Raw genomic sequence first — 71,811 nt, forward strand, 5'->3', positions numbered from 1 at the left:
AATCTCCTTGTCTGGTTTCCAAGGATAAAGTAGAATGGATATCAAAGGTTTGATGATAAGAGCATGGATTAGTTTGAGACATGGAGAAGATAAGTGAATAGTAGTTTCTCCAATTATTGTTACTTGATTTCCAATTAAATGGATGTTCATATTTTGTGGCAAGGATTACCATGCTATAATCTTTTATAAGATCAAGCAATTGATCATTGAGTAAAGTGTTGTTGTGTTGATTATTAGTTCCATTTGATCTAACCCCTTAGATCAAATCATCTCTACCCAAAACAAGGTTTGAACAAATTCACATTGAAGTTTGTAGCGCTTGACTTGATGAGCTACTTCAATTCCACCAAGGTCAAGTGAAACTTCGATTCATCGTGATCGTTTTACTTTAAAGCGCGAAAATTCCCCAGATTTTCTATGCATGAATGCAATGCACACATCTGATTCCTCTATTTTTTGTAACCCCATTACCTGGGATATTACACACCCTCTCCCCATCCATGGCGCCACCGACTGCCCCCAAAAAAATGGCCAAGAAAGGGACCAAGAAGCCGCCGGGCGGGGCGAAGGAAAGGTGGGCGGCGCTGCTCAAGAGGCAAGAGGAGAAGATGGAGCTAAAGAAACGCATGGACGACATGTCCCTGCTGAGAGCATCGACAGAAGGAATGTCTCCCCGGACGAGGGCGGCGCACAACTTCTTCAAAGGCCAGATCCTCGACGACATCGAAGCCAAAATGGCGACGGCCGAGGCGCAGTCCGAGGCGGCGGCCCAGGCAGCTGCAGCGACAGCGACCCCAACCCCGGAGCAAGAGTCGGCAGACGCATACGCTACTACACATGTGTCGGCCTCTGCCTCGACGTCGGCGATGGAGCATGCACACCGGGTAGATCACGACGAGTTCATCCTGATCGACGGGCCTACGGCGACTCAGGATGCACCGTCGGCGTCGGGGTCAGCCTCGGCGTCGGCAACGCCCTACCCCAACCCCTTCTTTTAGTTCATCCGTCGTCCTGTAATATGATCGCGCGCCCAATACTTTGATCGTCGCTACTCTGATCGCGACGACTTCGGCGGGAACGATCTCTTTTGAATGCAAATTATTTGAATTCCTAATTGGGGACGGCCTTTGGGGGACGCGACTGGGAAGCGACGTCCCCCAAACGCGGCACGAACAAAACTCGTCCCCCAAATGCTCGATCCACCGCCGTTTGGGGGATGGTTTGGGGGACGCGACTTGAGATGCTCCAAGTGTAATGGAGAGACAAGCAAAGACGATGTCCTTGACAAGGTAACGATTCCAAATGACGCCGCCATCGTCTTCCAAGACCGAAGTCGAGGCGCGGTTTTCACCGGCTGTCACATCACCCCAAACACATCGGAGAGACCACCTCGGAGGAGAAGGAGGCAGCCACCACCATGTTGGGGACAGTTTCCCCTGGCGCCGAGTCGCGGGCGAGGAAGTCTGCCACCGCGCCACCAGGGCTTTACCCAGCAACGCCAACGACAGCGGTGGCGGAGAGAGGGTGTGCACTAGGGAGGTGGAAGAGGTAGCCGCCGGGGAGCCCTGGTGCAGCGCCGCCGCGCGGGGCTAGGGTTACGAGGGGTTATGTATGGCCACAGCTGTAGATAGACAATAAGTTCCTCCATGATATACACACCTCATCCAGTCATCCTTGTCACCATTATTTTTCACACGCACATATTGCATAGGCCCGGTCGTATACGATCAGCCTCATCCATGCACTGGACTGGGCCTGTGTGTCTACATGCACTGAACAAATCCTTCTGAAAATAGACAGTTTTTGGGAGCAGCGGTTGGGGACAAAGACAAACCAGTCACCGAAGCACATCGCTCTAGAGCAGGATGGCGCACGGCGAACCAGCGCAAGCCCTCCTCCACCTCCTCCGGCTCCGGCGCTCCTCCTCCACCTCGCTGCTCACACACCGGCCTCCCCATGTCGCCCTTGCCGCCGCCACGGCGCGCGTCCGCTCCGGGACGCTCACCCCTGAGGACGCACACAGCCTGTTCGACGAATTGCTTCTGCAGGCCACTCCAGTCCCGGAGCGCGCTCTCAACGGCTTTCTCGCCGCTCTCGTCCGCGCGCCGGCCTCCGCCGCCTGCAGCGACGGCCTCTCACTCGCCGTCGCCCTCTTCAGCCGCATGTTCCGAGGCCATGGCCCGCCTGTGGCGTCGCCCACAGTCCACACCTACGGCATCCTGCTTGACTGCTGCTGCCGCGCGCGGCACCCAGACTTAGCGCTCGCCTTCTTCGGCCGCTTCCTTAGGGCAGGCCTCAAGGCAAACAGCCTTATCGTCACCCCCCTCCTCAAGGTCCTCTGCCAGGCAAAGCGGACAGATGAGGCTGCGGACGTGCTGCTTCACAGGATGCCGCATCTGGGCTGCGAGCCTAATGCCATCTCATACAACACAGTTATCAAGGGCTTATGTGATGATAGCAGGAGCCAGCATGCACTCGACCTACTCCGGATGATGGCAAAACAAGAAGTTGGCTGCTCCCCTGACGTGGTGTCATATAACACGGTCATCCATGGATTCTTAAAGGAGGGTAAATTCAGCACCGCAAGCAACCTATTCCATGAAATGGTGCAGCAGGGCGTTGTTCCTGATGCCGTGACATATAGCTCGATGATTGATGCGTTGTGCAAGCGTGGAAGAAGCAGAGAAGCTAGACAAATTCTGGATTGTGGGATTCTGAAGGGCCTCAAACCTAATATCGTGACATACTCTACAATGCTTCATGGGTACGCTAAAGAAGGACGCCTTGTTGATATGAATAACCTCTACAACTTGATGATAGGACAAGGTATTGTACCTAACCAATATGTGTTCAGCATATTGATCAGTGCACATGCTAAGTGTGGATTGGTGGATGAGGCCTTTCTTATCTTTCAAGACATGCGGAAGAAACGAGGAGTGAAACCGAATGTTGTAACCTACTCAGCCATGATAGATGCGTTTTGCGAATGGGTAGGATGAATGATGCTATTGAACAATTCAACCAGATGATTGATATGGGGGTACGGCCGGATGTACGGACTTATGGGTGCCCGATTCAGAGGTTATTGTACACATGGTGATTTAGTGAGAGCTAAAGAATTGGTTCATGAAATGAAGGAAAAAGGCATCCGTTATCCTGCCATTATGTTCTTTAACTCAATTATAAACAGGCTATGCAAAGAAGGAAGGGTGACAGATGCACAAGATATCTTTGACTTTATGAAACATATAGGTGAGAAGCTTCGATGTTATCACATTCAGTTCACCGATTGATGGATACTGCTTGGTTGGCGAGATGCGTAAAGCACGCAGTGGTACATGATGATATGGTATCGCTTGCCATTCAGCCGGATGCAATTACGTACAATACACTTATTTATGGATACTTTAAAGCTGGAATGGTGGATGCAGCGTTGACTCTATTCCAAGAAGTGTCGGGTATGGCAGCTAAACCGGATACTCTTACTCATGACATCGTATTGGATGGGTTGTTTAAGGATGGTAGAACTGTTGCTGCAAAGGAAATGTTCCATGAGATGATCAAAAGTGGAGTGAGATTTTCCATTGGTACATACAATGTAATTCTTGGCGGGCTTTGCAAAAATGGTTGTGCAGATGAAGCAATCATGTTGTTCGACAAGTTGCGAGCAATGAACCTTAAGTTTGATATTAGAACTCTCACCATTATAATTGATGCAATGTTTAAAGTTGGAAGAATAGAGCAAGCTCAGAATTTGTTTGCTGCAATACCGACCAAGGGATTGGTACCTCATCGTTATAACGTACACTACGATGATGTCAAACCTTATAGAAAAAGGATTGTAGAAGAAGTCGACAATATATTTTCATCAATGGAGAGGAGTGGTTGTGCTCCCAACTCTCGTATGCTAAATATTATTATCGGAAAGTTATTGAAAAAAGGTGAAATAGTCGGGGCCATCAATTATATGTCCCGAGTTGATGGGAAAAGCATGTCGCTTGAAGCTTCAACTATTTCTCTGTTGATATCTCTCTTTTCAAGGAAAGGGATATACCATAAACACAAAGATTTGCTCCCGTGAAAGGTATCAATTTTTGGAAGGAGACATCCGCAGTTGACATGATACATTCTATCTGAACTTAAACCCTCAAAAGGCACACTTTGAGATTTTCCTTGCAATGAGGCATTTCTGCTGGTACAAGAAATGCTCGTGAACCTCTTCGGAGCCGAGCTCTCGGTGCCCGTGGCGGCTGCAAGAGTGGCACCTGGTTTCACGGGCAAGTCAGCCTGGTTACCCGAGTATCTCGTACAAGTATCCATGTTAGACTTCGCTTATTTACTCAGAGTGGCTCACAGAATTCAGAAGACTGGGGATGAGGTAACCACCCTACTTATGTACATGCAGAAGTGATGTATTAAATGTAAAGCTTGCAAATCTGCAAGTCCTACTGTTTCTACTCCATGTAAGACATCACTTCGATAGCCTGGCATGATAGAAACAGTTTACATCACAGTGAATTTGCAGTTTCCTTTTGTTTTTCTTTCCTTTTGTGTTTTTCTGAGATTCAGACTATTCAGTGGACTTGCAGATTTGCAAGCTTTACTTTTTTTTTATGCGCATGTGCAAGAGGTGTGAGGCATTGAAAATAATTAGAAGCAAATAACAAGTGGTGCCTAAGTGAATCCACCTTTTATAGCCCACACATATAGTGTCACAAACTAATTGAAATTATGTTGCAGAAATTGATCAGTAGGCAGAACAGAACTATAAATTAGGTTTAGTACAATACGCATTCCTAATAGGAAGAAAAATATGCAGAAATAGACAGGTGGACTTTGTGATGAGTCATAGTGTACCAGTCAATGACCAGTTGATGATACAAAATAAATTATATACGAGTAACATATTATTCTAAATATCATTTTTATAAACCTCGATTTTACATTGTTCATGTAAAGCAGCTTAGGTTTCAGGTTCTAAACTAGCTCCCACTGCAGGAGATTATAACTATGCATACTGAAAGACTATATTAGAGGATTTAAAATGTCAGAATCATAGATAGCTGTCAAAGTTAACAAGAAACTCCGAGCTCCCTACATGGTCTGTGCTCATCATGGAAATGATAGTGCGGATAACCAAGTTGAAGAGAGCAAAACGTGAATGACAAAAGTCAGTAGAGAGGGCATGTAAGGAGACAAGTGTATTTAAAATCATAAGCAAGTTTTGAGATGGACTGAGTTGATGAGAACACACAGACCAATAAGTGCCTTTAGCTGATCGGATAATATTATAGTTGGAGCAATAAGAAAAGTATGCCGCCATAACTGTGTGCCAGTCAGCGCTAACCAAAACCTACATAACTCATTACACTATCAATCAAAATGATCAGCTGTCAATCATTGTACCAGTTTGCTTACAAATAGAACTCATGGACAGAAACTACAATATGTAAATGTTGGCTAACGGGGGACGGATCCTTCCCTTGGCTATACATTATTAGATGGATGAAACCTCTCCAGTGATTTTTTTTCTTCACGCGGATAGCACCCCATTTAGTCCGAGCGCTTCACCTGCAACTTGAGCCCAGGTGGGTTGACTCACATCCTAAGCTCTAGCCACCAAGCCAGCGTTTGGCTCTCGAAACTACAATATGTTGTTGGTTGCATGCTCAAGAAGTTCAGTACAGGTTTTGTTTGGTGCCTACAGGACTACAGAGCCATGCAGGAAGGTATAACTAACGTAAACTAGTTGAATTGGGAACTTAATTTGAAAAATCAGAAAGTCATTCTGTGCATTTAGCTAATTAATAATGCAATTATTCCATAAATCATTCAGACAAGAAAAGGGAAATATTTTCATGTCAAATTAACCCTACTCTCTACTAATTATTTCTCTCTATTCTCTGTCAGGTTCCGCTAATTTGCCAGGACACATATCTGAACATCATCATCATCCTGCACACCATACAGATATTAAGCGGATCAACAGGGAACTAAGTCTTGATCGGTCCTACATCGGTGATCAAAGATGGGGTTCTTGTCGATGCTACTGGTGGCTTCCATGCCCATCATCCAGGTACTGCTCATCGGCGTCATCGGGGCGTTCCTCGCCTCCGGCAACAGCAAAGTCCTCACGGCCAGCGCCCGCAGGGACATGAACAAGGTGTGAGCTTCTTCTGTTTCCACACTACTACATGTCGGGCTAAATAATTCCACTGCAACTGCCTAACCACAGTTGTTCTTCATTTTCCCAACAACAGGTTGTCTTTACGGTCTTCACTCCTTCTCTCATCTTCGCCAGCCTCGCCAAGACGGTCACGCTGTCCGACGTCATCTCCTGGTGAGTGGTTTCATGAGATCTCAAATTTCAGAGCTGCTGCAATTCGATGCAAATATGACCCAAAGAATACAATGATTCAACAAACGAACTCTCTGAATGTTTAAGAAACAAGAACATTCAGTGATCATGTTTGCAGAAGACACTGTAAATGTACAGTTCACTGGGCTGACACACGATTTTCTATCATCACCATGCAGGTGGTTCATGCCAGTGAACATAGCTATCACATTCCTGCTCGGGAGGCTCTGGGATGGATAGCGTGCAAGATCCTGAAGCCACCGCAGCATTTCCGGGGCCTGATCATCGCCTTCTGCTCATCAGGTAAAGAAGTTTCAGGCTTCCAGTTACCACATACTGCCCATGCTGATTGCTGCTAATGTACTAACAGTGTCCGGCCTCAACCAAAAATTGCAAGAAATCTCGGGAACCTTCTGCTGATCGTCGTCCCGGCCGTCTGCGACGAAGATGGCAACCCGTTTGGGAACGATCGTAGCCAGTGCCGCTCCCGTGGGCTTTCCTACTCCTCACTATCCATGGCTGTAAGCAGAATCTGCTACCATTTTCCCCAACGATCAAGCTAGCTAGTGCTAGTTACCTATTCTCTGAACCTGGTTGGTTGTGTCTCTCTGCAGCTTGGTGGGCCCTTCATATGGACCTACACCTACAGCCTGATGCAGAAGTCCGGCAAGCTGTACCACAAGATGCAGTCCAAGAGCATCCAGTGCCCGGCCGATAGCGACGAGGAGCACCTGGAGCAATTCAAGGAGCATGCTGAGTCCGCCCACAACGACGAGGAAGCGGCTCTCCCGGCGTCAGCTGGACCTGACGAGCACGATGACGGGAACCATATGGTGAGTGTTCATGATCGTCCATGTTGGTTGGGTGGGTGGGTGTTGTTCATCCTCAGAGTTCAGAAAGGCTGACTCGGCTAGGAATGCAGGAGGCTCCGCTTCTGTCGTGTGATAGCGAGGTCACCGACAAGGGCTTCTGGACGAAGCTCAAGGAGGCCGTGCACCAGCTCGCCGAGGAGCTCATGGTGCCGCCGACCATATCTGCGGTACGCGCCTGCTTTTCTAACAATTCACCATTTGATTTTGAGGAGAACATTAATGTGTTAAAACTGTCACGATCTTTTTCTTACTGAATTTGGTGTCTCGCATCGTGCCAGATAATCGGATTCGTCGTTGGCCTAGTTCCATGGCTGAAATCGCTGCTCATCGGCGACGGTGCCCCTCTCAGAGTCGTCCAGGATTCTCTCGAATTGATGGGGTACGCTAAGCTATGGGTGAATAGATGATGCCTGCCGACCACAACTTTTGGTGTCTCTGTGCTGGAGAAATTTAACTTCAGTGTAGATGTAGCCTCGCTCAAACTCAATGCCTGCTTATTTCTCTTTGCAGCAACGGGACCATACCTTGCATCACCCTCATCCTCGGCGGAAACCTGACGCAAGGGCTGCGGAAGTCGGTGCTGAAGCGCTCGGTGATCGTGGCGATCGTGTGCATCCGGTACGTGGCGCTGCCGGTGATCGGAATCGCCGTCGTCCACGCCGCGCGCGGCGTCGGGTTCCTGCCCCACGACCCGCTGTACCGGTACGTGCTGATGATGCAGTTCGCGCTGCCGCCCGCCATGAACATCGGCACCATGGCGCAGCTGTTCGACGTGGGGCAGGAGGAGTGCTCCGTGATCTTCCTCTGGACGTACGTCGTCGCCGCCGTCGCGCTCACCACCTGGTCCACCGTCTTCTTGTCCATCCTCTCCTGATTACCCAAGGCTGCATGCAGGCGACGCGAGGCCGGCTGAGGCGGTGAGACATGTGAGCGCGAGCAAGGGTTGTTCGTGTGTACTGCAGCCTGCAGGCCGTGTCCGGGACAGTTCAATTTTGCAAACATGGCACACGTCTGTAGTCTGTACAAAGGAAAGGATCATATACGTATGCCCATTCTTTATGAAGGAACATGAAATTCTTTGTCAATTTGGCTTGAACTGTTTTTGGAGGAGATTGCCGTCGCTAGGTAGATCAAAGACCTATTCCTAAACAAGAGTGTCGCCCTCTTCCCCTCTCTCCTCTACAGTAACCAGAGAGGCGACTTTTTGAGAGTCGCCCGTCGTCTCAGCCTCGCCGCCGTTGAGGCGTGGGTTCCTCCCTCTCCGCCGGCCGCTTCGGCGGCGGGAGGGTGGGGGAAGCCCGTCTCTCGGTGTGTACATAGGTTAGGTGTCGGTGGGTCTCCGGCCGGCGGCAGGTGGGAGGTGGAGGTGCTGCGGGTGCGGGTTTTGTGGTCGGCGTGGTTCCCCTTCGGCGGCGGTGCTCCTCGGACGCCGGCCGTCACGCGCGCGACTTCCTGGAGCCCGGAGATCGGCGGATCTCCTTGGCTCCTTTCACCACGACCAGATCTGGGAGCGGCGGATCTGGGTAGGCTTGGCCTGGAGGTGGTGGCTTCAGATCTTCGCGGCGGCGAGGGCGGCGGCGGCAGTAGTCTCTTCGGAGGCGGTGTTGGAGACTTCCCGTCTGCCTCGTGGTGGGCTCCGGCGATCCAGAGTTTGGGGAGCTTGGGCAGCGGCGCGTCAACGGCAGCTTCGTCTTCGACCTCGACGCCGGGATCCAGTGTTCTTCGATGTATTTTTGCTTTGTTTCTGGATCTTTGTTGATCTGATGTAATCTCCTCCTTTCGCAAAAAAAAAAAAGACCTATTCCTAAACAGACAAAATTATATCCTCAATCATTAAGTAAATTTAGTTCAACGTCAAGTTGAATAACACTATCGGATGCTCATCATGAAAACTTAACACAAATACACGCACCAATTAAGTGTCGAGACATCCAAACACCTTGAATCCATTGTTATAAGAAATCATGAAGAGTTAAAGGATCTTAATAATACAGAAAATACTATATTTTGTCAACAAATACTTATTCTTGAATTTATTTTTGCGAATAGAACATTGGCATTAAAAGAAACATCGAACAGTACAAATTAGCTCAAGAAAAACGAAAATTACAACGAGATCCTTGAGAAACCCTTCATCTTCAACCTCTAGACCGTGTCGACGGTGCGCCGCCGTTGCCGCTCCTCCCTGAGTCGGCCTAACGTTGTTGGATGCGGACTGGAAGTCACCGAACGGGTCGAAAAGACCACATCCGTCCCCAAGACGAAGAAATAGGATGCACTGTCGATGAAGCTCCTTGACAATCCGAAGATCCCCACAGCCAGAAAAAAGTTCTCAAAGACCACACCACACCCACAAGCTTCTCGACGTCGCTGTCGAGATGGGGTTGAAGCCGGGGAAACATTATTGCACGAGGCGTCGCCACCACCACCTGAGCGCCGCCCCTACAAACAAAAACCCTAAAGATGGGGAACGAAACATCCAAAACTGGGAAGCGGAGCCCTCCCGCCGACGAGAGCCACGATCCACCGCACCTTCATGGCCCGAAGGCCACACCACCGTCGAACCAGTCATGTGCGGGCGTTGCCGCCAGCGCGAGACTCGTGCCCGCGCCGAGTCACAGTCGAGGAAGTCCGCCGTCACGCCACTGGCGCAGCACCACCGCGCGGGGCTAGGATTGCGAGGGGTTATGTATGGTCACAGATGTAGATAGACAATAAGTTCCTCCATGATATACACACCTCATCCAGTCATCCTTATCATCACTCTATGTGCAATGCTCTTCTTCACATGCACATATTCCTATGTGTGGAAGCGATGCCCTCGATACAGGCTCACTGCCACACGGGCCCGGTGGAGAAGCAAGTGGTCACTTAGGGCATCCGCGCAGTGTCCGCCGCGACGCATTTTAGGCGCAAATATGTGTCGGGTTTGCGTCGCTGCGGACAGCCCGGTCACGATGCGTCGCCCCATTGGAGGTAGTACCAGACACATTTTCGACCCGGCCGTACTTTGCGTCGCCCCGTTAGAGATACCCTCACAATCACATATTCCTAGGGTATATGCTCAGCCTCATCCATGCCCCTGTGGAGTGCAAGTGGAAACCCAACTGGACTGGGCCTGTGTGTCTACATTGCACTGAACAAATAAAGGGTTCGATAGACAGTTTTGAGAGCAGCGGTTGGCCAAGCACATCGCTGTAGAACTTCACACCAAAATTTCCCCATGGCGATGGCGCACGGCGAACCAGCGCAAGCCCTCCTCCACCACCTCCGGCGCTCCTCCTCCACCTCGCTGCTCACACACAGGCCTCCCCACGTCGCCCTTGCCGCCGCCACGGCGCGCGTCCGCTCCGGGACGCTCACCCCTGAGGACGCACACAGCCTGTTCGACGAATTGCTTCTGCAGGCCACTCCAGTCCCCGAGTGCTCCCTCAACGGCTTTCTCGCCGCTCTCGTCCGCGCGCCGGCCTCCGCCGCCTGCAGCGACGGCCTCTCGCTCGCCGTCGCCCTCTTCAGCCGCATGTCCCGAGGCCATGGCCCGCCTGTGGCGTCGCCCACAGTCCACACCTACGGCATCCTGCTCGACAGCTGCTGCCGCGCGCGGCACCCAGACTTAGCGCTCGCCTTCTTCGGCCGCTTCCTCAGGGCAGGCCTCAAGGCAAACAACCTTATCGTCAACACCCTCCTCAAGGTCCTCTGCCAGGCAAAGCGGACGGATGAGGCTGTGGACGTGCTGCTTCACAGGATGCCGCATCTGGGCTGCGTGCCTGATGCCATCTCATACAACACGGTTATCAAGGGTTTATGTGATGATAGCAGGAGCCAGCATGCACTCGACCTGCTCCGGATGATGGCAAAACAAGAAGCTGGCTGCTCCCCTAACGTGGTGTCATATACCACGGTTATCCATCGCTTTTTAAAGGAGGGTAAATTCAGCACGGCAAGCAACCTATTCCATGAAATGGTGCAGCAGGGCATTGTTCCTGATGTCGTGACATATAACTCGATGATTGATGTGTTGTGCAAGCGTGGAAGAAGCAAAGAAGCTAGACAGATTCTGGATTGCGCGATTCTGAAGGGCCTCAAACCAGATATCGTTGCATACACTACTATGCTTCACGGGTACGCTACAGAAGGATGCCTCGTTGATATGAATAATCTCTACACCTTGATGGTAGGAAGAGGTGTTGTACCTAACCAATATGTTTTCAACATATTGATCAATGCACATGCTAAGTGTGGATTGGTGGATGAGGCCTTTCTTATCTTTCAAGACATGCAGAAACAGGGAGTGAAGCCGGATGTGGTGACCTATTTAGCCATGATATATGTGTATTGCGTAAAGGGTAAGATGAATGATGCTATTGAACAATTCAACCAGATGATTAATATGGGGGTACCACCGAATGTACAGATTTACGGGTGCCTGATTCAGGGTTATTGTACACATGGTGATTTAGTGAGAGCTAAAGAATTGCTTCATGAAATGAAGGAAAAAGGCATCCCTTATCCTGGCATTATGTTCTTCAACTCAATAATAAACAGCCTATGCAAAGAAGGAAGGGTGACAGGTGCACAAGATATCTTTGACTTCATGATACATATAGGTGAGAAGCCCAATGTTATCACATTCAATTCACTGATTGATGGATACTGCTTAGTTGGCAAGATGCAGAAAGCATCCAGAGTACATGATGATATGGTATCGGTTGGCATTGAGCCTGGTACAATTACGTACAGTACACTTATTGATGGATACTTTAAAGCTGGAATGGTGGATGCAGCGTTGACTCTATTCCAAGAAATGCCAGGTATGGCAGCTAAACCGGATGCTCTTACTCATGCCATCGTACTGGATGGGTTGTTTAAGGATGGTAGAACTGTTGCTGCAAAGGAAATATTCCATGAGATGATCAAAAGTGGAGTGAGATTTTTCATTGGTACATACAATGTAATTCTTGGCGGGCTTTGCAAAAATGGTTGTGCAGATGAAGCAATCATGCTGTTCGACAAGTTGCGAGCAATGAACCTTAAGTTTGATATTAGAACTCTCACCATTATAATTGATGCAATGTTTAAAGTTGGAAGAATAGAGCAAGCTCAGAATTTGTTTGCTGCAATACCAGTCAAGGGATTGGTACCTGATGTTGTAACCTACACTATCATGATGTCAAACCTTATAGAAAAAGGATTGGTAGAAGAAGCTGACAGTATATTTTCATCAATGGAGAGGAGTGGTTGTGCTTCCAACTCTCGTATGCTAAATATTATTATCAGAAAGTTATTCAAAAAAGGTGAAATAGTCAGGGCCATCACTTATATGTCCCGAGTTGATGGGGAAAGCATGTCGCTTGAAGCTTCAACTATTTCTCTGTTGATCTCTCTCTTTTCAAGGAAAGGGATATACCATAAACACAAAGATTTGCTCCCAGAAAGGTATCAATTTTTGGAAGGAGACATCCGCGAGTTGACATGATACATTCTATCCGAACTTAAACCCTCAAAAGGCACACTTTGAGATTTTCCTTGCAATGAGGCCTTTCTGCTCGGTACAAGAAATGCCTGTGAACCTCTTCGGAGCCGAGCTTCCGATGCCCGTGACGTCGCAAGAGCGGCACCTGGTTTCACGGGCAAGTCAGCCTGGTTACCTGAGTACCTCGTACAGTATCCATGTTAGACTTACGCTTATTTACTCGGAATGGCTCACAGAATTCACAAGACTGGGGATGAGGTAACCACCCTACTTATGTACATGCAAAAGTGATGTCTTACATGGAGGTAGGAGGCCATCTTCGATAGCCTGGCATGATTTGCCTCTAAACCTCATTAGAGCTGAGCTCTCGGTGCCACCACGGCAATCGAGAGCAGCACCCTGTTTCATGGGCAAGTCATCCTGGTTGTCTGGGTACCTCTTACGATATTACCACGGCAGAACCTTGTTTCACCCATGTAGATTTTCACATGACCAGGAGATGAGGTAAGCGCTCTACGCCTCTACTTATGTACATGCAAAGTAAGAACATCTCAGTGATTAGGGTACTCGAGTAGAAAAAAAAATGTGATGCCACCAAGTGACTTAATAGTTACAGACAATGAGGAGCAGACCAGAATATGCATAAAAAGATTTCTTCATTTCTGTCAGCCGCAGCGGTATTTCTCTTCAGGCTGACAGTCACTAGCATTCCTTTATGCCTTTAAGCAGTTTACCTCTTCACTGATGCAAGTTTTAGAATTAATCCACTATGACATGATACAGTTTACATCACAGTGAATCTGCAGTTTCCTTTTGTTTTTCTTTCCTTTTCTGTGTTTCTGAGATTCAGACTATTCAGTGGACTTGCAGATTTGCAAGCTTTACATTTTTTTATTTTATGAGCATGTGCAGGAGGTGTGAGGCATTGAAAATAATTAGAAGCAAATAACAAGTGGTGCCTAAGTGAATCCACCTTTTATAGCCCACACATACAAACTAATCGAAATTATGTTGCAGAAATTGATCAGTAGGTAGAACAGAACTATAAATTAGGTTTAGTACAATACGCATTCCTAATAGGAAGAAAAATATGCAGAAACAGACAGGTGGTCTTTGTGATGAGTCATAGTGTACCAGTCAATGACCAGTTTATGATACAAAATAAATTATATAACATATTATTCTAACGATCATTTTTATAAACCTCGACTTTACGTTGTTCATGTAAAGCAGCTTGGGTTTCAGGTTCTAAATTAGCTCCCACTGCAGCAAGACTGCAGGAGATTAACTAACTATGCATACTGAAAGACTATATTAGAGGATTTAAAATGTCGGAATCATTGATAGCTGTCAAAGTTAACAAGAAACTCGAGCTCCCTACATGGTCTCGTGCTCATCATGGAAATGATAGTGCGGAAAACCAAGTTGAAGAGAACAAAATGTGAATGACAAAAGTCGGTAGAGAGGGCATGTAAGAGACAAGTGTATTTAAAATCATAAGCAAGTTTTGAGATGGACTGAGTTGATGAGAACACACGGACCAATAAGTGCCTTTTGCTGATCGGATAATATTATAGTTGGAGCAATAAGAAAAGTATGCCGCCATAATCGTGTGCTGACCGGCGCTAACCAAAACCTACATAACTCATTACACTATCAATCAAAATGATCAGCTGTCAATCATTGTACCAGTTTGCTTACAAATAGAACTCATGGACAGAAACTACAATATGTAAATGTTGGCTAACGGGGGACGGATCCTTCCCTTGGCTATACATTATTAGATGGATGAAACCTCTCCAGTGATTTTTTTTTTCACGCGGATAGCACCCTATTTAGTCCGAGCGCTTTACCTGCAACTTGAGCCCAGGTGGGTTGACTCACATCCTAAGCTCTAGCCACCAAGCCAGCATTTGGCTCTCGAAACTACAATATGTTGTTGGTTGCATGCTCAAGAAGTTCAGTACAGGTTTTGTTTGGTGCCTACAGGAGTACAGAGCCATGCAGGAAGGTATAACTACCGTAAACTAGTTGAATTGGGGGAAACTTAATTTGAAAAATCAGAAAGTCATTCTGTGCATTTAGCGCTAATTAATAATGCAATTATTCCATAAATCATTCAGACAAGAAAAGGGAAATATTTTCATGTCAAATTAACCCTACTCTCTACTAATTATTTCTCTCTATTCTCTGTCAGGTTTGGCTAATTTGCCAGGATACATATCTGAACATCATCATCATCCTGCACACCATACATATATTAAGCGGATCAACAGGGAACTAAGTCTTGATCAGTCCTACATCGGTGATCAAAGATGGGGTTCTTGTCGATGCTACTGGTGGCTTCCATGCCCATCATCCAGGTACTGCTCATCGGCGTCATCGGGGCGTTCCTCGCCTCCGGCAACAGCAAAGTCCTCACGGCCAGCGCCCGCAGGGACATGAACAAGGTGTGAGCTTCTTCTGTTTCCACACTACTACATGTCGGTCTAAACCTTGTTCTTCATTTTCCCAACAACAGGTTGTCTTTACGGTTTTCACCCCTTCTCTCATCTTCGCCAGCCTCGCCAAGACGGTCACGCTGTCCGACGTCATCTCCTGGTGAGTGGTTTCATGAGATCTCAAATTTCAGAGCTGCTGCAATTCGATGCAAATATGACCCAAAGAATACAATGATTCAACAAATGAACTCTCTGAATGTTTAAGAAACAAGAAGATTCAGTGATCATGTTTGCAGAAGACACTGTAAATGTACAGTTCACTGGGCTGACACGATTTTCTATCATCACCATGCAGGTGGTTCACGCCAGTGAACATAGCTATCACATTCCTGCTCGGGAGCGCTCTGGGATGGATAGCGTGCAAGATCCTGAAGCCACCGCAGCAATTCCGGGGCCTGATCATCGCCTTCTGCTCATCAGGTAAAGAAGTTTCAGGCTTCCAGTTACCACATACTGCCCATGCTGATTGCTGATAATGTACTAACAGTGTCCGGCCTCAACCAAAAATTGCAGGAAAACTCGGGAACCTTCTGCTGATCGTCGTCCCGGCCATCTGCGACGAAGATGACAACCCGTTTGGGAACGATCGTAGCCAGTGCCGCTCCCGTGGGCTTTCCTACTCCTCACTATCCATGGCTGTAAGCAGAATCTGCTACCATTTTCCCCAACGATCAAGCTAGCTAGTGCTAGTTACCTATTCTCTGAACCTGGTTGGTTGTGTCTCTCTGCAGCTTGGTGGGCTCTTCATATGGACCTACACCTACAGCCTGATGCAGAAGTCCGGCAAGCTGTACCACAAGATGCAGTCCAAGAGCATCCAGTGCCCGGGCGATAGCGACGAGGAGCACCTGGAGCAATTCAAGGAGCATGCTGAGTCCGGCCACAACGACGAGGAAGCGGCTCTCCCGGCGTCAGCTGGACCTGACGAGCACGATGACGGGAACCATATGGTGAGTGTTCATGATCGTCCATGTTGGTTGGGTGGGTGGGTGTTGTTCATCCTCAGAGTCCGGCCACAACGACGAGGAGCACCTGGAGCAATTCAAGGAGCATGCTGAGTCCGGCCACAACGACGAGGAAGCGGCTCTCGCGGCCTCAGCTGGACCTGACGAGCACGATGACGGGAACCATATGGTGAGTGTTCATGATCGTCCATGTTGGTTCGTTGGGTGGGTGTTGTTCATCCTCAGAGTTCAGAAAAACTGACTTGGCTAGGAATGCAGGAGGCGCTCCGCTTCTATCGTGTGAGAGCGATGTCGCCGACAAGGGCTTCTGGATGAAGCTGAAGGAGGTCGTGCACCAGCTCGCCGAGGAGCTCATGGCGCCGCCGACCATATCTGCGGTACGCGCCTGCTTTTCTAACAATTCACCATTTGAGGAGAACATTAATGTGTTAAAACTGTCACGATCTTTTTCTTACTGAATTTAGTGTCTCGCATCGTGCCAGATAATCGGATTCGTCGTTGGCCTAGTTCCATGGCTGAAATCGCTGCTCATCAGCGACGGTGGCCCTCTCAGAGTCGTCCAGGATTCTCTCGAATTGATGGGGTACGTTACGCTATGGGTGAATAGATGATGCCTGCCGACCACAACTTTTGGTGTCTCTGTCCTGGAGAAATTTAACTTCAGTGTTGATGTAGCCTCGCTCAAACTCAATGCCTGCTTATTTCTCTTTGCAGCAACGGGACCATACCTTGCATCACCCTCATCCTCGGCGGGAACCTGACGCAAGGGCTGCGGAAGTCGATGCTGAAGCGCTCGGTGATCGTGGCGATCGTGTGCATCCGGTACGTGGCGCTGCCGGTGATCGGGATCGCCGTCGTCCACGCCGCGCGCGGCGTCGGGTTCCTGCCCCACGACCCGCTGTACCGGTACGTGCTGATGATGCAGTTCGCGCTGCCGCCCGCCATGAACATCGGCACCATGGCGCAGCTGTTCGACGTGGGGCAGGAGGAGTGCTCCGTGATCTTCCTCTGGACGTACCTCGTCGCCGCCGTGGCGCTCACCACCTGGTCCACCGTGTTCTTGTCCATCCTCTCCTGATTACCCGAGCCGGAAGGCGACGCGAGGTCAGCTGAGGGTGAGACAGGTGAGCACGAGCAAGGGTTGTTCGTGTGTACTGCAGCTTGCAGGCTGTGTCCGGGACAGTTCAATTTTGTAAACATGACACACGTCTGTACAAAGGAAAGGATCATACGAGTATGTAGAGGAGATACGTATGCCCATTCTTTATGAAGAAACATGAAATTCTTTGTCAATTTGGCTTGAACTGTTTTTGGAGGAGATTGCCGTCGCTAGGTAGATCAAAGACCTATTCCTAAACAGACAAAATTATATCCTCAATCATTAAGTAAATTTAGTTTAACCTCAAGTTGAATAACACTATCGGATGCTCATCATGAAAACCTAACACAAATACACGCACCAATTATGTGTCGAGACATCCAAACACCTTGAATCCATTGTTATAAGAAATCATGAAGAGTTAAAGGATCTTAATAATACAGAAAATACTATATTTTGTCAACAAATACTTATTCTTGAATTTATTTTTGCGAATAGAACATTGGCATTAAAAGAAACATCGAACAGTACAAATCAGCTCAAGAAAAACGAAAATTACAACGAGATCCTTGAGAAACCCTTCATCTTCAACCTCTAGACCGTGTCGACGGTGCGCCACCGCTGCCGCTCCTCCCTGAGTCGGCCTAACGTTGTTGGTTGCGGACGGAAAGTCACCGAACGGGTCGAAAAGACCACATCCGTCCCGAAGACGAAGAAATAGGATGAACTGCCGACGAACCTCCTTGACAATCCGAAGATCCCCACAGCCAGAAAAAAGTTCTCGAAGACCACACCACACCCACAAGCTTCTCAACGTCGCTGTCGAGATGGGGTTGAAGCCGGGGAAGCATTATTGCACGAGGCGTCGCCACCACCACCTGAGCGCCGCCCCTACACACAAAAACCCTAAAGATGGGGAACGAAACACCCAAAACTGGGAAGCGGAGCCTCCCGCCGACGAGAGCCGCGATCCGCCGCACCTTCATGGCCCAAAGGCCACACCACCGTCGAACCAGTCATCTGCGGGCGTTGCCGCCAGCGCGAGACTCGTGCCCACGCCGAGTCGCAGTCGAGGAAGTCCGCCGTCGCGCCACTGGCGCAGCACCACCGCGCGGGGCTAGGATTGCGAGGGGTTATGTATGGTCACAGATGTAGATAGAAAATAAGTTCCTCCATGATATACACACCTCATCCAGTCATCCTTATCACCACTCTATGTGCAATGCTCTTCTTCACATGGACATATTCCTATGTGTGGAAGCGATGCCCTCGATACCGGCTCACTGCCATGCGGGCCCGGTGGAGAAGCAAGTGGTCACTTAGGGCATCTGCGCAGTGTCCGCCGCGACGCATTTTAGGCGCAAATATGCGGCGGGTTTGCGTCGCTGCGGATGGCCCGGTCACGATGCGTCACCCGGTGGAGGTGATGCCAACTGGACTGGGCCTGTGTGTCTACATTGCACTCGTCAACCAACCTGAACAAATAAAGGGTTCGATAGACAGTTTTGAGAGCAGCGGTTGGCCGCACCGCAGGACAAACCAGTCGCCCAAGCACATCGCTGTAGAACTTCACACCAAAATTTCCCCATGGCGATGGCGCACGGCGAACCAGCGCAAGCCCTCCTCCACCACCTCCGGCGCTCCTCCTCCACCTCGCTGCTCACACACCGGCCTCCCCACGTCGCCCTTGCCGCCGCCACGGCGCGCGTCCGCTCCGGGACGCTCACCCCTGAGGACGCACACAGCCTGTTCGACGAATTGCTTCTGCAGGCCACTCCAGTCCCGGAGCGCGCTCTCAACGGCTTTCTCGCCGCTCTCGTCCGCGCGCCGGCCTCCGCCGCCTGCAGCGACGGCCTCTCACTCGCCGTCGCCCTCTTCAGCCGCATGTTCCGAGGCCATGGCCCGCCTGTGGCGTCGCCCACAGTCCACACCTACGGCATCCTGCTTGACTGCTGCTGCCGCGCGCGGCACCCAGACTTAGCGCTCGCCTTCTTCGGCCGCTTCCTCAGGGCGGGACTCAAGGCAAACAGCCTTATCGTCACCCCCCTCCTCAAGGTCCTCTGCCAGGCAAAGCGGACAGATGAGGCTGCGGACGTGCTGCTTCACAGGATGCCGCATCTGGGCTGCGAGCCTAATGCCATCTCATACAACACAGTTATCAAGGGCTTATGTGATGATAGCAGGAGCCAGCATGCACTCGACCTACTCCGGATGATGGCAAAACAAGAAGTTGGCTGCTCCCCTGACGTGGTGTCATATAACACGGTCATCCATGGATTCTTAAAGGAGGGTAAATTCAGCACCGCAAGCAACCTATTCCATGAAATGGTGCAGCAGGGCCGTGTTCCTGATGCCGTGACATATAGCTCGATGATTCATGCGTTGTGCAAGCGTGGAAGAAGCAGAGAAGCTAGACAAATTCTGGATTGTGGGATTCTGAAGGGCCTCAAACCTAATATCGTGACATACTCTACAATGCTTCATGGGTACGCTAAAGAAGGACGCCTTGTTGATATGAATAACCTCTACAACTTGATGATAGGACAAGGTATTGTACCTAACCAATATGTGTTCAGCATATTGATCAGTGCACATGCTAAGTGTGGATTGGTGGATGAGGCCTTTCTTATCTTTCAAGACATGCAGAAGAAACAGGGAGTGAAACCGAATGTTGTAACCTACTCAGCCATGATAGATGCGTTTTGCAGAATGGGTAGGATGAATGATGCTATTGAACAATTCAACCAGATGATTGATATGGGGGTACGGCCAGATGTACAGACTTATGGGTGCCTGATTCAGGGTTATTGTACACATGGTGATTTAGTGAGAGCTAAAGAATTGGTTCATGAAATGAAGGAAAAAGGCATCCGTTATCCTGCCATTATGTTCTTTAACTCAATTATAAACAGGCTATGCAAAGAAGGAAGGGTGACAGATGCACAAGATATCTTTGACTTTATGAAACATATAGGTGAGAAGCCTGATGTTATCACATTCAGTTCACTGATTGATGGATACTGCTTGGTTGGCGAGATGCAGAAAGCACGCAGGGTACATGATGATATGGTATCAGTTGCCATTCAGCCGGATGCAATTACGTACAATACACTTATTTATGGATACTTTAAAGCTGGAATGGTGGATGCAGCGTTGACTCTATTCCAAGAAATGTCAGGTATGGCAGCTAAACCGGATACTCTTACTCATGACATCGTATTGGATGGGTTGTTTAAGGATGGTAGAACTGTTGCTGCAAAGGAAATGTTCCATGAGATGACCAAAAGTGGAGTGAGATTTTCCATTGGTACATACAATGTAATTCTTGGCGGGCTTTGCAAAAATGGTTGTGCAGATGAAGCAATCATGCTGTTCGACAAGTTGCGAGCAATGAACCTTAAGTTTGATATTAGAACTCTCACCATTATAATTGATGCAATGTTTAAAGTTGGAAGAATAGAGCAAGCTCAGAATTTGTTTGCTGCAATACCAGCCAAGGGATTGGTACCTACTGTTATAACGTACACTACGATGATGTCAAACCTTATAGAAAAAGGATTGGTAGAAGAAGCTGACAATATATTTTCATCAATGGAGAGGAGTGGTTGTGCTCCCAACTCTCGTATGCTAAATATTATTATCAGAAAGTTATTGAAAAAAGGTGAAATAGTCAGGGCCATCAATTATATGTCCCGAGTTGATGGGAAAAGCATGTCGCTTGAAGCTTCAACTATTTCTCTGTTGATATCTCTCTTTTCAAGGAAAGGGATATACCATAAACACAAAGATTTGCTCCCAGAAAGGTATCAATTTTTGGAAGGAGACATCCGCAGTTGACATGATACATTCTATCTGAAGTTAAACCCTCAAAAGGCACACTTTGAGATTTTCCTTGCAATGAGGCCTTTCTGCTGGTACAAGAAATGCCTGTGAACCTCTTCGGAGCCGAGCTTCCGGTGCCCGTGACGCTGCAAGAGCGGCACCTGGTTTCACGGGCAAGTCAGCCTGGTTACCTGAGTACCTCGTACAGTATCCATGTTAGACTTACGCTTATTTACTCGGAATGGCTCACAGAATTCACAAGACTGGGGATGAGGTAACCACCCTACTTATGTACATGCAGAAGTGATGTCTTACATGGAAGTAGGAGGCGAGGCCATCTTTGATAGCCTGGCATGATTTGCCTCTAAGCCTCATTGGAGCTGAGCTCTCGGTGCCACCACGGCAATCGACAGCAGCACCCTGTTTCATGAGCAAGTCATCCTGGTTGTCTGGGTACCTCTTACGATATTACCACGTCAGACCCTTGTTTCACCCATGTAGATTTTCACATGACCAGGAGATGAGGTAAGCGCTCTACTTATGTACATGCAAATAAGAACATCTCAGTGATTAGGGTACTCGAGTAGAAAAAAAAGTGATGCCACCAAGTGACTTAATAGTTACAGACAATGAGGAGCAGACCTGAATATGCATAAAAAGATTTCTTCATTTCTGTCAGCCGCAGCGGTATTTCTCTTCAGGCTGACAGTCACTAGCATTCCTTTATGCCTTTAAGCAGTTGACCTCATCACTGATGTGAGTTTCAGAATTAATCCACTATGGCATGATACAGTTTACATCACAGTGAATCTGCAGTTTCCTTTTGTTTTTCTTTCCTTTTCTGTTTTTCTGAGATTCAAACTATTCAGTGGACTTGCAGATTTGCAAGCTTTACATTTTTTTATTTTATGAGCATGTGCAGGAGGTGTGAGGCATTGAAAATAATTAGAAGCAAATAACAAGTGGTGCCTAACTGAATCCACCTTTTATAGCCCACACATACAAACTAATCGAAATTATGTTGCAGAAATTGATCAGTAGGCAGAACAGAACTATAAATTAGGTTTAGTACAATACTCATTCCTAATAGGAAGAAAAATATGCAGAAACAGACAGGTGGTCTTTGTGATGAGTCATAGTGTACCAGTCAATGACCAGTTTATGATACAAAATAAATTATATAACATATTATTCTAACGATCATTTTTATAAACCTCGACTTTACGTTGTTCATGTAAAGCAGCTTGGGTTTCAGGTTCTAAATTAGCTCCCACTGCAGCAAGACTGCAGGAGATTAACTAACTATGCATACTGAAAGACTATATTAGAGGATTTAAAATGTCAGAATCATTGATAGCTGTCAAAGTTAACAAGAAACTCTGAGCTCCCTACATGGTCTGTGCTCATCATGGAAATGATAGTGCGGAAAACCAAGTTGAAGAGAACAAAATGTGAATGACAAAAGTCAGTAGAGAGGGCATGTAAGAGACAAGTGTATTTAAAATCATAAGCAAGTTTTGAGATGGACTGAGTTGATGAGAACACACAGACCAATAAGTGCCTTTAGCTGATCGGATAATATTATAGTTGGAGCAATAAGAAAAGTATGCCGCCATAACTGTGTGCCAGTCAGCGCTAACCAAAACCTACATAACTCATTGCACTATCAATCAAAATGATCAGCTGTCAATCATTGTACCAGTTTGCTTACAAATAGAACTCATGGACAGAAACTACAATATGTAAATGTTAGCTAACGGGGGACGGATCCTTCCCTTGGCTATACATTATTAGATGGATGAAACCTCTCCAGTGATTTTTTTTCTTCACGCGGATAGCACCCCATTTAGTCCGAGCGCTTCACCTGCAACTTGAGCCCAGGTGGGTTGACTCACATCCTAAGCTCTAGCCACCAAGCCAGCGTTTGGCTCTCGAAACTACAATATGTTGTTGGTTGCATGCTCAAGAAGTTCAGTACAGGTTTTGTTTGGTGCCTACAGGAGTACAGAGCCATGCAGGAAGGTATAACTAACGTAAACTAGTTGAATTGGGAACTTAATTTGAAAAATCAGAAAGTCATTCTGTGCATTTAGCGCTAATTAATAATGCAATTATTCCATAAATCATTCAGACAAGAAAAGGGAAATATTTTCATGTCAAATTAACCCTACTCTCTACTAATTATTTCTCTCTATTCTCTGTCAGGTTCCGCTAATTTGCCAGGATACATATCTGAACATCATCATCATCCTGCACACCATACAGATATTAAGCGGATCAACAGGGAACTAAGTCTTGATCGGTCCTACATCGGTGATCAAAGATGGGGTTCTTGTCGATGCTACTGGTGGCTTCCATGCCCATCATCCAGGTACTGCTCATCGGCGTCATCGGGGCGTTCCTCGCCTCCGGCAACAGCAAAGTCCTCACGGCCAGCGCCCGCAGGGACATGAACAAGGTGTGAGCTTCTTCTGTTTCCACACTACTACATGTCGGTCTAAACCTTGGCTAAATAATTCCACTGCAACTGCCTAACCACAGTTGTTCTTCATTTTCCCAACAACAGGTTGTCTTTACGGTCTTCACTCCTTCTCTCATCTTCGCCAGCCTCGCCAAGACGGTCACGCTGTCCGACGTCATCTCCTGGTGAGTGGTTTCATGAGATCTCAAATTTCAGAGCTGCTGCAATTCGATGCAAATATGACCCAAAGAATACAATGATTCAACAAACGAACTCTCTGAATGTTTAAGAAACAAGAACATTCAGTGATCATGTTTGCAGAAGACACACGATTTTCTATCATCACCATGCAGGTGGTTCATGCCAGTGAACATAGCTATCACATTCCTGCTCGGGAGGCTCTGGGATGGATAGCGTGCAAGATCCTGAAGCCACCGCAGCATTTCCGGGGCCTGATCATCGCCTTCTGCTCATCAGGTAAAGAAGTTTCAGGCTTCCAGTTACCACATACTGCCCATGCTGATTGCTGCTAATGTACTAACAGTGTCCGGCCTCAACCAAAAATTGCAAGAAATCTCGGGAACCTTCTGCTGATCGTTGTCCCGGCCGTCTGCGACGAAGATGGCAACCCGTTTGGGAACGATCGTAGCCAGTGCCGCTCCCGTGGGCTTTCCTACTCCTCACTATCCATGGCTGTAAGCAGAATCTGCTACCATTTTCCCCAACGATCAAGCTAGCTAGTGCTAGTTACCTATTCTCTGAACCTGGTTGGTTGTGTCTCTCTGCAGCTTGGTGGGCTCTTCATATGGACCTACACCTACAGCCTGATGCAGAAGTCCGGCAAGCTGTACCACAAGATGCAGTCCAAGAGCATCCAGTGCCCGGCCGATAGCGACGAGGAGCACCTGGAGCAATTCAAGGAGCATGCTGAGTCCGCCCACAACGGCGAGGAAGCGGCTCTCCCGGCGTCAGCTGGACCTGACGAGCACGATGACGGGAACCATATGGTGAGTGTTCATGATCGTCCATGTTGGTTGGGTGGGTGGGTGTTGTTCATCCTCAGAGTTCAGAAAGGCTGACTCGGCTAGGAATGCAGGAGGCTCCGCTTCTGTCGTGTGATAGCGAGGTCACCGACAAGGGCTTCTGGACGAAGCTCAAGGAGGCCGTGCACCAGCTCGCCGAGGAGCTCATGGCGCCGCCGACCATATCTGCGGTACACGCCTGCTTTTCTAACAATTCACCATTTGAGGAGAACATTAATGTGTTAAAACTGTCACGATCTTTTTCTTACTGAATTTGGTGTCTCGCATCGTGCCAGATAATCGGATTCGTCGTTGGCCTAGTTCCATGGCTGAAATCGCTGCCCATCGGCGACGGTGCCCCTCTCAGAGTCGTCCAGGATTCTCTCGAATTGATGGGGTACGTTAAGCTATGGGTGAATAGATGATGCCTGCCGACCACAACTTTTGGTGTCTCTGTCCTGGAGAAATTTAACTTCAGTGTTGATGTAGCCTCGCTTAAACTCAATGCCTGCTTATTTCTCTTTGCAGCAACGGGACCATACCTTGCATCACCCTCATCCTCGGCGGAAACCTGACGCAAGGGTTGCGGAAGTCGGTGCTGAAGCGCTCGGTGATCGTGGCGATCGTGTGCATCCGGTACGTGGCGCTGCCGGTGATTGGGATCGCTGTCGTCCACGCCGCGCGCGGCGTCGGGTTCCTGCCCCACGACCCGCTGTACCGGTACGTGCTGATGATGCAGTTCGCGCTGCCGCCCGCCATGAACATCGGCACCATGGCGCAGCTGTTCGACGTGGGGCAGGAGGAGTGCTCCGTGATCTTCCTCTGGACGTACCTCGTCGCCGCCGTCGCGCTCACCACCTGGTCCACCGTCTTCTTGTCCATCCTCTCCTGATTACCCAAGGCTGCAGGCGACGCGAGGCCGGCTGAGGCCTGAGTGTGAGACATGTGAGCGCGAGCAAGGGTTGTTCGTGTGTACTGCAGCCTGCAGGCCGTGTCCGGGACAGTTTTGCAAACATGACACACGTCTGTACAAAGGAAAGGATCATACGAGTATGTAGAGGAGATACGTATGCCCATTCTTTATGAAGGAACATGAAATTCTTTGTCAATTTGGCTTTGTTTTTGGAGGAGATTGCCGTCGCTAGGTAGATCAAAGACCTATTCCTAAACAGACAAAATTATATCCTCAATCATTAAGTAAATTTAGTTTAACCTCAAGTTGAATAACACTATCGGATGCTCATCATGAAAACCTAACACAAATACACGCACCAATTAAGTGTCGAGACATCCAAACACCTTGAGTCCATTGTTATAAGAAATCATGAAGAGTTAAAGGATCTTAATAATACAGAAAATACTATATTTTGTCAACAAATACTTATTGTTGAATTTATTTTTGCGGATAGAACATTGGCATTAAAAGAAACATCGAACAGTACAAATCAGCTCAAGAAAAACGAAAATTACAACGAGATCCTTGAGAAACCCTTCATCTTCAACCTCTAGACCGTGTCGACGGTGCGCCGCCGCTGCCGCTCCTCCCTGAGTCGGCCTAACGTTGTTGGTTGCGGACGGGAAGTCACCGAACGGGTCGAAAAGACCACATCCGTCCCGAGGACGAAGAAATAGGATGAACTGCCGATGAAGCTCCTTGGCAATCCGAAGATCCCCATGGCCAGAAAAAAGTTCTCGAAGACCACACCTCACCCACAAGCTTCTCGACGTCGCTGTCGAGATGGAGTTGAAGCCGGGGAAGCATTATTGCACGAGGCGTCGCCACCACCACCTGAGCGCCGCCCCTACAAATAAAAACCCTAAAGATGGGGAACGAAGCACCTAAAACTGGGAAGCGGAGCCCTCCCGCCGACGAGAGCCGCGATCCGCCGCACCTTCATGGCCCGAAGGCCACACCACCGTCGAACCAGTCATGTGCGGGCGTTGCCGCCAGCGCGAGACTCGTGCCCGCGCCGAGTCGCAGTCGAGGAAGTCCGCCGTCGCGCCACTGGCGCAGCACCACCGCGCGGGGCTAGGATTGCGAGGGGTTATGTATGGTCACAAATGTAGATAGACAATAAGTTCTTCCATGACATACACACCTCATCCAGTCATCCTTATCACCACTCTATGTGCAATGCTCTTCTTCACATGCACATATTCCTATGTGTGGAAGCGATGCCCTCGATACAGGCTCACTGCCACACGGGCCCGTTGGAGAAGCAAGTGGTCACTTAGGGCATCCGCGCAGTGTCCGCCACGACGCATTTCAGGCGCAAATATGTGTCGGGTTTGCGTTGCTGCGGACAGCCCGGTCACGATGCGTCGCTCCACTGGAGGTGGTACCAGACACATTTTCGGTCCGACCACTTTGCGTCGCCCGTTAGAGATACCCTCACAATCACATATTCCTAGGGTATATGCTCAGCCTCATCCATGCCCCTGTGGAGTGCAAGTGGAAACCGGATGTTGTAACCTACTCAGCCATGATAGATGCGTTTTGCAGAAAGGGTAGGATGAATGATGCTATTGAACAATTCAACCAGATGATTGATATGGGGGTACGGCCAGATGTACAGACTTATGGGTGCCTGATTCAGGGTTATTGTACACATGGTGATTTAGTGAGAGCTAAAGAATTGGTTCATGAAATGAAGGAAAAAAGGCATCCGTTATCCTGCCATTATGTTCTTTAACTCAATTATAAACAGCCTATGCAAAGAAGGAAGGGTGACAGATGCACAAGATATCTTTGACTTTATGAAACTTATAGGTGAGAAGCCTGATGTTATCACATTCAGTTCACTGATTGATGGATACTGCTTGGTTGGCGAGATGCAGAAAGCATGCAGGGTACATGATGATATGGTATCAGTTGCCATTCAGCCGGATGCAATTACGTACAATACACTTATTTATGGATACTTTAAAGCTGGAATGATGGATGCAGCGTTGACTCTATTCCAAGAAATTGTTGGGGCTGCATCTCGCAGCCCCTCTTCTTCTACCTCTGAAACTCAACTTCTCTCTCCCTCACAAACTATCTATCTGCTTCTTTCTCTAGAACACACGCACACACACTTAAGGAGAAGCACTACTTGCTTTGCCGAGAGGCACTTCCCCTAGGACAAAATATGCTACATTGTTTCTGCCACCGTTACCTTTCTCATTAACTCAATGCAGTATATATACAAGAGGTTTGGCACCGTTGCCATGCAACTCACGCCACTAGTCCACTACCATACCCACTACTCCACTACTCCACTAATCCATGCACTAATCCACTAACTAACTTGACCTCTTCACAAGGCCACCAGCAAGATAACCCACGCATGCACTCCACAGGCTAATTACATGCATATGACCGATTCACTCAGGCCACTACATGCACATGCAAACGGCTAACACGAGCTTGACCAGATCGCCCAGCTACTTCCTATTCAGCATGTTGTCTTCAGCTCTTGTACCACAGCTTCGTCTCGCCATTCATGTTGCATCGCACGACACCATCTCGGCATCTCGCCTCCGGCTGGATACTCCCCTGCTTTATACGTATCTCACGTATACCGGGCTGGCTCTAAAACTGAATACAACGATTGCACCTAACTACATGAGGTACTAAGAAAACATTCTGATACAAAAATCAAGATTAAAAGCTAACAATCTCCCCCCTAATCTTGATTCCAAATTCTTCGTTGCAGCTCACCCGCAACCTCTTGCAGCGCCTCTTGTGTTCACCATCAGCATCACACGGTCCTTCCTGCAATGGTAGCCATGGACACCTACACCGGCCTCCGCATCTCACGGAGTCTGCCGCCACTTGCAGCCTCGCCTCCTCATCTCAAGGAGCTTGCCGCCACTGCGACCTCCAAATCTCATGGAGATTGGTGCGTCGCCCATGCTCTCCTCGCCATCGGGCCACCGTACCTTGCCTCCGGTGCTCACAAGACCTTCCATCAGCAGCCAACCTCGACATGGTCGTCGCACGTACATGGTGCTGCACCCGGCCTCCATGCGCCGGTGCCCCATGTAACTCCGCCCATCACGCCGGGATGGCCACCGCTCGTAGCAGCATCGCACCGCCACCAGCCGGTGAGCTTCACCTTGCGCCGGCGACCTTCACCTCGCGCCGGCGACCTCCACCTCTCGTGGAGTCTGCCATCACCACCGTCGTCGGCTTCAGCGGCATCGCACCGCCATCGCCGAAAGCTCCAAGATCTTCTCGCTCTGATACCAATTGTTGGGGCTGCATCTCGCAGCCCCTCTTCTTCTACCTCTGAAACTCAACTTCTCTCTCCCTCACAAACTATCTATCTGCTTCTTTCTCTAGAACACACGCACACACACTTAAGGAGAAGCACTACTTGCTTTGCCGAGAGGCACTTCCCCTAGGACAAAATATGCTACATTGTTTCTGCCACCGTTACCTTTCTCATTAACTCAATGCAGTATATATACAAGAGGTTTGGCACCGTTGCCATGCAACTCACGCCACTAGTCCACTACCATACCCACTACTCCACTACTCCACTAATCCATGCACTAATCCACTAACTAACTTGACCTCTTCACAAGGCCACCAGCAAGATAACCCACGCATGCACTCCACAGGCTAATTACATGCATATGACCGATTCACTCAGGCCACTACATGCACATGCAAACGGCTAACACGAGCTTGACCAGATCGCCCAGCTACTTCCTATTCAGCATGTTGTCTTCAGCTCTTGTACCACAGCTTCGTCTCGCCATTCATGTTGCATCGCACGACACCATCTCGGCATCTCGCCTCCGGCTGGATACTCCCCTGCTTTATACGTATCTCACGTATACCGGGCTGGCTCTAAAACTGAATACAACGATTGCACCTAACTACATGAGGTACTAAGAAAACATTCTGATACAAAAATCAAGATTAAAAGCTAACAGAAATGTCAGGTATGGCAGCTAAACCGGATACTCTTACTCATGACATCGTATTGGATGGGTTGTTTAAGGTTGGTAGAACTGTTGCTGCAAAGGAAATGTTCCATGAGATGATCAAAAGTGGAGTGAGATTTTCCATTGGTACATACAATGTAATTCTCGGCGGGCTTTGCAAAAATGGTTGTGCAGATGAAGCAGTCATGCTGTTCGACAAGTTGCGAGCAATGGACCTTAAGTTTGATATTAGAACTCTCACTATTATAATTGATGCAATGTTTAATGTTGGGAAAACAGAGCAAGCTAAGAATTTGTTTGCTGCAATACCAGCCAAGGGATTGGTACCTACTGTTGTAACCTACACTACGATGATGTCAAACCTTATAGAAAAAGGATTGGTGGAAGAAGCTGACAATATATTTTCATCAATGGAGACGATTGGTTGTGCTCCCGACTCTCGTCTGTTAAATATTGTTATCAGAAAGTTACTGAAAAAAGGTGAAATAGTCAGGGCCATCAGTTATATGTCCAGACTTGATGGGAAGGGCATGTCGCTTGAAGCTTCAACTATTTCTCTGTTGATATCTCTCTTTTCAAGGAAAGGGATATACCATAAACACAAAGATTTGCTCCCAGAAAGGTATCAATTTTTGGAAGGAGACATCCGCAGTTGACATGATACATTCTATCTGAACTTAAACCCTCAAAAGGCACACTTTGAGATTTTCCTTGCAATGAGGCATTTCTGCTGGTACAAGAAATGCCTGTGAACCTCTTCAGAGCCGAGCTCTCGGTGCCCGTGGCGCTGCAAGAGTGGCACCTGGTTTCACGGGCAAGTCAGCCTGGTTACCTGAGTACCTCGTACAGTATCCATGTTAGACTTACGCTTATTTACTCAGAGTGGCTCACAGAATTCAGAAGACTGGGGATGAGGTAACCACCCTACTTATGTACATGCAGAAGTGATGTCTTAAATGTAAAGCTTGCAAATCTGCAAGTCCTACTGTTTCTACTCCATGTAAGACATCACTTCGATAGCCTGGCATGGTAGAAACAGTTTACATCACAGTGAATTTGCAGTTTCCTTTTGTTTTTCTTTCCTTTTTTCTGTTTTTCTGAGATTCAGACTATTCAGTGGACTTGCAGATTTGCAAGCTTTACATTTTATTTTATTTTATGCGCATGTGCAAGAGGTGTGAGGCATTGAAAATAATTAGAAGCAAATAACAAGTGGTGCCTAAGTGAATCCACCTTTTATAGCCCACACATATAGTGTCACAAACTAATTGAAATTATGTTGCAGAAATTGATCAGTAGGCAGAACAGAACTATAAATTAGGTTTAGTACAATACGCATTCCTAATAGGAAGAAAAATATGCAGAAATAGACAGGTGGACTTTGTGATGAGTCATAGTGTACCAGTAAATGACCAGTTGATGATACAAAATAAATTATATACGAGTAACATATTATTCTAAATATTATTTTTATAAACCTTGATTTTACATTGTTCATGTAAAGCAGCTTAGGTTTCAGGTTCTAAACTAGCTCCCACTGCAGTAAGACTGCAGGAGATTATAACTATGCATACTGAAAGACTATATTAGAGGATTTAAAATGTCAGAATCATAGATAGCTGTCAAAGTTAATAAGAAACTCCGAGCTCCCTACATGGTCTGTGCTCAGCATGGAAATGATAGTGCGGAAAACCAAGTTGAAGAGAGCAAAATGTGAATGACAAAAGTCAGTAGAGAGGGCATGTAAGGAGACAAGTGTATTTAAAATCATAAGCAAGTTTTGAGATGGACTGAGTTGATGAGAACACACGGACCAATAAGTGCCTTTAGCTGATCGGATAATATTATAGTTGGAGCAATAAGAAAAGTATGCCACCATAACTGTGTGCCAGTCAGCGCTAACCAAAACCTACATAACTCTCTACACTATCAATCAAAATGATCAGTTGTCAATCATTGTACCAGTTTTCTTACAAATAGAACTCATGGACAGAAACTACAATATGTAAATGTTGGCTAACGGGACGGATCCTTCCCTTGGCTATACATCATTAGATGGATGAGACCTCTCCAGTGATTTTTTTCACGCGGATAGCACCCCATTTAGTCCGAGCGCTTCACCTGCAACTTGAGCCCGGGTGGGTTGACTCACATCCTAAGCTCTAGCCACCAAGCCAGCGCTTGGCTCTCGAAACTACAATATGTTGTTGATTGCATGCTCAAGAAGTTCAGTACAGCTTTTGTTTGGTGCCTACAGGAGTACAGAGCCATGCAGTAAGGTATAACTAACGTAAACTAGTTGAATTGGGAAACGCAATTTGAAAAATCAGAAAGTCATTCTGTGCATTTAGCGCTGACTATTTTGTTGGACCTGATATAAGTGAATAATTGTTGTTCCCACTTGATATATGGAACAAATCTTCATAGTGGTCATGTTCCAACCTTCCATAGCCTTTTGGAAGGACATATTCTATGCATGGATCAAACTATGTCCTCTAAGGGAACTCGAGAGGTGAACATGTTTCAGAGGATGTTACATTTCACATGTTTTTAGATAAGATGTGTAAGGTCAAATAAAGTACTAACTGGTCCCTGCGTGATTTGGAGAATACATCATCCACGTATACTCGGATTGAACAAAGTTGATGATTCTTTCAGGCTCTGGAAAATATCCACCTGTTTGCCCCCCTTGAACTGAGGACATGTTCCACTGAACAAATTTAGAATCAGACTTCTTAAGTATCATTGTGATGCAGAATGTGGAATACTGGCTGTAATTTCTGAGATATTTCCATCCGCGATTGCCTTCCATCCTTCATCTCATCTTCATGTCTTAATTTCTGAGAACTTTCAGGCGATGACATGTTGTCTTGTCTTTTCAGTCCAGAGCAAAAGTTTGCCAAATAGCCCATACCAAAAGGGTGGCATATAAAGGGTATAAAACTCTAAAACAAAGTCACCAGCGGCTCAAACAAAGAAAAATTGTACATTCTGAGTAGACAACATTGGTATAAGAAAATATCAGGAAAAAAAAGACTAGTATTCATGTGCACGATGCATACCAAAATCTCTGAACACCCATGGAAGCTGACTAACCACTTACAAGCAGAAGAAACACGGCTGTTTTGATATGTGCTAGTTCCTGGTAAACAGAAGGCATAGCATCTGATTGAAAAAACAGTTCTACAATGTTATTACAACTAACACAGGGAGAGGCATCGGTGCACGCTTACTTACATCCTCAACCCCAAGTTGCTAAAATCGGGCTAGAGAGCTCAACAACATGCCCTCCACCTACCTATCTACCTACATACATACACACGGTCAGGCATGGAGGTTCAAGCCGTTACATCGATCTACCCTTGTTTTTTCTCTTCCTGTGTAAAAACAGCTAAAATCTTATCATGTGAAGAATTAGTTCATTCCTCTCTAAGCTACGTCTCTCCTTTTACTGTTGGTTGAGAGAGATGTCGGTCGGCGTAATGGAGGAGCCTCCTCAGCCTCAGGACCATGTCACAGTGGAAGGGCAGGGCGCTGCGCCGTTCCGCATACACCGGGCTCACCGTCATCCATGAAAGCGCATGGAGCTCAGCGGCTACGGATTCCAGCACGTTATGCATATCCGTCTCATAATCACGGGCTGACATCTCATGAGCCATGTTCCTCGCTTGCTTGCTGCCTCTGCTCATCTTGTCTTGAACAGTGGCAGTGCTGCCTCCATAATAGTCCACGATGCTGACAGAGAGAACAGAGTGTCTGTCCTCTTTGGTGAGTTGCGCAGAGTTCTTTCTAACTGGCGGGACGGCTTTGGAGACGACGTAACCCATTGCCAAGGGAGTCGCTGTCCCTTTGCTGTGCAATAGGTGGGCGAGTGGTGGGGACTCTGATGTGAGGCACATTGGAAGCTGTAACGTCGTAGGAGAAAGGTATCGCATGCTTGGTGATGGAACCAGAAGATACGATGCAGACATTGACTCGATGGACTTGACTGGAGAGAACCCTTCCAAGTAACTAGAAGGCTGATTGCTGCTTTGAATTCCGTCACCTGTAAGGGATGGGAAAAGGACAACATTAGTGCTTATGATTCTGATGCTCAACTATTGATTTCCTTACAAGCAAGATCCTTTACTTGATTGGTACACTTAGGACAATCCAGATTTTAAGCAAACAACCGTATGATGTATCCGTATATGATGGAAGTAACAAACTGATTGTTTACATTTTCATAGAGTAATAAAGACTCACACTGTAGATGCATATATAATAATAACAATATATTAAGATTGTATTTACCAGGAGCAGGTCTGGCCAACAGATCCGCTTGGCAGGCAAGATGCAATGAATTATCTTGGGAAACTGCAACTAAACTGATGCTACGAACCAAGTGCAATGACCCCCTTGAATTATCCATTCCAGTTTGCTCCACTAGGATCTGTTTTTTGCTGCCTGGTTGCCCTTTCGTGAAGCTAGATTTTGAATGAGGGTTGTACAACGTATTTGGTGAGGAAGGCATGTTTCTGTCCTGGATTAAGCCCATATCTTGTTGCTGGAGTGTTGGTCCATTAGAATTCGATGGAATGCCATCAGGTATAGATCGCCGTAGATGAACAGGCCACTTTTTGACCTCATTGCCACCAAAAGAGTATATTGCTTTTTGCCATTCTGCATAAACAATGTACATAATAAATTACAAAAACATAAACCAGAACACAGTATGCTCTATCAAACAAAAAGTAAGTTAATGACAGGTGATTAGTACCCTGGATTTCAAGTTCGAGGAAACCTCCAATACGGGTTATTGTTACATCTCTTGGTCTTGTATTGCTTGCCTCTGGTGAAGACGACATTATTTGACAAGCTTGCTGCAGAATTTGAATGAAAAGGCTTTGGAGAACTTTAGTGTCTTGGCGGCTACTAATACCACCAAAAGGAAATATTAAGCTGTCTAATAACTCTCCTCTAGAATCTGTCCAGATGCATACTAACCATCGCCAGTCCTCGGTCCAACCATAACAGCAATGAAGACTTGTAGCACCGTCATTCTCAGACCCTTCAAGTAGCGGGCTAGCTCCACTATCAGTGCCACCTGAAATGGAGCTGTAAACCCTGTTGCTACTTGCATCAACTCCAGACCTTGAAGATTCCATATCGTTACAATCAACAGACCCAGGCTCTGCCAGAATGAAAAGCGGCTCAAAGGCATACTTCCTGTCATCCTGAGCACATAGATCTGGGATTTTGCTTGGGTCCGGCAATCCTACAGCAGCACGACCAGGCTGCCATGAGTTATCCCAAGACACTGACCTCATGGATGCATCAAACTCTGCTTCCCTGGAGAGAGTTGGTGCAGACATCCGAGGAGGAACCAAACATTCCTTCCAAAGGGTACGACCGGGAGATGTAGTGTGCATCATTGTGGACTGAGGCCTACCCATATAAGTAGGTGACTGAAACATGTCATTTGTGGAAACAAACCGTGGAATTCGTCTAGCCTTATTGTACACAGTGAATGCTATGTCCTTGAAAGCAGTAAGCTCATTTGGTTTATGGAGTCTCAATAAAGTTTCAACAGTAACAATCTGCAAGACAAGCTTTGGCATACTGAATCCAGAGAGCATTACAACATTGGATGCAGATGCTTCATCCGCAGAAGCATTGCAGTTCAGGGCTTTGGCAACCTCAGCATATAAGAATGATTTCCTTTCTCTATCTGGCGATAAAATAGACCCAAGGGCAACAGAACATTCTACCAGTGTCTGTAGGACTGCAGATGGTTCAGGAAATGGGCAGACCACATAGACTACCTGCATGCATAATGAGCCATGGGTGTTAAAAAAGATTCAGCATTGTGATTATTGGGGGAAACACCATCTTAAAGTGTTCTTTTGTGGCACATCACTTTTCCAGGCAAAGCATGCATGCTTAGAAGTCCGAGCATGGGATTTTTCTTTTTGTAAAAATAAGTGACTAGAAACCAACAGTTGAGTCACTTCTGTGTGCAAAAAACCTTGATAATTAGGTTAAGATATATCTTCAAAAAAAATGGTAATTCTATCAAGTGTACTGCAATTATGGCATTTATTAGTAACAAATGCACAAACCTAGTGGCATCCTAAAAGTCAGCATAGGAGGAAACAAATCATGACAAGGGCCTTTGTTGCATCAAGATAACAAGAAAGCCCCATCTGTGATTAAATTATCATATAGACATGTCTAACAGAAAGACATGTCTAAAGTAACAAATCATATAACATAACAACGATGGTACATAAATTATCATATGTGATTAAATAAACACGACAAGCGAGACATGCAGCTATTGTTTTTTAAAGTCCCTTGGATCAAACCAGTGGAAAAGGAAGAAAAGGCCTTACCGTGCAAGGTATGTTACTGCTCTCTTTTTGGTTCGTTGAAAAGCTTGAAGTAAGCTGTATATCCTTGATTATCCTTGCCAGAGATGTTACAAAGCTTTTCACGCTCCAACTTTTTGAAAGAGCTTGAAGGTATTCAGTTACTGAGCTGACAGAAATTGTGTGGCTGCCACTAGTCTTCACTTCATCAGGACACTCAACTAGAACAAGTCCTGAAGGCAGATATTTTCCAGGAGATTGTTCCATTTGCCCCCCATTGTGTTGTGGTGAATGAGTACCCAGTTTGCAAACTTCATAAACTATAACAGTGCAAAATAGATGAAGTAAGGAACAGTTTGCAAATGAATTAGAATAATTATATGGAGATTACGGGACTTATACTGTGACAAGCCGCTTCACTACCAACAAAAGATTGTTACACTTTTTATTGCTTAATCTATTACTACGTATTATATTGTCAAAGAGAACAGACACAATAATGCTACCTATTAATAGAATAATGAGTCATAGGCCTCAAACTTCACCTGGAGGCTGGAGCTAGTTAGAACTAGTGTATTTTCGTTATGCAAGATGTGAAGTGATAGCACGACTAGTGGAATCAAACTGTAGGAATATCTCTTGCAATTCTTAATGGCAATACTAAGATGTGCTTGCCGAATCAGCATGTAGAAGATCAGTTGATTGAGCCTTGATACTGCCTCGTTAGTGTTTATGATAATTTTGTGGGTTAATCATTAGCAACAATTAGCCATTATTAACTATAGCTAGCACTGGCCATTGTTAATTGGTGACAACTAGTGATGATTTAATTGTTTAACAATAATCAAGGATATATGATAGAACACACAAACACAAGAAAATGCCATTACACTTTCAACTTTGCCCCAAATAGAAGTTTTAAAATTTAATTTATGGGTTTAACTGCATTTGGATCTCAAAACGTTGAGTTATCATTCTTAAACACACAATGAGGATAGTACAAATGTTGAGTTAGCAATCCAAAACAGCAATCTGGGGCTTTGACCATCTTGAGTCACCCTTCCTCTCCTGAGCCATGCTTGGGCTCAATCCTCAACTTTGGCAGGGCGAAAAGTTGAGAGTTCAGAAACCCTACTTGGTCAAGAGTATTGGACACTCCCCTCCAATTTATCCGAAACAGCTGGTTATTTTCCAGCCTTCTTTTATAGTTTCCCTATATTTCTTTGATTGTATATGTTTTGATATTTTCTCACCGCTGGGCTATAACTCACAGCCAAAGGAAGGAATACAACTACTGTCACAAAAACAGAACTCAGAAGCTGTTGGGAAATATCTGATTAACACAACAAATCCTAAGTCTTTGTAACATAATAATAATACTCCCTCCGTCTATAAATAGATGTCTTATATTTGTCTAAATTTGGATGTATCTATACACTAAATAGTGTCTATATACATCCAAAATTTGATAAATCTAAGACATCTATTTATGGACAGAGGTAGTAATAATTGTAGGATCACAGCTTATATAGCCAAAGAAAGACTGAAGAAGCAACGTTATAGACACTTACTTGTTCCAAGCTGCATGAAAAAATCAGTGGCTGCAGAAGTAAGCATATCAATATCAGGGCAGAGTGCATAGTAAGTGACCTGAAAGAGCAAAGAAATGAGAAATTTATGAATCCCCAAGCTGTAGAGCTCTTTCCCGAGCAACCAACACAAAACAGTACTAATTTAGAATGGCTTGTGCTGCGCTATGGTATGTGATGAAAACATTTAACTATTCTATTAATAGTTGCTATATCAAAAGGTAAATAAAAATATTAAGAAGATACTTTCAAGTAGTTGCTATATCAAAAGGTCATGATAATTTATTACGGGCTATAATCCATGACAGTGCCAAACTATGCCTTACAGGCTTGGGCGAAGCGTACGGTTCCAAAGGAGCTTTTTCCCACAATTTGAGGCAATTAGGAGAGGTTTTTAACCAGTCATCCTGGTAACTGCAAATTCAATGCATATATCAGTAACTCATGCAGACAATAAATTTAGTGGAGGCTACAAGTATTTCATGGAAAACAAGCATGTTACCCAACAAGAAGAGATGGCGAAGGGAGGACAGCGATGGTTGGTCTAACGCGGTGATATCCCTTATGATGCTCCAAGTCTGAAGTGCCTGCATTGACATTCAATCTCCTCTAAGATGAATCATGACTTGCTCCTTCTGGCAATGTTATATATGTAGCATGAAATGAAGAACCTGAGGACAAGTCATGATATATATATATGGCAACAGGAGTACCTCGGTCACTGCTAGATTGGGCTGGGCTCATTGCATCTCCACCAATGGGTATAGAATTTGAACTCTCTCGAGTATCACCAGGTGTGTACTGGAAAGCGTACGCATCTCCCATGGCAGCAGATTCGGCTATATTACTTCGGCCCCTGCACCAATCAATCACTGATAATGGGCCATCCATGTTTGCAAATGCAGTTTTAAGGGCTACTTTTATATCTGACTGCAACAACCCAATCATAGATGATGCTGAAACCTGCATCCACAAGAAGACATTTAGCATTGGAATAAGGAGAGATGATGCGATGGATAAGTAGATAAGTAGAAGTGGCAGTAAAATCAGAGCACCAGATTTACCTCTGCAGAAAGTGGATCAACTAAATCAACACCGGCACAATCCTTTGAATGACATGTTCCCAATAGTCCACCACAGCCAGCATGAACCATAGAAGGATCACAAGAGAATCCACGTCTCCTCTGCTCATCCAAGGAAAGCCAGAAAAAAGAGCCATCCCCATCATCCATATCAAGTGCAATATCAACAAATGAAGTAGATTGCTGAACTAGCAGAGCCATGGCACTGAGAAGATCCACAATAGGCTGTCTTTGTCCAGACGAACTTGGGCTTGCACCAGTAAATGTTTTAGCAGATAAAGACTCAAGAGCTTTTGCCCCTTTAGGTGCCACAGGCCTCCAAACTCCCACGTTTTCTATTAGGGACCTATCATACATTTCATGGTCAGCATCACCAGATAGCCTAGCTGGTATATTTTCTTTCCTTTTCATCTCATATTTGGGGACGAGATCCAACTTACTGCTGCTCTCTGTTTGCGTAACACTGGACAAGGCACCTTTTAACTCAGCAGATGCTTTGGTTCTCAGAGACAGTAGTGTGTGCCTTATTCTGCACATGGCAGCCTGGAATGTGATGCATTCCATTTCAGTTGCAAGGGCAGTCTTCATAGATAGTAGGAAAAAACCAACATTAATCATGCTGTCACTCTTCTTTTGAGAAGTCAGAGAAGAACTAAATGAAGTCTCACTAGAAACAGGTACTGATGTCTCTCCCTTGCATGATTGTTCCTCCATATTGTTTAGTCTCTTCTCACTCTCTTTTTTACTACCTTGGACAAGTGTGTATAAGTTCGATAGACCAACATCACGTGAAAGATTAGGTGGTGCTACTTTACCGGACTTGTCTCCTGCACGCTCAGTTTGAGAACTTTGTGTAACATCATATGAATAAACTCTTGAGCTAAAACCACAACTCCCTCGTTTTTTTGACCCAGGTAAGTAGGGATTTGTGAACAGAGTTGTAGTCATCTCGCCACCAGAAACATCAACTGCTGCATATTCTGGTGCAAATGTGAGCGTCGCCTCAGCTCGGGTGAGATAATCAAATTTACCAGATGATAGTACTAAGGACTGGGACCCTGCAGGTGATGCAATTTCTTTCAGAGGCTCTTGAACTTTAGAAGCAACATCCTGAATAGGTGACATCGTTGGGTGGTTAAATGCCTCCAGAGATGTGAAACCAACTGGAGAAAGTCTTTGTTCGGGTATATCCATAGCTGTGGATGGACTATCTGTGAATGTCACATCTCCATAGTCCGAAGCAGGGGTTACTAAAGCATGTGATTCAGCGGTACCTGGAGGCTGTATAAAATGGAACATTAGGGTTATAAATTAACATTGAAGAAGGGTGCCGTTGTACTCGTTGTTTAGAAACAACAAGACAAGAATTCCAAGTCATTTCATGACTACTAGACAAAGTACAAGGCAAAAAGGACAAGATTACATGGTATAAAAGACATGATCCTAAAACACAACAATATAATCGATTAATCGTCACAGTTCTCTACTTCCCATTAGGAAATGTAATGTTACCCTTCAAAGAAGGGTTCTACCCTACGTTCTGCTCGGTGTTTAGATCCAACAAGCAGAGAACTCCCAAGAGTCATTTCATGACTACCAGATGAAGTACAAGCCAAAGTACACAATAGGAGAAAATCCTTTCACAAGCTTAAGGTGGTACCATGAGCAACATGTTTCAAGTCATGAAATATGTGAGGAATTCAGTATATTGTCTCTAATTACAATCTGGAAACTCGACAAAGCAGCAGTAAAGTCATTGCTACAATCTAGAAACATAAACAAGCAGCGGTGACAGTAGCAACCTTAGTTTAAAAAATGTTAAGTGTTGCATACTGCAGGAACACTGAATGCAACTGAAGGAGTCAATCCAATATGCTTATCCGAAACTTCTCCTACCTTACTTTCACTGACCAAGCACAGTCACTATCTAAATATTGTATTCCTTGTTTGATCTGTAAATACGAGAAGATTATAGGGTGCCTACCTCACCAAAATCTAACTCGTCCTCTTGAAAGAAGTCGCTAAAATCTCCAAACTCCGAGAGAAGTATATTAATGTCCATCACAACCCCCTCTTCATCCCAGCCCCAAGAACGCCCCCCCTGGCCGTTTGAGCCCTGAATGTTTTCTGCAACTTCTTTCCCAGTATGAGAAGAAACTTCTGTTATTTCTGACCGAGACCGCTTGGATACCTGATTGAACGAACACAAAACATCAAGAATTCTTCATAGTGTTATACATTTCTTAAACAAAATTATTCACATATTTATCGAGTAAGTCGCATTTATCTAGCCTTTATTTAACATATAAGCATCGATGAAAATGACAAAATATTTCTGTGCACCAGCACATACTTAGTTTTCTATATAGGAAAAGGAGTACAGCTACTCATTGTCACAGATGTCCATTGTTTTGCTTAAAGCATCACACGTGTAGCTATTTAGAGATGAGTCGATAAACATTGATTCTCTATTGATCACAAAATGATGTAGCAAAGCATGGTATGGTACTATCACTTTACGTTAGTTATTGACAAGAGAAAATAAGTGTTCTACTAACAAAACATAGAATAAAATGTAATTCTTGCAATAAAAATAGTTCGATGTGGCACAAGTATTGCATATTAACATGGAATTCAGGACAGTACCATCTTGCTACCAGCAACATCATTGTTCAATGGCAGATCAGAATGATGGCGTGCTGTAGAGTCAGCATCTGCTAAAAGATCACCGCCTTTAGCAACAATAGCATGCCCACTTCCATTGGAAGTGCTACTGACACTACTGATACTACTAGCCATGCCATCGCTATTGCTATTCCGTTTTCTTCTTAGTCTTAGGAAATTAGAGTTCACACCGAGGCCACGTGAAGATCCAAGGAAAGAGCTGAAAACATATCACAACAATTAATGCAAGAGAAGTCGTAGACAAAACAAGTTTGCAAATTCCAATCATGACATACTGAAAGAGGTACAGGAAGAACATTAATTATTATAGGTATCCTTTAGTTGCACCCAAAGATTATGATCCATGGGCACAGTTGAATATATGTTATTCTTGCATGTAGAATGAACATGGGACAAAACATAAGTTATACTGCATAGATATTCCATATGTGCTTTGTGGATAGTTTTCCTTGCACAAAAGAGTTATCCATAGTAACACATATGAAATGAAGCGGTGGATAGCCTTGATTACAAAACTAACGCCAAAGTTTGCAACAATGTGCCGCATTTTTCTTCACCAAATTAGACAAATGACTCATAGCCACAGCTTAGGCATGCCAAAAAATAGTGATATGCATGGGAGGCCCTAATACTAATCTAGGGTGTCAAGCAAGCCCTAATTTTACAGAAATGCACATCTAGGAACTGAAAGGCAGTAAGTGATTTCACTGAAGGTCCTATCCAGCCGAGCTCACCTCTAACACACTTGCCTCTATCCTTCTCACGTGGCATTTAGACTGCAACCATGTCACTCTAGTGGAAGCAGAATTTCGGCCATTGGTTGTTGGGGATTTTTGCAAGGAGGCCCTTCATAAAAGGTTTGCCTCTGCCTCCCGCGCGGCGATCTCCTCTTATACTCCCCTCTGACACCACTCCACGATGTCTGATGTGCGCTAGCTCGTCGGTTGCAAAGCGAGGCAAGAAGGGACCACCCTCACTGCCACAGCCTAAACTAAAGAAATCTCAAACATGGCGGTGGTCAACACGCCATGCGAGCCGGTAAGAGGTGAGCTGGGCTAGGAGCCACAGTGAATCGTTTTAAAGCATTTTTGGGACCCAGATGTGCACTTCTGTAAAATTAGGACTAGCTTCATATCCCCTAAACAGTATCAGGACCTCCCACGCATTTCACTCCAAAAATATCAGCTAGGTCCCATACATAACACATGGAGCTGTGGCATGGTAGGCTAGGTTGTGGCTCCATTTTTCTTGGCCACATGTTAGCCAAAGTTAGGCAAAAATATTTGGCATGCTAGGAAACTCTTACGCATCAACTAAAGAGGCCCTTAGTGTCCTTGTTCCTAATATAAGAGAAGTTTGGGTCTTAAAATGAGAGTGAGGCGGAAAGTAGTAACTGTAAGGAACATGGGTTGAGAAAAAACATCCAAAGGCTGACCTGTTTCGAAAGTAAGAAGATGGAGAAAAGTTCCAGAATGGCCACGCCTCCCATGATGAACTTCCCATCCAGCTCTGTGACCACATTCTGCGGATAACATAATTAAACCATGCCCTCTCCAAATACAACATGATAATCAGTGTGAAACTATTACCTTTTACTAGAAAAGCGAACAAATGCCTGATGGATCATAGGTACCATAACAGCCTCGGGTGGGAAAATAAATGTCTTTTCAAGAACTGGAAGGCTATCAGCAGATTCTAGCCTTTGCTGCCCATCCACGCCCAAATGAGGATCCTTAACTGAATCTAATTCTTTTTTAATCTGATTATTTTCCGGTTCAGAAATCTTGTCAGTTGAGGATGCTGGAAAGCCAAGGGCAACTTCAACATAGTAACTTTGACCTCTCAGCTGGCAGATGGTGGGTTGAGTAAAACCTGGTAAATTCGGAGCCGATAATTTGCTGAAATTTGGCAGAAAGTTAACATGAGAACTGAGTATAAAAATGGAACTGCTCTGCATATGGATATCCTTAGAAGAATACACAAGTGTAACTCATCAGTAGGAGATCGTATCAACATGAATATAATGAAAAAAGAACAGCATAGCAGACAAGTCGCTTTGAGTTTTGAGATACCTTGAATATACTTGTCTCGCAAGGTCACTCGGGCAACAGCCGACAAGCCTACCCAGCATTCCACTAGGAGCGACAATAACTGCAGTATTTAATTAAATAAGTCATGAAGTAAGCACAATGCAAAGACTAACTTTTACCCCAAAAGAGCATAATTTACATAAACAGTGAGAATTTTGACAAAAACAAAGTTACGAATCAAAAGTTATCACGTGCTTGGTCAAAGATATAGGAAGTGCAGTGAATTTAGTTGAATTATATAGAGGGGGACTATTATATTTTATGTTCAAGTGGCATGATTCAAGACACAACTCCCAGTATATAAAGCACTATCTGGCTATGCTTCTGCCATAGACTGATTTTATCATTTTCATTTTGTCAACTTCATAGTTTACAGGCTAAGAAAAATACAGAATTATCATTAGTAGCAGTTCATTACTTGAGAGGGTGTAATTGTCGAACTAACCAATGCAGTTGTGTTTTAAGGAAACTTCCAGTAATGTGATTTCTTCAATAACAATACGAACACAAATACAGCGCCAACGAAGTTGAACAGTGAAAACTAAATAAAAGAATGTATGCTGTAACATGTAAGCACGGCTGGTGGACTGTAGGAGAGAGGGAGATTCAGAGCCACGTTGGTGGGGCGGGACTTGGGAGGAAGAGGAAAGAAAAGGTAAACGGGAAAGAGGAACTCGGTCGAGTCTGGCTCAGGATAGAGGACATCTTTTATACTCCGTACTATTTATTTGAATTGTTTAAGCAGATATACTCCGTACTATTTATTAATGAGTGGCTCTTTTCTCACTACGCCTTCGATAATTCCCTACCGTAAATGAGACTCGCTTGTTATCTTCTGATCCACCTTATAAAGAACTAGAAACTAAACATGGGCAGCCCGATTTTTGTAAATCAGACATCCTAAGGACTTCTCAAGTTCACGTATCACAAGAGAATCATGTGGAACCTCAATTGTGAATAGTATAAAGAAGTGTCACTTTTCCAACAAAAAAGAGAGTAGATTTTATGTACACACTATAAGGCTGCCAATACAGCGAGACATGTAAGGATAGTATTGGTGAATGAAAGGTACCTGGAAGACCTTCAGCAACAGAACGGGGAGAATGCGTGAGAACTTTCTCTATATCATCACTAGAAAGGTTCCGCATATGTCTAATAGAACAAACTATTTAAAGTAAGACTGCTGACACATAAATAAACTGAAGAAGGCCATCAACATAATGGAAAATTAAGTTAAAAACTGACCTCGCAGATATTACAACATGCACAAAAATTGCTTCCTCGGTGGCAGCAAAGACAAACTCTACTGTAGGTTGTGCTCGCCTAAACACAATGATAAGATGAATAAATGAAAAGGAAATCAAGAATACACATAGGAAAGTTGTCCTTCGAAGAAGAAAAGGGGAAAACATATGAAACTAACTTAATCTTGACTTTTGATTGAGCATCCAACGTCTAGAAGTAAAGAAATGCCAGCCTACTAATTCATCTCAACAAGTATTTATGCAATGTCACGCAGTGTCACAGGATACGGAACACTGCAAGCCGTATTCCCATGGTCATTTACAAGACAAATAACCAACAAATATCCTAATATTACCATTACATTCTCGTCATCAATAAAGGTTGGCAAGAAGGCATGCAGTGATGCAGTTACCATGAAAACCACTATAGCGGAAGGAGAAAAGAAAAAATTAAGTTGAAACCCATCTGGTAAACTAAATTGCAATTGTTTAAGCAGAGTTTCATTTCACTAGTTGATCGGGAAACTCTTCAAGCAAGAAAAAATGGTGGAATTCACTATATCTAGTATCACATATACTATCTATTGTAGGGCACAGTTTTGGACCACAAGCCTATCTCATATGTCCAGGAAAGTGATGTGAAACTTGAACAGATTCATTTCATTAGTTGCTGAGCAAAGGTTGTAAAAGACTAGCTAACAAAGAATACAGAATGAATAAACAGATAAAGAAATAGCAACCGTAATCACAAACCTAAAGCTGTTCTCATTTCTTGTAGGAGGGTTGTATTTTGTAAATACATCACCAAATCTTGCATATGAAAGCCCTTTTAATGCTCTGGACAAGAGAAGTAGTCAACTTCGAAATTCATACTTCTATGAGCCAGACAAATTAGAAATTACATCTTCGAACTATAACAGGAAAACAAATGTAGCTATACCTCTCCAAAGAATTTCTTAAGGCCTGACACAGTGCAGCTGCAACCTCTTCTGAGTTGCCTGGAGCCACCCACAAACCACTTGAAATAACTGTGAAACAGTATAAGCAGTGGAAACAAGCAAATGAATAAGCACTCAGTCTAAGACTCCATGCAACAAAATATATCAACTAGAATCAACCTCTTAATTTAGCTACCGCGGGGTGGGTCATTTCAGGTACTGACGAGTGACGGCCAGAAAGGAACAACCAGAGCTTGATCTTCTCATCTGTCATTATTACAAGATTTTGTTATAATTAACAAGCTTAGGCTAGACTTAGGTGAAAAGGAATATGGATGCAGCTAGTACACACTGCACACAACTATTACCAGGGTTATGCTCTCCTTGAGATGGATCCCACGGACCAACAAAGGAATTCGTCCATGTACTTAGGAGACCTTCGCTCTGTAAGTGAAGATATGCTGATAGCACAGTGCTATTAAGGGCATCTTTCTGCTCGGCTTTTGAACTGGAAGAGGAACATTGATCACAAAAAGAACAAATGCATTAGAGAACAAACATAACGAGTGACAAGAAGCAACTGTAATTCATCATAAGAAAGACATATTGAGGGTATGGCGAACACCTTCTCTCAGAAGTGGCACTATAATCTGGTTCAACAGGAAGAAACTGATACCATGATACAGTCTGAAGCTCCCCCTGCAAGCACAAAACAGAGAGATAAGATTAAACCGAAAGAAAGCATGCCTCTAGAACTTGGAAATTAATTCCCTAGCAGGTTGTGCCAGACCATGCATGTAAAACATGTCTGACCCGCCACAATCTAAAAAAATCTAGCAGAAACCTAGAGTATAGCACATCCTGGACTGCATCCTTTCGTAGTACAGAAGTGTGGCATGTAGTGATTCTGTCTGCTTTAATTTGTGACGAGTGACGAGGATTGTTCACTGGTTCTCCCGACTTTTAAGCTTAAAGAGCAGTAGCACATTTTATTTCTACTTCATTGGCATATTCACAGTCCATTACAAGAACTGAAGGGAAACAAATGAGAGTTGTAAGTAACAAACGTAGAGGGGTGAGGAACAGGACAGGTGTAGAAGAAAATCCGCAGAATGATCTAAGACAGGCGCCCCATGCACAACTACGCTTGAGCTCTAATTGGACATAGGTGAAAGCATACACAGTCCATAAGCATACCCTCCGATACTCTGTTGAGGATTGGTATTTATTATTACATGCTTCTACATACCGACTGCTAAAATTAAATGGATCAGAGATATAAACCGGGTACTACATTAATAAATTTATTGAACATTCTATCGTCGTGTCCGGTGTAGAACAGAACTCATTTGCGAAGAACTTGCAACAGCAGAAACACTAGGAAGTTTGTACTATTACTCAATAGGATGAAACACAACAAAAGCAAGCTACCAGGTAATTATGTCGTAAATTGGGGCACAGCGAGAATTGAACAGAACACGGAGGGAGGGGATGCGTGGCAGATCTGACTCACGATTTTGAAAATGTTGGTCCACATATCCGGCGCGGAAGACGGGGGATACTGCTTCACGAAATCACGGCCAGAGTCCCAGCCTGTAGTAGAGCGCGAGTTGAGCCCCGCAACATGGCCTGCTGCCCGCGACACAGGAAAAAAAAAATATCTCGAGTGAGTCAAGTCCATCTGCAGAACAACTGAGCAAACAGAGGGGCTGCGAGCAGCGTAGCCGGGATCGTACGAATGTTGAGCGCGGACAGTGGGATCTACTAGCTAATCGCTGGGCGGGAACGAGCTCATACCTCGGAACCCCAATGGGCGGAGACGGCGGGCGGGCTGGGCGGAGGCGGCGCGAACGCGATGCCCCCGGCGGGGAAGAGCGGGGGCAGCGATTGGCGGCGGCGCGCGTGGGAGGCCGCGGTGCAGGGGAGCTGGGGTCGGACTGAGGCGTCGGCGTCGGCGGTGGCGGTGGCTAGGGCACGGCGGATTGAGAGGCGCGTTGGTGGGGCAGGCGCAGGACTCTGGAGGAAGAGGAGAGAAAAGGTAAACGGGAAAGAGCAACTCAGTCGAGTCTGCCTCCGGATACAGGACACCTTTTATATTTACATTTACATATTTAAATTTAAACTGAATAATATTCTTCCCTGAATCGTTATCTTTTTATATTTAAGAAAATTCAGGTTAATATGAATGTATAAAGATAGGCTAGGTTAACATTTGTTATATTTATCGACTTGATCCCTATGCAGCAAAATCATTTCGCAAATAACAACAGATAACAAAATGAACGTTTATACGTACTCCCTCCGTCCAAGTTATTTTCAAACGGAGGGAGTATCAAATTTGCATGTAACCATAACGGTAATATCTGAACTTAAATGAACCGTTACATATTGGTGGGCACCTGCTCACTCGGTTACACGTGAACTTGATATTTCCTTTGTTGCCAAATCTAGTAACAAGTGTTCACGTGGAACCGTTATTAATCATTCATATGTAACCATCGCCAACTAATATTAATAACAAGTATTCGTTAATGTCAAGTGAAACCTGTGGCAAACTAGATATTTTTATTTTTCTAGGTTTCATATTGTAATGGGATGTGTCCTGTTCCAAGTCATTGAAAACCAAGCTGCCATGGGTTGCAATTGTATCATTAAGATATCACAACATGTGGCCGTTTATTTGCGCATGTTATATCAAGTCGAACTCACTCAACAATATTGTTTACACATGCCTAGGATTCCGAGATTCTTTTTGTAAGCAGCTAGAATTGTGCGATAACTTATATTTCTCTTAGGGTTATCTTTGTAATTATATACCCCCGCTCTAAGAAATGCAGTGTTCGGGTCCTTCCGGGCCCTTCCCTGTTCAAAAAGGGACCTAGGAGCCTTCGCCTCATAACCTTGAAGTTGAGTTTTTGGGAGTGGGTTGCTTGGAGTGAAGAGGCCTGGTGGGGTGGGACTGAGGCGGTGGCGCGAGCTAGGGAATTGTGGACTATGGGAGAGACTCAATGCCATATTAGCAGGGTAGGACTTTGGGAGGAAGAGGAAAGACTGGACGAGGAACCGAGTACACTTTCGCTCTAGATAGAGGATACTTTCCTTTATATCTAAATAAATAAAATTCTGGTCACAATTAATATATTCTTAAGACAACTTCAGGGTAGTCAACGTGGTTATAGATAGAGGATGAAAGGGTACAAATATATGTTAGGTTAATTGTTTGTCATTTATTATACGGTTTTTCCATAAATTTGATACACACGCACAAGTCGAAGCAAGTCGGTAATTTGGTAATGCAAAAGACCAAGCAAGTTTGGTAACAAAGTGGTCACGAGTCAACAATTGTTCATTAACTTCAAGTTCATGTGCATTTGTTCAAGTTCAGTTGTAATGGTTAAACGTGAACTTGATATTAACAAACATGTATTCATTTGTTACCAAATTTGGTAACACATGTTCGCGTGTAATTGTTAGTCCGTCGCCAACTTAATATTAATAGAAGTGTTTGTTGATATCAAGTGAAGCCGGTGGAGGACTTGTTTTAATGATTTTCTAGCTAGTTTCATAGTGTCACGGGACCTATCGCATTGCAACTCATAGAAATATGGATTCACCATGGGCTTCACTTTCGTACATGATCTAGTTGTCGCAATGTTTTTCGTGTCATTACGATATCACTACAACTGATATTTCATTGGCATCTTATCTCAAGTGAAACTCACTAAAGAATATTCTTCAAATAGACCTAAGAGTCTTTGCCTCACAACCATGAACAATAATTTCCACCGTCAAAGCCACGTAATTATCGTGACATCAAAACACACGATTGAGTTTCATAGTGGAAGAATGAGAAAGTTAGAGAGAAAAGGATCCATTAAGGAAACAAAAATAAAGGGCACCGATAAATTAGCCTTTTCACGTGCTTCTATATTGGTGTCGTAGGGCGTGCACCGTGTCGAGGATTTTCAAGAGCTAAAGACTCATAGGCATGGAGAGCATAGAAGAACCAAATGTTGTGCGGTGTCTCATCATTTATTATAGGGCCCACTAGCAAGAAACGAAGAAGCGGACTTCCTTTTCGGGTTAATGACTCCGTCATCTCGATCGTGAGGACATTAGCAGATGAATTATGAGGCTATCCGAACTGTTTATTTACTTAGGGCCTCTTCGATTCTTAGAAATATTGGAGGAAATACATGGGAATCCACTTTTTATCTGGTGGCATTGTTCATCCATTTTATTGAAATGAATGGAGTATAGAAAAAATATTCAGGTTTCAAAGGAAGGAGGCAACAAACCACTTTTTTTGTACGATCCAACAACCCACCTTTTACATTCCTATGAAGAAGGAATGAGACAAAGGCCATATGTGACATGATAATGACCCAATCTTATCCTTGCATTTATTTTAAGTTTTTAACCAGTATTTGATATTCCTTTTTATGGTTATTGTGTGTTTCCTATTCTGGCAAATCAAACACCCAATTTCATGAAATTCATGTGGTTCTGCACTCCTCTATTTGCACATGCAATTATATCATATTCATGTGTTTTTCTTATTTCTATGTTTTAAGAATCTAAAATAACTAAATAGGAGCAACCGAATAACTAAATTTTCTCAACATGCAAACATACCGCCTAAGCAGCCTGCGACATCAGCAAATAACATGTCCTTTCATTCAATTATTTTAGGGATAATCACCAAATATTTTCATTCAGCTAGTTTTCCCAAGTTTTTGGTAAATTTTATTAGGACCCTATATGGTGTCCAATTTAACGCAGGCATGGTTTCCTTATAACGTTCCCTCCCAAAGCACGAACTTGTCCAAGTTTGAGATCCTAAGAAGATTGGCCAGGTTAATACACTCTAGTACGCGTGGAGCAATCATCAATGCATAGCTTGGGAGTTAGTTGAGCGGTTTACACACGAGTGGGTTTTCATTGGACAATTGACATGCATCGATCAGTAGACAGAATTGGTCCTTCCGTTTAGCTATCTTGACTAACAAACCCAAACAGAGCGAGTAGTTCGTAGGCTTTAGATATTGTTATTATTATTGTCAGGTCTGCCTCAGACCTGCACAGCTTCTATCTTAGATGTCAACCCCTCTGTGTGCACCATAGTTTTCATCGTTTTTTCTCTACTAGAGGGTCTCATAAACTTTGGCAAGATTTTGTTCATCACAACTGAATAATATGATGTCTTGAAAATTTGTAAAGGAACTAGGCAATAAGACTAACAGTAGAAGAGCGAGATCCTCATCATCATACTTTACTTCCATGGATAGCAAGTCAGAAACGATCTTTGTAAAGATCGATAGGTGATTCATCATCGACACACCATCTTACAATTTATGCGAGAACAACTTCATCTTCACGTGCATCTTACTGGTTAGATCTTTGGACATGCAGATCGATTCCAGTTTTAACCACCGTCACTGCTGTTTTCTCAGTCAACACTTCCTGCAAAATATTATTGGATAGATGAAGTTGAATCAAAGACAAAAACTTGCGGTCCTTCCGCTTTTTCTCATCGGTCCAAGTCTTTGCATCGGACTTGTCAAATCCTTTGAGAGCTTCATCCCGTTTATATGAATTTGGATCTACGCTTTGGCCAAGCCTACCCGACGACAGGTCTCGCTCCACTCTTCAGAAGTTATCCTCCCTTTTATATAAATTTGGATCACAACATAACATGGACGACTAGGGTTTAAAAAATTACGATGGGACCATTGAAAGCTGGTTGTGGAAATGCTTTCCAACGTATTGTCTAGTAGTTGCCACTGGAAATTTTCTTTGATTGACCTTCAGGAAAAAAAATGGCCCTCCCTCCTAGTGTCTTTTTTTAGAAGTTCTGGATATGAATGTAAAAGATGGTCCTGGTACTTTTTTTACGATATGCATTGCAACTGGGCAAATATTTTTGATAGGCTTGGTACACGTAAGACGTAGCATGGAGTACAAGAAAAACTGGCAATATAAGACGTAGGGTATGCTGTGCTGTGCACATGTAAGACGCCATATCATTAGTTTTGACCAGCTTAATTTAAACAATTATATTTGGGAACCTAATATATAAAATGACTTCCGAACTTCCCATTCATCTTCTAATCTAGGATTCCCCATCATTGCACTAAAATTAATTGAAAGGCATTTGATTGATTATATAGATTATGAAATTCTAAAAAGGGGTTTGCTAAATTTTTGTTTCTAATGATTTGGAACCAACGAATAACATGTGTTTACATTTCCCTCGGTATTAAAAGTTCATTCAAGAAGTGAGCCTAACTCATTTGGTTAGGAAAGTGGATGTACAACCCAACCACTCAGATTCAAATTCCTAGGGACGCGAATTTAGGTTCTTATTATTTAAAAGTTCATTCTTAATTTACCTTACAAAGCTAACATCTTTTTTTCTATTTAAGAAGACAATATGTAAAAAAATTCAATATGATATGGATGTCCGCGCATTGTGCGCAGCCACCATTGCTAGTAAAGATTTCACGCAGTCAGTCTAGCAGCGCTCTGTCATGAAACTATTGAGTCCTAAAACATTGAGTTTGGAGCACTTGGTAACGGCGTCCTCCATAACTGCATGTATATAGCTAATTAAGTACCAGCTACGCTTTACTGCAAAGACAGAATTTTCGATAACGTATCATTGCTTCGGGTAGAATAAAGGTAGTTCCATTGTAAGCTTTATTGATACTCAGAAAATTACATCAAGGTGATACAATCATACAATCCGCTGAGCACACTTCCAGCCTCTGCATAGCAAACAGCAAACACACACCCACGCTCGAGAGAAAACTTATTTACCATCTATCCGAATGCTACATCGCCACCATGAGTTGGAAGGAATTTTTACATCTTTTCCGCACGAATCAATTAGCTGTTTGGAAAGTATGTGGGTTATCTTTGAGCAATTAGATAAGGCTGTGTGGATCATCCCTTTCGAGCTATCCAATCCACTATCGAACTCTCCCTTCTTCCATTTTAGTTCCATGGCGCAGCTCCTATAAATGTAAGGACGGAGCCGTGGGTTGACGGTACCATCAAACACAGCTGAGAATATACTTAGAGCATGTCTAACAGATCTCTTATTTGTTCGCCCCGTATCGAGCGAGTAGAGGACCTATATCAGAAAAACTGATCATAGTTCAGCACGCACGAACCATTCCGTCTAACAGAACACTTACTTCACCCCGTATATTTAAAATTTGCAAAACCTGAAGAATTCATAGAGTTCATCACATTGATCATAGATATGGATTTTTACAAAATTGCGTGATCCAGTAGGATCGCGACTTCTACAATGGCACCTAGTCGTCGAGGATGACGATTTGGGCAGTGGTGGCGGCGTCCCGCACCTTCATCTCCTCGACGGCGGCGATGGCCCGTGCCGCCTCCTCTGCCTCCGCTCGAGCCTTGTCGGCGGCCTCCTTCTTGGACGCGGCCACCGCCTCCAAGAAGAGGGGGTCCTCCCCCGGCGCCTCCTCTTCCTCATCGGCGCCTCCTCTTCCTCCACCGCTGGAGCTCCCCTCCCATGGCGCCTTCCAGGAGCGCTGCAGCTCCCAATTGCTCCGCCATTTGTCGAAATCGCCGCCGTTCATCGGCTTGAGCGGCGGGTCGACCTTGTGGTAGCTGCCGCCCTCCACGAAGTCGACGAGCCTCGGCGGCACCTAGTCGGAGCCGGCGTATTTGCATGCCGCACGCCGACTCCCGACGGCGGAGTGCTTGCAGTGGAGGCGCCACGCCTCCTTCATCGTCGACGGCTCGCGGGACCGCTTCGATCCGGCGGCGGGCGAGACGTTGCTCCTCCATGAAGCGCTTGGCCGGCGGCAGTGCAAATGTGGCAGGCCTTCGCGTGTGAATTGCTCGCTGGAGTGGGTGTGGGGAGGCGGCGGCGCACGGCGGGGCTAGGGTTGCGAGTGAGGGGTTGGACCCCCACTCGCACCCCCACCATGTATTTGTAGGGGGCGGCGGGGTGGATTTGACTGGCCCCGTATTCTGCCAATACAGGCCGGATACGGGGCCTGCTAGACGGCCCGAAACACCCTCACCCACTATCCCGCCGAAATTATACGGGGTGCGCGCGTTTTGAGGGCCTGCTAGACATGCTCTTACCGTTGTCGCCCACAAGCCGATGCAGGGCCAAACGAACACCATCACGGTGAATGGCAGCGAAACGACGGGGTTCTCCTTCCAGTTCTGCGATGCGGTGGCTGACAATGAGCTTACAAAGGCCGGCTTCCCAGTGAGGTGTTCATGGAGTGCAGCCTCGGGAGGGTGCGATGGAAAGTTCTCTAGATCAACCTTCAATGGACCATTCTCCTTCTTTCACAACACTGCTGATAACCCCCCCTGCACCACTCATCTTGCATATGAGTGATATTATTTAGTAGCATTAAACAACGATACATACCCATAAGAACCATGCAGGCTAGTCCTAGGGTCCAAGTCTATGCAAAAATACGTCACAGACCGGATATGAGGATTGAAAGAAGATAATAATACCTGCCGTCCTGGAACACTACGTTGAATGAAGTATACCAGCCAAAATGGTCCTGGTCAGCGCAGTTTAGCTGTAGTGATGATTCGGACATTATTGGAGGGGCGTCAACGCATTGTTAGCTGCCTAAGTCAAAATTAATGCATCGGCTGACACGACTGTAGAATTGTATAGGATTGATAATTGATGATTGTATTGTGCCGGTTACAAGAGATATATATAGGGACTTAGGCACCGACCTAGTCCTATATCAAAACCAACTAGGACTCTTAGCCTAATACAACTTATATTCTAACATCCCCCCGCAGTATTAACGGTAGGCTCGACGACGTTGAGACTGAACCGAATGTCTTGGAACGGAGTAGTCGCCAAGCCTTTAGTGAAGATATCAGCAAACTGAGCAGAAGTCGGAACGTGTAGAACACGAACTTGACCAAGAGCCACCTTCTCGCGAACAAAATGAATGTCGATCTCTATATGCTTGGTGCGACGGTGCTGAACAGGATTCCACGACATGTAAACAGCTGAAATATTATCACGAGTAAACAATAGTAGCTTGATCAATAGGACGATGCAGCTCCGACAGCAAGCTCGGCGCAACCAAACCGTTTCAGCAACCACATGAGCCACAGGCACGATACTCAGCTTCGGCCGACGAGCGAGAGACCGTAACCTGCCTTTTGGAAGACCAAGAAACCAAATTGTTACCAAGAAAAACACAAAATCCGGATGTGGAACGTCGAGTATCGGGACAACCAGCCCAGTACTGCATCGAGTAAGCAATCAAAGAGGTGGGAGAGGATGTGTTTATGTGAAGACCTAAATCTAATGTGCCTTTGAGATACCGAAGGATACGTTTGACATGGTTATAGTGTGGAACACGAGGATCATGCATGTATAAACAGGCTTGTTGAACAGAAAAAGAAATTTCAGGACGAGTAAGAGTAAGATACTCGAAGGGCACCGGTGAGACTACGATAGAGAGAAGGATCGGAAAAGGGATCACCATCGGCAGAAAGTTTGGAAGTCTGTATCAGGCTGGAGTACGAGACGGTTGACAATCAAGCATGCCAGCACGAGAAAGAAGATCGAGAGTGTACTGTCGTTGAGACAAGAAAAGACCAGAAGAGTCACGCATGACAGCAATACCTAAGAAGTGATGAAGAAGACCTAAATCGGTCATAGAAAATTCTGAGCGAAGAAGAGAGAGAATATGATCTAAAAGGCGTTGGGAAGAAGCTGTGAGAATAATATCATCTACATATAGAAGAAGATAAGCGAGTGTCGGTATTGTGATGAAAGATGAAGAGAGAAGTGTCGAACGGGAAGGAGTGAAACCAATGGTTTGAGCATAAGTGGAAAAACGTTGAAACCAAGCCCTTGGTGCTTGTTTAAGGCCATAGAGAGATTTGTTAAGGAGACAAACATGATCAGGATATGAAGAATGTTCAAAGCCAAGAGGTTGCTGACAGTAAACTGTTTCTTGAAGAGATCCATGAAGAAAAGCGTTTTTGACATCAAGTTGATGGATTGGCCAAGAAGAAGAGACGGCGATGCTAAGAACAGTGCGAATAGTGCTGGGTTTGACAACCGGGGAGAAAGTCTCATCATAATCGATGCCGTGTTGTTGAGAGTAACCACGACAGACCCATCGAGCTTTGTAGCGTGCAAGACTTCCATTGGAATTAAATTTGTGTCGAAAAACCCATTTACCGGATACTATATTAGTGTTTGATGGACGAGGAACTAGTTGCCATGTGTTATTGTGAATGAGAGCATCATATTCATCTTTCATAGCTGCGGCCCAATTAGGATCGAGGAGAGCTGATTTGTAGGATTTTGGGAGAGAGGAAGATACAGAGACGTGGAGATTGAGACGATCTTTGGGAGGTAAACGAAAACCAGATTTGCCACGGGTACGCATGGGATGATCATTAGTAGGTTCTGGAACAGAAATAGCGTGAGGAGGAGGTGTGGGTGATGAAGAATCCGCGCCTGGCGCAGCGGAAGAAGCGGACGCGGAAGTTGTTGAGGAAGGCAACGGTGGCGAGAGGTCGATGGTGGCGGCAAGAGAGGCGCGGCGAGGAGCGGCGCCGCGGCGAGAGAACTCGGCGAGGTTGTCGCTGCCGCGACGAGAGCGGCGGCGAGGATGGGATAGTTGAGAGAGAGGAAGAATATTGCGACGAGGGGGTGGGAGATAAGGTGGATGGGGTAGGGTCCGGAGGTTGACGCTCGGAGAAAGGGAAAATATGTTCAGCAAAGGTTACATGACGAGAGACATGAACGCGTCCACTAACAAGATCTAGGCAACGGTACCCTTTGTGTTCATCAGAAAAACCTAGGTGGACACATGGGATAGAGCGAGGTGAAAGTTTGTGAGGAGAAGTGGAGTAGGAGTTAGGAAAACAGAGACAACCGAAGACACGAATGTCGGAGTAGTTTGGGTGAGAAAGAAATAAGGAGAAGTATGGCGTGGTGTGAGAAGTGACTTTGGATGGTCGAATGTTAAGGAGATAGGTAGCCGTGTGGAGGGCTTCAGCCCAAAATTTCGGAGGCATAGAAGATTGAATAAGTAGAGTGCGAATGATGTCATTAAGAGTGCGAAGGGAACGCTCGGCCTTGCCATTTTGTGGAGAGGTATAGGGGCAGGAGAAGCGTAAGAGAATTCCGTATTGAAGAAAGAAATTTCGATTTTTAAAGTTGTCAAATTCATGACCATTATCGCATTGTATAAATCTAATGGGGAGGAAGAAGTGAACGAGAGACATAGCGCTGAAAGTTGAGAAATATATTGTGAACGTCGGATTTGTTGCGTAAAGGAAAGGTCCAAACATAATGTGTGAAATCATCAAGAATAACAAGATAATACTTAAAACCAGAAACACTTTCGATTGGTGATGTCCAAAGATCACAATGGAGTAATTCAAAGGGAAAGGTACTAGAGGACTGAGAGGAGCTAAAGGGAAGACGAACATGTTTTCCTAATTGACAGGACTGGCACATAGAAGAACTATGAGAATCTCTATTACAAGGGATGGAAAATTCACTAAGAAGTGTAGATAACACATTATTGTTGGGATGGCCGAGACGTTGATGCCATAGAGCAATAGAGGCCATCATAGACGTTGGAGGGGCAGCGGCCGGAGCACCATGAAGCGAGTATAAATCACCGGAGCTATTGAATCGAGCGATCTCGGCCTTGGTCCGGTAATCCTTCACAGACAAACCAAAGGGGTCAAATTCAACGGAAACAAGATTATCAGTGGTGAGTTGGCGAACGGAGATTAGATTTTTGATTAAAGCAGGAGCTACAAGAACATCACGAAGAAGCAATGGTTGGATTGGGGATGGAATTTGGGCTTGACCGACGCAGTAAATAGGAATGCATGATCCATCACCGAGAGTAATAGAGGGAAAAGGCGACGGTGTGCAAGAAGAGAGCAAGTTACTTGATGCAGACATATGACTAGAAGCACCGGTATCGAAAATCCAATCCGTACCCGAGTTTCCTTGTGCAGCAAAGTTGTTCATGGCTTGAATAAAGGCAGCTTGGTCCCAGCTCGGAGTCGAAGTAGAGGCCGGTGTAGACATGGGAGGCTGGCGGGTATGGAGGCGTCGGCGGAAGGGCCGGCATCGGCGTATAGACAGAGCCACCATCATTGTACTCGCGACATATTGGGCTGCGGCATGTAGGGGACCGAAGCGGCGCCATAGGGTGCATAAGGAGGAGCGTTGTAGGCGGGGGCGACGTGGAACGCGGCCGTCGGCTGCCGTGGGGCCGGGACGGGGCACCGGTATGAGGGCGGGCGCCGAGGCTGCCGGCTGCCGGTGTAAGCCGGAGGAGCACCGTAGGGCGTCGGGGCGGACCGGGGCATGGGCCACGCACGGACTAGTCCGGTCCACGGATCGAGGAGAAGGACGCCATCCGAGGGGCGGCGTTGGTGCGGTTGGTGGTGCAGGCGGTGGAGCCGAGGGCGGAGGAGGGGTAGGCGCCGTACGAAGCTGCGGCGGTTTAGGGTTGCGACCCGGTAGTTGGGACTTGGACGCCGGCTCGATGGTTGAGGAGGAGCCATTGGTGGAGGTGGGCGTGTCGGCGGTGGCGCGGGCGGGCGAGGAGCGGCAGATGAAGAGCTGCGGACGGGAGTCCTTGGTAGTTTGAGCTCGGTCGGCCCACCGGAGCATCGAGCGAACCTCGGCGAACGAGGGCGCGGGCGCATCATAGGGATGAAGGAGGCCTGTTTCTCAAACCGCTCGCTAAGACCGACGAGGAGGACGTTGATGAGCCGACGATCGTCGATCGGATCACCAAGTTCACGGAGTTCGTCCGCGATCGCCTTGAGGCGTTGACGGTGAGACACCGACGGGTGAATCGCCTTGCACCGTGTTCCGAAGCTCGGTGTGGAGAATGTTGGCGCGAGCGTCGACGTTGTCCTGGAAGAGGCGACGAAGAGCTGTCCGAGAGATCGGCGGCGGAGGCACCATCACGGTGCACGAGATTGAAGATTTCGGTGGAGACGCGCATGTAAATCCATTGGACAATGGCGAGATCGTCCTTGACCCACTGTGAATCATGAGGTTGAGGGCGAGCGTCGGCAGCAACGTGAGATCGGAGATTGCATCGCCCGAGGTGGACGTCGAAGAGGTGACGCTAATGGTAGTAGTTGTGAGCAGCGAGGTCTAGAGTTATGGGGATATAGGGGCTAATATCGGCGATAGTGTCGGTAAAGGAGATGGCGGTGGTGTTGGTAGGAGGGGGTTGGGCGGAGGTGGAAGTTTTTGCGGCGGCGGCGGCGGCCATGGCGTCGCGCCACTCGAAGAAGCCCGGAGGGCGGCGGCGGCGGGGTAGGGGGCGTGGGAGCCATGCCCTAGAATCGAAACTAATCTGATACCATGTAGAATTGTATAGGATTGATAATTGATGATTGTATTGTGCCGGTTACAAGAGATATATATAGGGACTTAGGCACCGACCTAGTCCTATATCAAAACCAACTAGGACTCTTAGCCTAATACAACTTATATTCTAACAACGACAATCTTAGCTTAGATACTTAACAGGGGGTACGTAGGTGGACTGTCATTAGCTATGATGTATGATTTGTTTTAAAAACCGGACCATCACAATATTGGAAAATGAAGTTGGTTTTGCATTATGGAGGAGCAAATTGCATAACATATAAAAACAGATCTTGCTCGGTTCCACCAAATTATGTAGTTTTGCGGATCAATGTTATCTGTCAGTTAAGCTTGCTCAAACAAGGAATAGTGTACCATGCCACTGGAGCATGGGCGGAGCCACAGTGTGGGCTCAAGTATGTGACTCATCATGCCCCACATCACTGATACTTGTTCTGGTTAATAGCTGAAAGCGAATAATAAGGCATTAACAAATAGAGATGCCATTGGATATTCTCTGGAGAATCAGTCACCACAAGTTTGCCTTCTATGCAGATGGTCAATTTGTATAAATTAAAGCGACCGCTCAGTGTTTGAAAGGATGCCCAGCGATATACACGTTATATACCATTCTGTCGTCTCAACAAGTGCTGACTCTCCAATATTCCTCGTGTTACCAAAAAAAATCAAACATATTTATGCTGACAAAAAATAATTTGCGAACTATGGGACTAACTCGAAGTTTTTCCTCTAGAGAGATATATGATAACAACCAAAATATAAGAGCAAATGAAAGACACTGCCTTTTTCTTATATTTTTTGAAACAAACCGACAGCTGCCGTTTATATCAAGATAATTAAGGTGAAGCAAAGTTCAATCAAACAGATTTTGGTGACCGTATGATGGGTCACCGCATTGCCGCACTCCCGTACAGCTACATGCCAGCCAACCCGCGCTGCCGTCTTTTTCCGGTGTGGTTTGTCTGCATTTGCAGATGCGAGAAATCGCTCGAGTAACTTTAAGTTGCCATTACACTAAAGGGGTTTGTGTGGTGGGCTAAATAATTTTAGTGAATAGTGCTTCAATGATGACACCAGGAAAATTATCATATAGTGATGTGTCATCTCGTTTATTTTTTGACTATTAATTTTGTATAAATTTAAACTTTATTTATTTTCTCTATCTTCTAGATGGTTTTCATTCTTTTTTGTTTTTGTTCATGGAAAGCAGTTTTTTGTTCATGGAGTTTACATGTCTTGTTCGCTGGTTTCTTTTTGTAAAACCAACGTTTGTTCATAGTACTTTCCTCTTTTGTTCACCACTTATGTAGTTTTAGTTTATGGAAGTATGCTTTCGGGTATCAGAATTTTATTCATCATAGTTTTGTCTGTGATAATTGTCTGATTTAGTTCTATAAGTTCTGTTCATGACAGGGTAGTATTTTGTTCATGTTAATTTGACTTTCAATGAATGGTATATTTTTTATTCAGCATAGAAAATTTATTTGTGTTAGTAATTTTTTGTTCTACAATTTTTTTCATGATAGTAATTGTTTGAACCATGTTTCTTTAACTTCTAGTTCAAGGTAGCTGCTCCCCATAATAGTGTAAATGTACTAAATTTAGGAATGGCTAAGCTTGAGCCATGCGTGTGTTTCCCCAAGTTGATTTCCTGATCTTCGGTATTAGTTCCAAGTTGCAAAATGATTCCAATCCTATTTTTCCTATCTTTCGAGTTAATTAACATGGTGTAAATGAACTTTTGAGTGTCGCCTATCAACTCTTTGTATTTCATTGATGGAGGTACACAAGTAAAATTTTCAGAGTGAACATTACTTCATTATTTTCTGAATCCAATCAAAGAGTCAGGATCCAAAACATACAACACACGCAAATACTTCTCACATCAAACACAAAGAAAAAGTGAAAGGAGGCCCTCCCACACAAGAAAATCCACATATTATTTTGCATACGAAAAAAGGAAACACAAACTGCATATCTTCTCATAGCTGCCCATATGGGTGTTCCATCATTGAGGGATTTTCCTTTTCCCGGAGTCACTGGATGGCGGTACTAGTTCCAGTAATCTTCATAAAAAGAACATCAATAAATGGAAGTGATGTTAGCTTACAGTTTGACGATAGATTAGAGGACGTAAAATGAATTTTCTTGAAGTTTAGCAACCTATTTTGTCATGTAGATACATATCCTCAACATGTAAATATTAATATAATAGTACATCAAAAAGTTGTCCCTGATCAAAGTATCAAACAAGTATCGGAGTAGAAATATGTGAAAAGATAAAGTCAACACTTACAGGCCCGGTGGTGAAGAAGGCGTGAATATCTACTTGTCTATAAATCTCGAAGGGGATTGTGTCGTTGACAGTTTTGACCTTGATGATACCATGCGCATTAGCAAATTGTCCAGTCCCAGAAAGAATGCCCCACTCGCAGTCTGAACTAGTAAACCCCATGGCTAGAAGTGTTGACCCGTTAAACCTATATTTTATTTTAGGTATGCAGAATGATGTCAAGAAAGCACGTATTCAACAAGATTCATCAAACGATAATCTAAACATTACTACTATGATAAGAGACCAAATGTTTACCTCGTCCTGGAATAGTATGCTGTGGTAGGTGAAGTAGCCAGTCTTGCCTTGGAGATCAGCCTGCACATGCATGCCTTTGGCACGAGCAACGATGGTAGCATCGGGTGCAGGTGCATTGAGCAGAGGCCAGTCGTGGATTGCCATTCCACCGAAATTGGAATTGGTTCCGTTTAGCATTGCGATTTCATTGCGGCTGTTTGGTCCACCAAAAACTTGGTGCATGTACAGGGTCAAGTTTAACTGCGATTCGCAGTCATAAACAGGGCATGAAAAGGAAAAACTGGCCATGGCGAAGATAAAATGAGAGACAAATAGGAAGGACATAGCATAGCTCCTAGTATTAATCATTGCTAGTATGTTTGGCTCTGAGAGGAGTGTAGAACAAAATGCTGCCTTTTTTGTGTCTGGGTCACTGGGTGTGCGCGCTTTGAGATAGTTATATGTGAAAGAAGGGCCATACTTATAGTCCCAACTGAAGGGACTAGCGGTGTGAACATTGGAGACTAGCTCGCCATGGGTGTTTATTTACAAAATAATAGCATCACATGGCAAAGTTTAAACAATCGTGTCATGTATAAGCATGATTTGATAAATCGGGAGAAATAGACAATATGAGTGTTTTAGGCTCGGCCGCCATTGATTTGTCTTCTAGTGTTGTATTATTTATTATATATGACTAGGAAGTATGACCCGCACACTCGCGCGGGCATGGACAACGAAGTGGTTAAATAATTTTGTTATGAAGATGTGTGAAGTTTAATTTACCCATTCCGCATTAAGAAGTTTTCTTCAATCCTTTTTCTTTCACACTATAATATTCTTTAAGTGAGACAACATTATTCCAACATAGTACGGTGCTTCTCATGGTTCTCATACAACCAAATTTGAGGATTTGTTGGAAAGCACCCTAGTTTGCAAGATCAGCCGGCAAACACTAAAAGGCCAATCGCTAATAGGAGAAGGGGGTTCTCGTTCTGTTCAGGTGATGAGAGGGCTCAGTGTTTAAGCCGGAGGCAATGGAATAGTTTTGATGCTCGGCCCTTACCATCACTAATCCAATTAACAGCCTCATAAATACTTCAATACATTAGACGTGCCAAACTTTTTAATTAATTCAAAATTCTAGAGCTTGCACTGTTGGAAGTTACTCTACAAATTGGTACGGTTGGATTTTCTATGTTGATTTTAGAAGTGTGAATATACCGGGTTTGCTATCCAATTCTTCTATCTAGCAACATTTTTTAAGATGAGTAAATTATAGAAGGAAAATGATCCAATCCCCCTCGCGTTGGCAAGCTCATGATGCGGTTCCGTCCGATCAAACCGATCGTGTGGATGGCCTTTCCCCACGTCCCACCGCCCTCTGAAACTAGGCTTATCTCCCATCTTCTCCACCAGACCACGACTGCTCACTCGTCTTTCTCGGTCACGCGCCGCCGCAGCCCCGACCACACGCACCGCCGCACGATGCAGCCCAGCCTCACGTGCCTCCCTCGTGCAGCAGCAGCGCCCGGGGCCATCGGAGGAGCCCCGCACCGTCATGGATCCCAGGCAGCAGGGCTTCCTCGACGGCGCCGTCGCCTCCCCACCGGCCGCGCGGATTCCGTGCACCGGCGGCGACACCGGCTGATGCCTCAGCAAGATGAGCGCGGGGGACGGGAACTGCGGACGACGGCATCTGCCGCTCCGGCTTCCCGGCCATGGCCGCTGCCACCAGCGCCGACCACTTTGCCGCCGCTTGCCGCGACCAGTGGCGCCCAAGCAAAATCCCAGATTTATGTGCTCAGGATGACAGGAAGTATGCCTTTGAGCCGCTTTTCATTCTGGCAGAGCCTGGGTCTGTTGATTGTAATGATATGGAATCTTCAAGGTCTGGAGTTGATGCAAGTAGCAAGAGGGTTTACAGCTCCATTTCAGGTGGCACTGATAGTGGAGCTAGCCCGCTACTTGAAGGGTCTGAGAATGACGGTGCTACAAGTCTTCATTGCTGTTATGGTTGGACCGAGGACTGGCGATGGTTAGTATGCATCTGGACAGATTCTAGAGGAGAGTTATTAGACAGCTTAATATTTCCTTTTGGTGGTATTAGTAGCCGCCAAGACACTAAAGTTCTCCAAAGCCTTTTCATTCAAATTCTGCAGCAAGCTTGTCAAATAATGTCGTCTTCACCAGAGGCAAGCAATACGAGACCAAGAGATGTAACATCAGTTTAGTTGCAGTTTCCCAAGATAATTCATTGCATCTTGCCTGCCAAGCGGATCTGTTGGCCAGGCCTGCTCCTGGTAAATACAATCTTCATCATATAATATTGTTATTATTATATATGCATCTACAATGTCAGTCTTTATTTAATGTGGTACTCTATGAAAATGTAAAGAATCAGTTTGCCACTTCCATCATATATACAGATACATCATACAGTTGTTTCCTTAAAATCTGGACTGTCCTAAGTGTACCAATCAAGTAAAGGATCTTGCTTGTAAGGAAATCGATAGTCGAGCATCAAAATCATAAGCACTAATGTTGTCCTTTTCCCATGCCTTACAGGTGATGGAATTCAAAGCAGCAATCAGCCTTCTAGTTACTTGGAAGGGTTCTCCCCAGTCAAGTCCATCGGGTCAATGTCTGCATCGTATCTTCTGGTTCCGTCACCAAGCATGCGATACCTTTCTCCTACGACGTTAGGGCATCTCCAACCGCGCGATCCAAACCGCGCCCGCGCGTCCGTTTGGGTCGAGCCGGACAAAAACGCGGCCCAGCGCGGGGACGCACCGCAAAAGCGGACGGCCGCGGCGTCCGGAACGACGCAAACCCGGCCCAAATCTGGGCTAGGTTTGCGTGGCCGCGGATGGCACGCGCGTCGGTCCGCTCGCGTCCGCGCGTTGGTCGCCTCGTCTCCCTTGGGCCCACCCGTCGGTGACCGAGGAGATTATTAAATGGGGACTGGAGGGGATGCGGCCCTCCGCTCCGGTCCCAGCTCCACTCCCCGAGCAAAAACCGCCGCCATGGCCCCGAAGCGACGGTTCGCTCCCGGAGCGAACGACGACGAGGCCAGCAGCAGTCGGCGTCGGCCGCCGGCGCTGCGGGCCGAAGGGAACCGCGTCGGCCTCCACATCGGAGAGGCCGCCCGCGGCGGTGCGTGCGTGCCGCAACCGCCACCTCTCCACATCGAGCCCAAGCCGGAGTCCTCGGAGGAGGACCCGGACCTCCGCGCCGCCCTGATCATCTCGGCGGCGGAGGAGGAGGCGAAATGGCGTTGCGATCAGAAACCCACCGGCGGGCAGCGACGGGCAACACCGTAGAGCCGGGAATCTCCCAGGACTGTGGCTGGCCCTGGTCCCTCCGAGCGACGGCCCGCAAAGCCTTCGGCACGCACGTCCGATGCTGATGCAAGGGCGTGCCACCGACCTATACCGGTCGGGAAGGTGTTGGAGAATGCCTCGCTTAGTTTCTGCATGGCATACACGTAAACGTTAAATACGAGCCTCGATCGGCTCTCAGGTTGTCCTGTGAATCGGCTCAAAGAGCCGATCCACCCATGATGCGTACGAGGTGTACGATCAGATGGTGGTCCTGCTTGATCAAGATAAAGCTAAAGCGACCTACTACGATTTGGGGGTTTCACCGCATAATCGGAACATCCTACTCGTGATCGAGCCTCGCGGCCACGCACGGTGATCGTAAACCGACCCTAGACAAGGCCTAAAAACCAACACGAAGTTGATCCTCGGAACATCCTGTCTAGGGCTAGCAAACTACACCCTACGCGCCACTGGATCCTTCGACCCGTTTGTAAGGCCTAACAATGCAGATATTAAACTAATCCTTGAAGAACAAGGAGCAATCATAACGGATCGGATCTACTAAACAATGATCAAGCGGGGTGCCGCCCTTACACCCAAGATAGGTGTAAGTGCGGCTAGATGTCTAAGGGTTGCACGACGATAGCATATGATATGAAGAACAATGCTAACCCTAAAACATCTATGATAACTACGTTGCTCGCCATCAAAAAGGCTTCAGCACGAGCAACGCATGGAAGACGAATAAACGTGTGCTGCCTAGATCGCAAGATGCGATCTAGGCGACATGGTGCTTACCCGGAAGAAACCCTCGAGACGGGGAGTTGGCGATGCGCCGAGATTGGTTTGTGGTGAACGTTGATTGTTGTTTATTTCATAAACCCTAGATACATATTTATAGTCCGGGGGACTTTCTAATTCGAGGCATGCACCTAACCGTGCACGGGTAAAACTCTAACTTCTAAATTAAGATGCGATCTACTATAATACGGATACACGGGCAATTTAGCCCAACTTCTTCGTGTCGGGCCGCTTCGAGAGATCCTCCACGCGTATATCCTTCAAGCCCATCTCACTTACGGCCCATCTCCCGATTTGGCCAAAATGCGGTGATAACACATGCCCCCTGGTTTTGGTAATGATAATTTCAAAACCACTCGTTTTTCCTTCGAGGGGTCATGTCGTGGCGAAGCAAAACCGTCGCAGTATTTTTCATCATGACGACTTGCCTTCCCAACTTCTCTGCACGATTTGACAGTTTTTTGGCACCACCTCCTCGAAAACTGTTCGAACATTAAACCTCCACTTCATCTTCTTTTATTTAACCGCATCGAACAGTTCTCCTCTTCATCCTCTCCGCATTAGCACTCCAAAAGCCCTCCTGCGCACCATGTCTTCTTCTTCCTCCGCCTCATCGGGACTTTCCATCGAGTCCTCTTCCTCCCACGAGCCGACGCGCGAACGGGACCCACGGGAGGTCCATGCGGCCAACATCCGCCGCGCCATAGAAGCCGGGGAGGAGTCCACCCATGACTTCTCCGTCTGGTCCGAGGACGACAAGTCCTCGACGGACGGTGAGAGCGACCTCCGCTTCCTTGCCGACGGGGAATCGGAGGAGGAGAGCGATGACGATCGCTTCTCTCGGGACGACTTCACCTCCTCCGAGGAGGCGAAGGAGGAGGAGGAGGAGGAGGACGACGACAGCTCCTCCGACGAGCCGCCGGCCAAGCGCTTCCGCCCCGGCCGGGGAACCTCGGCGACTTCGACGGCGGCGACGACGGCGACGGCGACGAGGAGGACGAGGACAACGAGGGTCTCGCCGGCGGTCGCTACGGCGGCGATGACGAGCCCGCCGGGAGTAGCGCCGGCAGCGGCGGCGACGACGGCGACGACGAGGGCAGCGACGGCCCGTAGATAGGACCCTTAGCATAGGATCGAGTAGCAGTAGACGGGGCAATGTATCCCCTTAGTACTTCCTTTTGAGAGCAATCGGCTCTTTTATGTAAGAAATCTTGTTCATCAATGAAGAAGTTCCCCAACTTGATTTTGCCGATTTCCTTTATGCCAATTTAGCCGATTTCCCCTCATACTGATTTTGCCGATCGTCACTTAGCCAATGCTCAATGAACCGATGGCCACGCATCGGTCCCCCATAATCCGCTCTTCATCTCTTTGACGTCGGAGTGATCGTGAACTTGGTCAATGCTCAATAAGCCGATGTCAACATATCAATCCCTCACGATCTATCCTTCATCTTTTCGACCGATGACTTCGAGCTCTGGTGGACAATGAGGCAGACTAATGCCTTCAAAAGAGTCCTAGAACCGCTGCTGAAACAACTTGTCGTTGAAGCCGAGACTTCGCGAACAGATACCACCTGCTCTGTTCCTTTACAGCAACCAGATAGCCCAGAGCCAACTCTCTATCGGTGATGATGGATCCCTCTTTTGCAAGAACTCGCCGCCTTTGAGAGGAATTGCGTTGCGGGACCAGCCGATGACTCTCCAATCGGCTTCTAAAAACAGAGCATCTACCAGGCCAGCTGCCCCCCGAGCCTCAGTCGAGGTGAAAACAGTGGTGAGGACACGTAACTCAGACAAATAGACCTGAGCTCGATCATGTCTGAGAGAGCTACCATGCAGAGCCAGCCAGAGCCGATCACTTTTCTTCCGTTGAAAGCCGATGCTGCAGATAATCGCCAACGGCTTAATGAGCAAAAGGCTGCCTTGTACGCCAAACTCCTCTGACAGCATTGCCTTGTCGGAGGTCCTTGAAGAAAAGGGTTGGAAGGCCATTCGTGCCTTGAACACGCAGCGGGTAGATCCTGTGTAATTGTGCTAGAGTCGATGGCTATGCATCGGCTTTGTTCCTTGCATATCATGCGAATTATTTTTTTTACGGGCCGATTTTTTCTATCTATCGGCCCCCAATGTTTTACTGCACATGTATCGTACATGTTTATCCGATTAGGTGCCCCCGAGCCGATTCCGCCGAGTAACTGCTGAAATCGGCTCTGTGGTTAGCCAAGGCACTATATGTGAATGTCGGCTCTGTTAGGACCAGTGTGGATTTCTTCCAGCGCATCAGCCGACGCAAACCCATTGCCCATTAGATCGACGTTGAATCCAGGCAGAATGAATGGTGAAGATAATTTTGGCCGATTGCTGGAATCGGCCTCCATGTTGTTTGCTCGATGAAGATTTTGCAATGTTCCTCCATAGCTCCTTGGGGCCGATCACATGGATCGGCATCGCCCTGTTTGTCCATCGATGTTGCTTTTGTTACACGGTCAGGCCGGTGGATAAAACCAACCTAACCCCGTCCTTTGTCACGTCGATGCTTTCTCGTGGCTTCTCAAAGATGACCGGCCGTGGGCCGCAGTCAAGCTGCGCCACAGGTGTTTCGTCTACTCCTGGAGCACTAAACTCCGTTGGAAGGATGAACACCATGTTTGTGTCAGCCGATGTCTCATCATCGGCTTTCTTATGTCTGGGGCGCCATTCTTTCCTTTGTGGCCGACCTTCTTCGTCCAGGGTTCGCTGAATTTTAGCGGCCAGATCGGGCCGCGCCTTCCTCAACGTGTGCGGGTATAACCTTTCAGCTTCCTCCAACCCACGTAGTCGCTGAACCCTTCGCTTTTGGGAACGGCTGAGCCCATCAGGGCACCACCTTGGCCGATGATACTTGTCTTCTTCTTCATCATCGTCCTCTAGTTCCTCGAGATCTTCTACCCGAGAGGACTCAGCGTGCTTGTTCCGAGGCGGGAGAGGCCCTAGACGTTTGAACACGGACACGTTAACCGCATCCTTCTTCTTTTGCTTACATTCTGGGCAGTTGCCGATTGTAGGCAATCGGCTCATTCCTGAATCCCAGCGGTGTACGAAGAAGGGGCAGTCCCGAGTGCCTATCCACGTCGTCTTGCTCTCTCGACTTTTCCTTGGCGTGGCGCTCATATCTCTCCTCGTCACGATCATGCCGACGGCGTCTCCCGTCGTCCCTAGCCGGACGATCTTTTTCATCATCGTCGTTGTACCGCCGGCGTTGGTCATATTGACCCGGATACTTGTTGAGGAGGTGATCGAGAGAGGTCGCCGATATCTTACGTTCCTTACTTCTCCCTCCGTGATGTAGCGCTTGCCATCTTGACGGAGCCGATCGCGTGGAGCGGCTTCCTCCGTGTCCTTGCTATGAGAGCAGCTGCCCTCATCTCCGTCCTTACCGAGTGGTGCCCGGGTCCTACCATGTTGATATTGTACGAGAAATCTGGCTGGCACCCTCCATGGTAAGTATACTCCACCATGTTAACGGCGGGGAAGGGGTGTGTGTCGACCTTCATGGCGTGCGGCTGAAAATTAGCCGCCCTTGTTCTATCGCCATTTGGACCTGTTGACGCCACACCCTGCGGTCGTTGGTGGCGTGGGTGGACGTGTTATGCCATTTGCGGTATGGCTTTCCGTTCAGCTCTTGCACCGTGGGGATCTTGTGGCCTTCGGGTAACTTTAGCTGCTTCTCCTTGAGTAAGAGGTCGAAAATACTGCTCGGCTTTGGTCACGTCGAAGTCAAACCCTTTTGGAGGACCTTGTGGCTTAACCCATTTACGGGACACGGGGCTTGCCCCCGAGTCCATTCGGCCATTGCTACCTCTTGATCTCCCGCAGCACCTTCATCTTCGTCTGCCTCAACCAGGACCACCGCACGCTTGAATTTATCCTGGTAAACATCCGGGTGACGCTGTTCATATGCTGACAGCTTACGCACCATGTGCGCCGGTGAAGGGTAGTCACGCTTGGGAGGCCACGTCCTTGATCGATGATGAGAGACCCACCACCGCCAACTCGGCTGCTTCTTTTCACTTACATGAACCGAATAGCATCGGTTCCTAACGATCTGAAGCGCCGGACGTATTCACGCCACTTGTTTCCCCGCGCTTCGTCGTACTTGTGCTAGATCGGCAATACCAGCCTCGGAAGCCTCCGAGTGATACTGTATGTGGAGCTGCTCTTCCAAGCGCTTCCAAGTCCGGATTGAGTTTGGTGGCAGCGATGTGTACCACCCGAAAGCCGATCCTGTGAGGGACTATGCGAAGAACCTCACTCGCAGCTCGTCTGATGCTGAGATCGTGCCCAGCTGCGCCAAATATCGGCTCACATGCTCGATGGAGCTGGAACCATCTGATCCATTAAACTTTGTGAAATCAGGGAGCCGATATTTGGGTGGTAGCGGGATCAATTCGTACTCGTTGGGGTACGGCTTGGAATAGCCGATTGTCCTCCTTTTCGGCATCATGCCGAACCGGTCTTTCGAGTTGTACAAATCTGATCCGCGGTGATGGCTGTAGGCGTCGAACCCCGAAGATTCGCCGGGGTGGCATACTTAGCCAGCCATGCTTGCTTTTCCGGCTCCGAGCCAGCTGCAGGAGCTGAGCCCCGGAGGTTTGTCGGGGTGGCGTACTTAGCTAGCCACGTACGCTTCTCAAGATCCGTTCCCGACGTTCCTCCTGCTGTTCCGGAAGACCTGCTGTTGCGGCCTGGTTCGAGAGCGCCCGATTCTTGCGGTCCGGCACGTATGCGCACGTGTATCCGTGGGGGATCTCCTTGGGCGCCTCATGTAAGAATTGGTAGTCACTAGGGTCACCACCAATCTTGTAGACGACGTATGTCGATGAACTCGGCACTTCTGGTGCTGCCAACGCGAACGGCAGCGGTGGACGGGACTCGGAGTGGCATCTCTCCTTGGTAAGTCCCCGGAGCTGGTCCCGACGGAGAATACGATGGCTCATGATTTCCTGGATCACGCGCGAAGCGACACGCTCCAAAGTGTTCACCGGGCTCTCGGAATGGCGGTGCAGCGAATGAGCCACCATGAAGTTGATCTCCCGACGCGGCGACACGGTGCGTTCTTCGACGGGGTGGACAGGTCCACTCCATCGAGCGCGCCTTCGGTGAGAACCCTTTCCACCGATGCCATGTGAGCGGGTTCTGTGAAAAGAGCCGATGAGGTCGGCTTCGAGGACTCGCTTTGATCTCGTCATGCTTCTTTTGAGCTCTTCGGTCGGATCCTCGTACTTGACCGGAGTGCCTTCCGCCATCTCGGATGTAGATGGCGATGCGGTTGATGTCGAAGATGGTCCCACCTGGGCGTGCCGGAATGTGTTGCGGTCGAAACCCACCGGCGGGCAGCGACGAGCAGCACCGTAGAGCCGGGAATCTCCCGGGACTGCGGCTGGCCCCGGTCCCTCCGAGCGACGGCCCGCAAAGCCTTCGGCACGCACGTCCGATGCTGATGCAAGGGCGTGCAACCTGACCTATACCTGGTCAGGAAGGTGTTGGAGAATGCCTCGCTTAGTTTCCTGCATGGCATACACGTAAACGTTAAATACGAGCCTCGATCGACTCTCAGGTTGTCTCGTGAATCGGCTCAAAGAGCCGATCCACCCATGATGCGTACGAGGTGTACGATCAGATGGTGGTCCTGCTTGATCAAGATAAAGCTAAAGCGACCTACTACGATTTAGGGTTTTCACCGCATAATCGGAACATCCTACTCGTGATCGAGCCTCGCGGCCACGCACGGTGATCGTAAACCGACCCTAGACAAGGCCTAAAACCAACACGAAGTTGATCCTCGGAACATCCTGTCTAGGGCTAGCAAACTACACCCTACGCGCCACTAGATCCTTCGACCCGTTTGTAAGGCCTAACAATGCAGATATTAAACTAATCCTTGAAGAACAAGGAGCAATCATAACGGATCGGATCTACTAAACAATGATCAAGCGGGGTGCCGCCCTTACACCCAAGATAGGTGTAAGGGCGGCTAGATGTCTAAGGGTTGCACGACGATAGCATATGATATGAAGAACAATGCTAACCCTAAAACATCTATGATAACTACGTTGCTCGCCATCAAAAAGGCTTCAGCACGAGCAACGCATGGAAGACGAATAAACGTGTGCTGCCTAGATCGCAAGATGCGATCTAGGCAGCATGGTGCTACCGGAA

General features: G+C 46.4%; 4 protein-coding genes and 2 pseudogenes across 4 annotated transcripts; 5 read left to right on the forward strand and 1 right to left on the reverse strand.

Annotated features, from left to right (window-relative positions):
- Positions 1–5,937: 5,937 nt before the first annotated feature.
- Positions 5,938–8,113, forward strand: LOC124655207 (annotated as a pseudogene).
- Positions 8,114–10,459: 2,346 nt separating this feature from the next.
- On the forward strand, positions 10,460–12,706 carry LOC124657562 (protein Rf1, mitochondrial-like). Its single transcript, XM_047196092.1, has one exon. The coding sequence runs from the start codon at positions 10,460–10,462 to the stop codon at positions 12,704–12,706; it is 2,247 nt and encodes a 748-aa protein (XP_047052048.1).
- A 1,630-nt stretch (positions 12,707–14,336) lies between these two features.
- On the forward strand, positions 14,337–17,462 carry LOC124652153 (protein PIN-LIKES 7-like). Its single transcript, XM_047191180.1, has 8 exons — positions 14,337–15,153; positions 15,225–15,304; positions 15,500–15,624; positions 15,718–15,842; positions 15,936–16,160; positions 16,397–16,546; positions 16,652–16,752; positions 16,884–17,462. The coding sequence occupies exons 1-8, from the start codon at positions 15,019–15,021 to the stop codon at positions 17,245–17,247; spliced, it is 1,305 nt and encodes a 434-aa protein (XP_047047136.1). The 5' UTR covers positions 14,337–15,018; the 3' UTR covers positions 17,248–17,462.
- Positions 17,463–18,861: 1,399 nt separating this feature from the next.
- LOC124657563 (protein Rf1, mitochondrial-like) lies at positions 18,862–21,380 on the forward strand. The gene has a single exon (XM_047196093.1). It carries the CDS (start codon positions 18,862–18,864, stop codon positions 21,103–21,105), a length of 2,244 nt encoding a protein of 747 aa, XP_047052049.1. The 3' UTR covers positions 21,106–21,380.
- Positions 21,381–23,157: 1,777 nt separating this feature from the next.
- LOC124652154 lies at positions 23,158–25,682 on the forward strand (annotated as a pseudogene).
- Positions 25,683–32,618: 6,936 nt separating this feature from the next.
- LOC124653271 (mediator of RNA polymerase II transcription subunit 13) lies at positions 32,619–47,315 on the reverse strand. Its single transcript, XM_047192341.1, has 23 exons — positions 47,287–47,315; positions 47,003–47,118; positions 46,115–46,188; positions 45,858–45,997; positions 45,670–45,756; positions 45,492–45,579; positions 45,305–45,388; positions 44,553–44,630; positions 44,380–44,459; positions 43,290–43,368; positions 42,807–43,115; positions 42,653–42,739; positions 41,179–41,416; positions 40,517–40,723; positions 38,515–39,813; positions 38,164–38,413; positions 37,953–38,037; positions 37,777–37,864; positions 37,433–37,511; positions 35,886–36,181; positions 34,271–35,315; positions 33,805–34,173; positions 32,619–33,556 (listed from the first exon to the last, which is right to left on the reverse strand). Exons 2-23 carry the CDS (start codon positions 47,024–47,026, stop codon positions 32,946–32,948), a joined length of 5,697 nt encoding a protein of 1,898 aa, XP_047048297.1. The 5' UTR covers positions 47,027–47,118; positions 47,287–47,315; the 3' UTR covers positions 32,619–32,945.
- Positions 47,316–71,811: the final 24,496 nt, after the last annotated feature.

This window comes from Lolium rigidum, chromosome 5 (assembly GCF_022539505.1).
Source record: "Lolium rigidum isolate FL_2022 chromosome 5, APGP_CSIRO_Lrig_0.1, whole genome shotgun sequence".
NCBI lineage: Eukaryota > Viridiplantae > Streptophyta > Magnoliopsida > Poales > Poaceae > Lolium > Lolium rigidum.

Coding starts and splice junctions, on each gene's coding strand:
- LOC124657562 (XM_047196092.1), top strand. CDS start 10,460: ATGGCGCACGGCGAACCAGCGCAAGCCCTCCTCCACCACCTCCGGCGC.
- LOC124653271 (XM_047192341.1), bottom strand. CDS start 47,026: ATGTGGACCAACATTTTCAAAATC. Junction 44,460..44,552: donor CATGTTGTAATATCTGCGAG/GTCAGTTTTTAA, acceptor TTGTTCTATTAG/ACATATGCGGAACCTTTCTA. Junction 43,369..44,379: donor TGTTGCTGAAGGTCTTCCAG/GTACCTTTCATT, acceptor TAAATACTGCAG/TTATTGTCGCTCCTAGTGGA.
- LOC124652153 (XM_047191180.1), top strand. CDS start 15,019: ATGGGGTTCTTGTCGATGCTACTGGTGGCTTCCATGCCCATCATCCAG. Junction 15,305..15,499: donor CTGTCCGACGTCATCTCCTG/GTGAGTGGTTTC, acceptor ATCACCATGCAG/GTGGTTCACGCCAGTGAACA. Junction 15,843..15,935: donor ACTCCTCACTATCCATGGCT/GTAAGCAGAATC, acceptor GTCTCTCTGCAG/CTTGGTGGGCTCTTCATATG.
- LOC124657563 (XM_047196093.1), top strand. CDS start 18,862: ATGGCGCACGGCGAACCAGCGCAAGCCCTCCTCCACCACCTCCGGCGC.